The following is a 70346-nucleotide window of genomic DNA, read 5'->3' on the forward strand; positions in this document are numbered from 1 at the left end:
GGGGTCAGGCGATACCATGACCCCGGGCACTGTCGTTCTGGGCTTCCCCCTCGATGATGGGGATTCTTAGCTCTTATTTTTTTCTGGTCTTTTCTGTTTTGGGCCTGTCCATTTTGGGGTTCCCAGCAAATAATTCCCCTGTTTTTGAAGGGGGAAACAACACACTGTTTCAGTACACTCCCCTGCTAAAATTATGCAAGGAGCTGGGTGAGATCAAGTATATTATGGGCAAATTATTTCCCCGAATCTATTATTAGGATCGTTTTACAGTAGCCATCGAACCTCAGCGGTGTGACGGTCAAGTCATAACCTGCTAGTTGGCACTCCCACCCATCTCCTGTGCCAAGAGGGCAGTCAGATCTCCTGGTGGCCCTGAGGGTCAGATGAAGGGAGGCAGGATCTGTTTCCATCTGTAGAAGGAGGCAACCCTGATAGACAAGTCTGCTCTACCAGGACCAAAGAGCCCTCAAGGTCTTTCCCTGCACCATCAATTAATTTTATCTTATTACTATTATTATTTTGGTACTGATGGTTGACTCAGGGGTGCACTACCCCTGAGCTCTACATCCCCAGCCTGTTCCCCTTTCTAATCCTGTATTTTGAAGACAGGTTCTTGCTCATTTGCCTAAGCTGATTTGGACTTAGGCTCCCACTGCCTCAGCCTCTCCAGTAGCTGGGAATACAGGTGAGCCCCCAAATTTTTCTTAGGTGACTCAAGACAAAAACATGAACTGTTAAACTGCGCAAGTTACTCAACCTTTCTGGGCCTATGAGGATGGCACATCCAGAGGGGGAAAGAGCAGTTAGGTGTATACAGGGCACCATGATCTGCCCAAATCTGCCTGAGGCTATAGAGGATGGGCCTTTTGTTTTTCAGGGACCAGGTGAATGTTAGTATTTGGTCAAGACTGGACCATTCTCTCTCTCTCTCTTTTTTTTTTTTTTTTTTTGGTACTGGGGATTGAACTCAGGGGCACTCAACCACCGAGCCACATCCCCAGCCCTATTTTGTGTTTTATTTAGAGACAGGGTCTCACTGAGTTGCTAAGCACCGTGCCATTGCAGAGGCTAGCTTTGAACTCACGATCCTCCTGTCTCAGCCTCTCAAGCCGCTGGGATTATAGGCATGTGTCACTACACCCAGCTTGGACTACTCTCTTTTTTTTTTTATATATATTTATTTTTTTTAGTTTTCTGTGGACACAACATCTTTGTTTGTATGTGGTGCTGAGGATCGAACCCGGGCCGCACGCATGCCAGGCGAGTGCGCTACCACTTGAGCCACATCCCCAGCCCTTGGACTACTCTCTTAAAACTCAATTCTCACAGAATTCTGTTAAGAATTCCTGCCCCCATTGTACAGATGCAGACACTGAAGCTTAGAAGAGAACCTTACCCTAGAGGAGGGCATGCCATGGCCAGATGCAGCTGAACTTTCCAGCGCCCTCTACTGTGCATGCTGTTGGCAGCCTGCCACAGGACCCGCCCCTGTGCAGAGGCTAGTGAACGTGGGCACCCACAAAACCCCTGGAGAAGGTGGGTTCTTTCGCAGAGACAGTGGATGTAAAGGTGACAGAATTGTCTTTGTCAGCTCATCTGGCCATTCAGATCAGCATCAGAAAGGTTTGCATGACATCCCCAAAGGAGCACACTGGGGACAGAGGTCCTATGGCCGTCTGGAGACCTAGATTTGGCTCCTGGCAGTACCAATATGCAAGCCCGGGCAAGCTGCTCTGTGTCCTGAGCCTCAGTCTCTTCATCTGTAAAATGGAACCAATTACATGACTTCACAGGGCTATTAAAGGGTCTAAATGACCCTTACTGAGAGCATCTGGTGGGTGCCAGGCCTTGTTCACCTGTGGTGACCTAGGTCATCTGCACAGCGGCTGTCATAGAGTAGGTGCTATTATGATCCTAATTTTTGGAAACAGGCACAGAAAGTCGAGTAACTTGCCCAGTTTAACAGCAATAGTGGAGGAGCTGGGGTGGAACCCAGCCTGGCTCAGAGTAGGTGCTCAAGAGGAGCCTTGATGTGAATAAATGAATTCTGGAGCTGGTGAGTGCTAGGTGACAGTTTTCTGAGTATCACAAGACAATTCAAGAGAGACACCCTCACCAAGGTGCAGGATCTGCTGGAGGTCCTGTGAAGTCTGGCAGAGCTGAGATGAGGACTCAGGCCTCCAGGTCACCGTGCCCAGTCAGGTGTTGTAGGAAATACAGCTCAAAAAGTACAGTCACTTCCATAGTCATTAATACACAGTCTGAATGAACTCCAGGGTGCTGCCATCTTCCATATTTTACACCTTGACATTGTCTCCACGTTAGCATGCGGTGTGCTACAAAAATGGCCATAGATGACTCTCTGCAATGCTGGAGAGCAGCCCAGGCCTGCAGAACCCCGCAGGAACACCTAGAAACAAACACATCTGCTAGAAGGGCTGCCCCTTAGAGCAGGGGAGTGGAGTGAGTGAGAGCCCTGACCTGAGGACAGCAGCCATCCCCTGGGAGTAGGATTAAGTCACCCACTGCCTCTGTGGGACTAAAAGTAATGAGTAAAAAATGAGACTGAGGGCTGTGGCTGAGGCTCATGGTAGAGCACTTGCCTAGCATATGTGAGGCACTGGGTTCAATTCTCAGCACCACATATAAACAAAGAATCAGCATTAAAAAATAAAGAGAGACTGAGGCGGGGCATGGGATGTGCACACCTGTAATCCCAGGGACTTGGGAGGCTGAGGCAGGGGGGTTGAGGGTTTGAGGCCAGCCTCACTGACTCAAGTGAGGCCATAAGCAGCTTAGGGAGATCCGGTCTCAAAATAGGAAATATAATGGCTCAATGGCTGAGTGCCTCTGAGTTCATTGCCAGGTACCAAAAAAAAAAAAAAAAAGACTGGATGAGATCACTGTGCCAGCTCTGGGTACAAAGGAAAGATGGGACCATATTCTGGGTTGCCTCACCAAAGCAGGGTCCTGAAGCAAATCTGTCAGAAGGTGGGTGAGAACACGGGAAAGGTCAGCTTCAGCTCCAGACTGCAGGCCCCAAAGTCCTGAGAAAGGTGAGCATCTGAGGTTGCAGTCACCTGCTGTGCCCTTTTCACCGAGGCTTGGCCTAACCTACTGTTGGCCTAACCTACTGGAAGACAGGGATATAGGCCAAGAATCCTGTGGTGCGTGACTACTGGCTTGATCACCAGGGGCCTGCCATCCTCTGGTCCAATGGGTGCAAACGGCGTGTGCCTGCAAGACAGCAGCCACATCTCCTGGGGACCTGGGAGCCCAGTGAAGGAATAGGGGTCTGCATTTACTCCACTGTACATCTGTAGAGGAGGGCAGTCGATAGGACCTCTCCTGGCTGCTCACCTGGCTCTGAACTTCCCTGGGCACAGGGCCTGCAGTTCCAGGCTCTGGTCACAAGGTGGCAGCAGGGGGAAGAGCAGGTTCTCAGTGTGCCCGCCTGACTGGTAGGTTTGCCTTCAGCCCCCTGGAGCTCCCGAACACCAGGGTCCTTCAAGAGGGGGGTGTTTACAACTAAGACAGTGTTTAATAAATACTTGTTGGAAGAAAAATGAGTGGTTTGCTTATTAAGCATGAAATGAGGTAGAGGCCTGCGACTCCAGTGGCCTGGGAAGGGCAGCCAGAAGAGATGGGTGTGGTTTCCAGGAGGTGAATGTTATGTGGCACCAGGGCCTCCCACAAGCCAGGCAGGCACTCCACCACTGAGCTGCCTCCAGCCCAGGAAGCCACATCTTCATGCCCCCTGGTCCTCACCATTCACCAGCACAGAGATGAGCGTGCGTGCGCGCGTGTGTGTGCACTAGTACACACACTGTGGGTGTATGAGTGCAAGAGTGTGATTGGGGCAACTGCAGGTGTGATTATGAGGGTGACTGGCAGTGGGGGTGTGCCGTGTGGCTGTGAATGTGGACGAGTGTCCTGCGGATGACTTTATAGGTGGGGAGAAGGGGGAAGCACAGACTCGGATGTCGCCAGAGAGGCTAGGAGGAAACTATAAACCTGGGCAGTGTCCTCCTTATCAGCGATCCCTTCTGCTGGGTCCACGGGGCAGAGCACAAAGTTCACGCAGATAGCAGCCACCCGGAGGCACAAAGCCAGGCTGCCACCGAGAGGAGGGTGTCGGTCCAACACCTGGGGACTCTCACGGGGAGGGAACAGCCCACACCAAATTCCACTCAGCCCCAGACTTGGGATCCAGCAGAACCAGTGCTGACCGGCCCAGCCATTTCACCCTGATTCGGCGGGAGAGTTAACCTCTGAGCCTCAGTTTCCCCACCTGTAAAATGGCGGGAGTAACGGGGCCTGCCCTCCTGGCGCTGGGTGGGTCGAGCTGTGGATGAGTGCGGCGGAGGCAGGCAGTGAGGGCAGTGCCCGTCTGCGGGCGGGGAGCAAGGAGGGCCCAGCCTGGGCCACAGCTGTCATTTGTCATCTCCTGCCCCTGCTGCCCCTGCTTTCAGGACAGACCCTCCTAATGCCAGAGTGGGTGTCCTCCGGAGGTGAAGAGGCTGTCCCCAGGGTGGGGTGGCGACAGGGGCTGACAGCCTGAGCACCCGGGAGACCCGACTCGGCTTTCCCCCGGGGCGGCCGCAGGCCGTTGGAGTGCTGGCTTTGCACACTCGGCTTGGGTTTCACCATTTCCAGTTTTATCCTCGTTGAGAACTGGGTGGAGAGCCTTTGGTGTCGTGGGGGATTATTTTGAAACTGCCGCCTTCCATCCATCAGGAGCTGGCTTGAGTCAACTGGTCACCATGGAATTTCTTTTTTTAGCGTGTCAACAGGGAGTCTGAGGCCGCTGTTGGCCCGTCCAGGGCAGAAAGCAGCCTGCGGAGGTAGAGCCTGGGCTCGTATTTCTTTTGGCAAACAGAACGCCGTGTCTTTCAATCACCGGGGAGGAAGCCCGGAAAATGTGGCTTGGAGACCACATCTAGTTATGTCTAGTTGTTCAGGTGGTTTCACCTGGGAAGCCCTTTCTGAATGTCAAAGCCACAGGATGAAGGACATATATAGCAACCGGGGTGCTCCACTTCTTTAGGGCCATCCCCGGAGGTGGTAAGCACAAAGTGCCAACTCAGGGAGGAAACTGTCTGGGAGCCAGAGCATTAAAACCCCAGAAACCACTAAGTGTTTACTGAGCGCTTGTTTCATGCAGGTTCTGAGTCTGGTGAGGTGTTCTGGGGGAGGGGAGGCTGGGCTGAGTTGTGCCCTGTGGGGTGGGAATTGTGCTAGACAGCTGAGGGTCCTTGAGAGGCGGGAGCAGCATGAACAAAGGCACTGAGGTAGAAATGTGTGAAGTGTGGTACAGGAAAGAGTTTGACTGGAATAAAGAGTTCACAGGATTAAAAATTTCCACACATTAATTGAGCACCTCCTATGTGCTAGACACTCCCTGTTCCAGCCACCAGGATAGTGTGACAAACAAAAAACTAAAATTCCCCCTTTGTGGGGCCTGTGGGATTACAATGTAAATAATAGTTAGCTAACTCTCATTGAGAGCTCACAACCTATCAGGCACTGTATGTGGTGTGTCTGTGTGTGTGTGTGTGTGTGTATGCACGTGAGCGCACGCATCAAACCCAGGGCCTCCAGCATACTAAGCATGTTCTCTACCACTGAGCTGCACCCCCAGCCTCAGTCAGGATTTTAAAGTACGTTTCTGCCTAGAATCCCAGCCACTTGGGGGGTTGAGGCAGGAGGATCACAAGTGCAAGGCCAGCCTCCAGAACCTATCGACTTCCAAAGGTGAGGTACGTGGCCTTCATGGCCTGGCCTTCAAGGAAGGCCCGCTGTGATGGCTCAAGCAGGACAAGCCCAACAGGCGGCTGTCGCAGCTGAAGTAGCTGCTGAAGGAGGAGTCGCTGTGCTCCTGCCCACCCCGTGGACTAACACCCCAGGGGAGACCAGGACCCACCACGGGCCGTGTGCCCTCACAGCCAACCCTCAGAGGGACACTCGATCCCTTGCAGCACCCATCCCTGTAGAGCCCCAGGGCTGAGCACCCAATAAAGGTGGTGGACAAGGCCTCAGCGGGAAAAATGAAAAGGACTGGGATGTCACTCAGGGGCAGCGTACCCCGGGTCAGTCGCCGTATTGCAAAAAAGAAAAGCCCCTATTTACTCATTCCCTCTTTAAGACGCCCACTGAAGTGGACTCATCACCACCCCATTTCACAGATGGGGAAGTGAAGGTACTGAGTGGGGCGGCTCTGACCACGCTGCTCCCACACCCCATGACCACTGGCCAGGTGAGGGGGGCCGGCCGGGAGCGCAGGGAAGGCCCGCCTAGGGCAGGTGGGCTGGATCTGGAGGACAGGTGGCTGGAGGGACAGGAGGCCTCACGGGGGAGGGAGGGTGAAGACAGGAGGGTCAGTCGCCGGGGCAGTAGACACTCCTCAGGCCACACCCGCCTCCAGTTAGTGACCTCAGCAGAAGTATTCCTGCCTCCATCAAAGAGGACGGGCTCCCGATTCCCTGTGGATTGATCGTTTTATTATCCTGAGCTGCATTTCATGGGGCGCGGGTGGCCTTTCTGGAGGCGCCCAGATTTGCCTGGAAGACCTGATGATGCTTCCCTTCAGCCTCCTCCAACCTCCTCCCCATCCAGGTGGGGTTTGGACCCTCTCCCATGCCTGCCTCCCCTCTTCCTGGCCCCTGATCTCTCTTCCTGAGAAGTGCAGGCCTCTTGCGTGGCCAGAACTGGGCTCTCCTTCGGGTGGCACAGCCACACCCCTCCGCCTGCCAGCCAAGGCCACGCCCGCTCACGCTCCCAGAAGCACAGGCCAGATTCCTGTTCCGACCTTTTCCAGTTTCCTGAAGGGATCAGGGTCTCTGGCTTCCCCAGGAGCTGCCACCACCTGGCTGTTGCCAGTCCAGCCTCTGCAAGTGGCCTCCCCACACCTGCACCGGCGTCGTGGCCACAGGGCTCTGCCCGGCCGCCTCTTCTCTGCACTCGGCTTCAGGGAGAGCCCAGAAGGGCCAGAACCCTCAGCACCTGTGGGACCCGCCCAGCAAGGTCCCCTGGGCCCTGCCCAGCCCTAGCTCTGCTCTGACCCTCCAATCGCAAGTCCAACCTCACACACACCTGGGACAGGGACAGGGGGGTCCGGATCCCCTGAGCTGCACACCATGTGAAGGAGGAGCTGCAGCCTGTCCTTTAAGAAGGCCCTGGGCCTGGCACGGCCCTGAGGGCTGGGAATTCCCGCCTGGGAATTTTCCCAACATTCTGCCAGAGGCCTCTTCTCTTTCCGAGGTCTCATTATTTTTCTTTCTGCTCCAGCTCCTCCTCCTTTCGCTTTCACTCTGGCAGCTCTCAGGGTGTGCAGGGTGGGGACCTGGCATCTGCAGCTGTGCCAAGGGAGGGGATGGATGGAGGAGGAAATGGGAGCCAGCAGAGGAAGCGAGACCCGGCCAGGCCGCCTCCTGTTTTTCTGGTCATCTTTACATCACTCAGCTCTGGGCACGAGGCCTCGTTTCCAGAAGGGCCCTGTCAAAAATGCACATCTGTTACTTGGAAGGGTGACACATTGACCCAGTGACACCGATCTGCCTGTCAGATGCGCTGGCTGGCTCCGCCTCGAGCGGCAGGGACCAAGGGGAAGGGCACCTGGGACAGGTAAGCTCTGGAGGGGGCCGTGGAGTCCAGGCTTGGGGAAGGGCCAGAGCACTCTGAGAAGCTAGAGGACAGCAAGGAGGTGACAGACACCTGGGGACTCGGACAAGGGGGACAGATCTCTACCCCGGGAGACCCTTTCACTACACAATTAGGCTCCAACAGGGTGTTTGGGTAAGCAGGGCCCCTGGGTGAGGCCCTTTGCCTGGTGTGATATCAGCACTTGAGCACCTGACGATGACATTGGGTGTCCAAGGTGGGTCCTTGGGCAACTTCCTGATGGGACAGTCCCTTGCTTTTGGCATCAGATAAGCATTACATTCAAGCTGGGCGTGGTGGTGCACACTGTAATCGCAGTGACTTGGGAGACCGAGGTAGGAGGATCACGAGTTTGAGGTCAGCCTCGGCAATTTAGTAAGACCATGTTTCAAAATATAATGAGGGCTAGGACAGGCGCAGTGGCACACGCCTGTAACCCCAGCAGCTCTGGAGGCTGAAGCAGGAGGATCTCGAGCTCAAAATCAGCCTCAGCAGTGGCAAGGTGCTAAGCAACTCAGTGAGGCCCTGTCTAAATAATATACAAAATAGGGCTGGGGGTGTGGCTCAGTGGCTGAGTGCCCCTCAGTTCAATCCCTGGTATTGAATAACTAATAAGGGCTAAGGAGGCAGCTCAGGGGTAAAGCACACCTGGGTTCAATCCCCAGTAACAATAGAAAAAAAGAAATTAGGTCACGCATAGTAGGAAAGCAAAGTACATGAGAGTAGGGCGGATGTTTCTCTCATATAAGAGAACTCTGGAGGCAGACAGTCCTGGGCATTTTCAGAACAAGATTAAAGGAATGGAGATAGGTAGGGACACTCTCCTGACTCAAGTTCCAGGCAGTTCCCCAGGCAGAATCCCCTGGAGCTTGATAAATGTCCCCTGCCTAGGCTTCCTTCCCTGTCCCAGTCCTGCTCTCTGGATCTCACCTCCCAGATCCTTGTCCTGGGGCCTCCTGGGGGCAGGGGGAAGCCAACCCAGTGCTTCCCCAAGGGATGGAGCACTCTGGCAGCCCCGCTCCTTCCTTCCTGGACCTGGGAAGTGGCCTGGGTCCTCAGGCCCCAGGTTAGGGACTTGCCCAGTCACTCACCACCAGAGCAAGGTTGGAACCAGGCTGGGGGTTGGGTGGTTCTTCCTTAGGACAGACTCCCGAGCCTGAGCGCCTGGGCCGTCTGAGCTGGCCCTGTCTAGGCTTTGGCCTGTTGGGGCAAACTGCCCCTGAGTTAGGTCAAACCTGGTTGTTCCCCCACCCCCACACTAGGGTGCCACCTGCTTCCCTTGTCCTCAGGACCCAGGGCTCCCGCCCTGTGTCTTTTAAAGACAAGAAGCCTCCGCGTTGGCCACCCGGGCTGCACCTAGCAGGCCTGCAGCGTGGTGGGGAGTTGGATTGAAGAGGCGTGAAACCGAGGGGCCAGCTCCTGACCCAGCAGGACAGCTGCTTCCTCGGGCCCTCCCTGCTTTGCTGGGCCTGCAGCTGCTGCCCATGTCCCCTCCCTGGAGCCGGTGGGCGGAGGTGCGTGGGTGGGCAGCTGGGGAGGGAGAGGAAGGGTCGAGGAGGAAGGGCACCTGGCCGGGAAGAGGGTGGCAGGGGCTGGGGAGGGAAGCTTTGATCCCGCAGCTTTGGTCCTTTCCGCCACATTCTTCTCCCGGCAGAAGCACGGTGGCTGGGGGATGGGCTGGACCCGCGCCAGCCCTCCCCTCCATCTGTTCCCTCCCCTGCGATGTTTGTGGAGCCGGCCAGGCACTCCCCCAACCCAGGCGCGCCAAATGCCTGGGGTGGCCCGGAGGCTTGTGGGCAGCTGGAGGGAGGCATTGGAATCCTCCTCTCAGGAGCACAAGCAACTGCTATTTCAGATGTCCCCTGGAGATCAGGGAGGGCCAGGCTCTGGGATGGGGCTGTGACGGCCTGACCCCTCTCTAATAAAACTCCCCCACTGGGCTTTACAGTTTTCCAAACACTTTCACATGAGGAACTCCTTTGATCCTTCCACAGCCCGAGCCCGGGTATCATTAGCCCCATTTTACAGATGAGGAAGTGGAGGCTTTGATTAAAATGAGGGTTCCAAGTCACATGTTGCAACTCAAGATCTCTGCAGCTCACCCACTAATGCTCACAATCATGGTGATAACGATGCTCATGGAGCATTATCACGTGACAGGCACCGTGTGAGCATTTTGTACAGTTGTGCGTCTCTGTCCTCAAAGAGCCCTCTTAGGTACAGGGTCACCTGTGCCTGGCAGAGATGACTTTTGAACCTAGAGAGACTGCTGGGCTCCATACCCGGGGATTGCAAGTGTGGTCCCAGGACCAGGGGCATCAGCTGGGCATTTTTTGTTTGGTTTGGTACCAGGGACTGAACCCAGGGGCCCTTTCCCACTGAACAACATCCCCAGCCCTTTTTCATATTTAATTTAGAGACAGGGTCTCACTGCTTTGCTTAGGGCCTCCCAAAATTGGTGAGGCTGGCTTTGAACTCATGATCCTCCTGCCTCAGCCTCCCAAGCTGCTGGGATTACAGGCGTGTGCCACTGAGCTTAACTCAGCCGGGCACTTGTAAGAAACATACCTTCTTAGGTCCCACCCCAGGCTTACTGAATTAGAACCTTGGAGTGAGGCTCAGCCCTCAGAGTGTAAGGTCTACCTTTCCTCCAGGTGATTCCAATGTTTGTTTTGCAGTACTGGTTTGAACCTAGGGCCTCACATATGCTAGGCAAGTGCTCTACCAGTGAGCTACACCCCCAGCCCTTTGGGCTTTTTCTTTTATTTTGAGACAGGGTCTTGCTAAGTTGCTGAGGCTGGCCTCAAACTGGCCATCCTCCTTTTTCAGCCTCCCAAGACGCTGGGATGACAGGTGTGCACCACCTCGCCTGGTTTCTGGTGCACTTTCAATTTGGGAACCGCCATCCAAACACATTCTTTTAATTCATTGGATTTCAATCCTGGCTGCACAGTGGAATCGCCAGGGGAGTTTTAATAAATACCACTGTTGAGCCAGAACCAGAATCTCTGGGTCGGGGCCCAGACATTAACATTCTTTGACCCTCCCCCGTCCGCTAATGCGCGCTCCTCTGTCTTTGACATTCTCTGAGGGCAGTGAGCCCTTCGTGGTTGCACACCCGACCAGCGTGTCCTAGAGCACAGAGCGGGGCAGCCTGTCCCAGAGACTCCTGAGGGATTGAAAGGGAGACCTGGGGGTGGGGGCTCAGCCCCTCCTCCGTGCGATACCTCCACACCGGCCCAGGAAGCCGGCGGAGGCCCAGAGACCTGGGCTGTTTGTCTTGGCACTTGCTCAAGCAGGCAGTTTCGCGTGCAGCTCCTTTGTTTGTGTGGTTTCACTGTTGGCCCAGTTTTTCCAGGGCTGGGTAGACATCCCTGTGGAAAGCACGTCCATTTCTGTTCCCCAGGATCCCCCCAGCAACGGTGAGGCTGTCATTTCCCTTAGCACAGAGACAGTCAGGAGTGTGGGTCTGGCTCCTGCTTCTGTCACTCTGAGCCTTGGGCTTGAGGATTCCCTGACATCACCCGTCAGGGAGGCCTGGCCTGTAGTCAGTCAGGGCCCGCCAGGAGACAGGAACCTCACCAGTCACTTTAGCAGGGAGCATCTAATACGCAGGATTGTTCAATAGGTTAGACTACAGGAAAGACTAAAGAGGCCCAGGAGACCGCTGAAACATCATGGAAGTCACCCACAGGAGCTTCAAGGGCTTCCCGGGGACTGGAGGGACAAGGGAAGAGGCTGGAATTGTTGAAAACTAGTAACCTGTAGGACAAGCCAGGAGCCGGAGCCCAGAGCTCTGTGGGGCGGAGCCAACTGGTGCTGGTGACCTGGGAGGAAACCGGAGGCTGCTTCTTGGAGAACTGGAAAAAAACAAAACAAAAAACCCCAAAAAACAACCTGCAGGCAACTGTAGCTTGAATGACTGCTGATGTCAGGCGGCAAAGCAAGGCCGAGGAGGTGGGGAGATGAGGGCCGCTGGTGACTGGCCGTCCCAGTTCGCCTAGTCCTTAGAGACCCTCAGGCCTCCCCTGCAGGCTCACCCGCCCCTGTTTTTCAGTTTTCTTTGTTGCTTGTTCAATCAATGCAATTATTGATCACCTCTTAGGCCACTGCCCTGGGTCTGGTGTCATAGCACTCAAATTTATTGAACAATGTATGTGCCTGACTCTATTCTGAGCATCTCATATGCTTTAACTCATTTGCCCTCATTTGATAGATGGAGAAACTGAGGCACAGAGAGTCACAGAGACTTTAAAAAACGGATCAGAGTGCAGAATGGGGAGGGTGCCACCGACATGGGAACTAATTTAATCAATTAATTAATTACTTGAATAAACCTTCAGGCAGGCACGGTGGTGCTCCCCTGTGGTCCAGATATTTTGTAGGCTAAAGTAGGAGAATCAGTTGAGCCCAGGAATTCAAGGACACCTTGGGCAACAGAGAGAGACCCATCTCTCAAATAAATAAATAAATAAATAAACAAATCTGCACCCTGGAAAGCAAAACCAGATGTTCCACCTGCTCTTGGGAAGCTTCTAGTAGAAACATTATGTAAAATTTTATGCCTAGCCAGGCACCGTGGTGCTGGCCTGTAATCCCAGTGATGTGTGAGGCTGAGGCAGAAGGATCACAAGTTCAAGGCCAATTTAGTGAGTGAGACCCTGTCTCAAAATAAAAAATAAAAANATCAAATGAAGAAAAGAAGAAAGGGTTCCAGGCAGAGGGAACGGCATGTGCAAAGTTTCTGGGGTGGGAGGGGGGGTGTTGCATGGTGAGTGTGAGAGCTTCCAAATCCTGCTCTTGAACTCTGGCCAGCAGACTTTGGCCAGCCCTCCCAGTCATTGACCCACCTGCCAGAATCCCCCTCCTCATCTCCAGTTTGGAGCCCTATAGTCAACTGTCCCCGCATGCATCCCACATCATGCTGGCAGCTGGTCATCACCTTCTAGTGTGTGGGTCCTGGGGGCTCTCACAACTCCAGGCCTCGGAAGACCCCGAAGCTGGTCTAGAAACAGTTAGGGATAGTCCTATGGGATATGGGGGCAGAGCAAGCCCTCAGTGAGGCTCTGGGGAGTAACTGAGTGCAACATGTAAATGGCCATTGTAAAAAGAAGCCTCCAGGGAGATAAGGATGGGGGTGGGGGTGGTACAAATTGTCACACACACCCCAGCTTCCACTGGGAGTCTCTGAGCACTCAACACATACCAATTAACTCCCACCCCTTGACCGCGGGTGGTTAAGGCAGTGATTAAGCCCATTTTACTGGGCAGGGAAAGGCAAAGGTGAGGCTGGAGAGGAGCACTTCTGTCTGGAGGCGGCTCCTCATCCTGACCCTTTTTTTCTTTTTGTTAAGGTACAGGTAATTGGGGCTGGGGATGAGGCTCAAGCGGTAGCGCGCTCGCCTGGCATGCGTGCGATCCGGGTTCGATCCTCAGCACCACATACAAACAAAGATGTTGTATCCACCGAAAACTAAAAAATAAATATTAAAAAAAAAAAAAAGGTACAGGGAATCGAACCCAGGGCTTCACCTATGCTGGGCAAGCTCTCTGCCACTGAGCCACATCCCCAGCCCTTTTTCACTTTTTTGCTTTGAGATAGAGTCTCCCTAAATTGCTGAGGCTGGCCTTGAGCTTGTGATCCTCCTGTCTCAGCCTCCCCAGTAGCTGGGATTATAGGGGTGGGATTAAACCACGGGGCACGACTTAAACGGACTCTTTTGGGAGGCAGCTGGGTCTTTGGAGAATCAGCCCCCAAACCCTATCTAGCCTCCTAATGGATCAGAAGAGGAAGAGACAGAACAGAGGGAAGAAAGGGCCTCTCTCTGCCCTGTTTACAGAAAACAAAGTGCCTTTGGGGGACTCTGGACTGGTTCCCCAAAGTAATTAGAGCACGCAGTCGGTGCTCCGCTGAGGCTCCCGCCCTCTCGTGGAGCCCCGCCCCACGGAGCCCCGCCCCCGCGGAGCCACGCCCCACAGAGCCCGCCCTCCACGGAGCCCCGCCCTCCACAGAGCCCCGCCCTCCCGCAGCCCTAGGGGGCCCCAGCTGGTCCGTGGGTCTGCAGGCCTGGCCTGTCCCCACCCCCACCCCGGCAGGCCAAGTTTCCACGGGCCCAGCCTAATCAAGCGTTGAGGGCTGTGTCATCCTCCCGGCTCCCTGGGAACATGGGGAGGAGGAGCCTCTCTGAAAGGGCTCCTCTGATTCCCAAGGAAAGTGAAGGGAGCCCCTCCCTTCCTGAACCCCCCGCCTGGGGTGGCCTTTCAGCAGAACCAGCGGACCAGACATTCCGCACAAAGATGATCTGGAGTCCCTGGACCTCCCTCCGGGGCAGGGTGAGGGCGTGTCCTCCAATCCCTGTGGGGTTGAGGGGCCCCAGGAGGCGCCACCCGTGTGCCAGGAGGAGGGCAGGGGTCCTGGGCGGAGTGGATATGGCCGGGACAGGGGGTCTCGGGCAGGGACTAGGTGGCTGACAAAGAGGTGGCCTTCGTGATTTGTGACACCACTCGCAGGTCCCCTCGCATCAGCCTGATGTCCTGCTCTGCGGGGTGGGAATGGGACTCCTCCTTCCCCACCTGGGCCTCCCCTGCCTCCCGTCGCTGGCAGGTCTGAGGGTGAGTCGGGGCGGCTCACAGGAGCTCAGAGGAGCCGACTGAGCCCTTCAGGAACTTTGTGACAGACACTGCTGTCGTTAAAAATTAAATTATTCGGACCAGGGCTGGGGATGTGGCTCAAGCGGTAGCGCGCTCGCCTGGCATGCTTGCGGCCAGGGTTCTATCCTCAGCACCACATACAAACAAAGATGTTGTTGTGTCTGCCGATAACTAAAAAATTAATATTAAAAAAAAATTCTCTCTCTCTCTCTCACTCTCTTAAAAAAAAAATTATTCAGACCAGTGTTTCTCAACCTTTTGTTCATTATTGCTTTTTTTTTTTGTACCAGGGATTGAACTGAGGGGCACTCGACCACTGAGCCACACCCCCAGCCCTATTTTGTATTTTATTTAGAGACAGGGGCTTACTGAGCTGCTAGCACCTCACTTTTGCTGAGGCTGGCTTTGAACTGGAGAGGCTCCTGTCTCAGCCTCCAGAGCTGCTGGGATTACAGCCCTGCGCCACCATACCCCAATTCATTATTTTTTTTAAGGTGCCATTTTGGACGTTTCTGTGTTTCCCCACCCCCCTGCCCCCATCTCCTATCAACATAGGCTCCCCTCCTCCATGAAACTTTACTATCACAGATATATCCTGTATCTGTTTATGTACTGGATGTATATCTGTGCTTTGTGCCTAAAAGGAGTTCTTTTGTCCCCCAACAAAAACTCAGTTTTTGTCAAGAATGTGTGTCAACTCAGAATTAAACAAATTATATTACAAACAAAGGTAATGTGGAGCTCTGTGTGGGGTGCAAGTCAGTGATCCCGACTTGGCCTTGAATTTTCAATCCTCCTGCCTCAGCCTCCTAAATCACTGGGATTCCAGACGTGTGCCAGTGTTTGTAAATAGCGATTGCTTGTTTCTTGCTCAAACAGAGCACACACTTTTCTACACCTTTAGAGGTCAGGATTGAGACCTCTAAGACCCCCCCCCCAATCTCCTCCCAGCATCTCATATCTAGAGGCCCCTGTGGACTCCTTTCTGAATGGCATGCCAAGCTCTCTGGGAGACATAGAGGCCTGAGTGGCACTGCCTGGCCCAAGGAGAGGGTCACAAAACTTGCCATGAGATAGACCTGTGCAAGCACTGAGTCACTCCCCGCTCCAGGCCTCCGCTTCTCCTTCAGTGAAATGGGAGGAGTAGGCTGAGCTTCGCGGTGGACCCCCAGCTCTCAATGTCTGGCTTGGAAAGTCAATTCCTCTTCTTCTATCTGGACAAAGCTAAGAGGCTCTGCCAGGCCCCCCCTCTGACCTCTCCGTCCCCTCATCTCTCATCAGCTCAGCAGGATGGCCTTCTCCAACTCAGCTGGCTCCAGCTGTCTCTCCCACAAAAGGTGATACGCAAGGGGACAGAGTGTGAACCCAAATGCTGTGACATCCCTTGTCAGCTGGCAGATGGTGAGCCTTTAACAGCTGATCCCAACACCCTTCTCCTCATCTTTAAAGCAGGAACAAGGCCTGCAGTGCCTGGACTGAGGTGAGGTCACACAGCTGACGTGACACACACACACACTAGGTCCTTATGAGGGCTGAATTCATTAATTTGTCCAAGCTCCCTGTGCCTGTGCGACTATGTGGGGACAGGGCCTTTAGAGGGGTAATTAAGAAAATGAGAGGGTGAGATCCAGGGAGGTGTGTCTTTCCTGTGTCCTCCCAGGGCATGGTTCAATGCCAGGCACGAAGGGCACAGAACGTAATCCAGGGACTGGTGTCCTTATAAGAAGAGGAAATTTGGGCTGGGGCTGGGGCTCAGTGGTAAAGCACTTGCCTAGCATGTGTGAAGCACTGGTTTCGATTCTCAGCACCACATATAAATAAATAAAAAGTAAAGGTCCATCAACAACTAAGAAAAAAATTAAAAAATAAAAAAGAGGAAATGTAGCTGGGTGCAGTGGCACAAACTTATAATTAGCAGCTCGGGAGGCTCAGGTAGGAGAATTTCAAGTTCAAGGCCAGTCTCAGCAATTTATCAATTTAGTAAACTCTGTCTCAAAATAAAAAATAAAAAGGGCTGGGGATGTGGCTCAGGGGTTAAGTGCCCCTGGATTCAATCCCTGGTACCAATAAACAAACAGACAAACAGACAAATAAAAAAAAATGCTACTATAACGGAGGACAATGCTCCATGCCTATAATCCCAGTGACTCAGGAGGCTGAGGCAGCAGAGTTGCAAGTTCAAGGCCAGCCTCAACAACTTGGTGAGACCTTGTCTCTAAGTAGAAAAAATAAAAAGAACTGGGGATGTAGTTCAATGGTAAAGCACCCTTGGGTTAAATCTTCAGTAACAAAAACAAAACAAAATAAAACAAACAAAAACCAAGAAAAGGGAATTGGGACATACAGGAGACAGCAAGGATGTGTGTGTGCAAAGGGACAGTCCCAAGGCAGTAGGAGAGTGGCTGTCTGCAAGCCAAGGAGAGAGGCCTCAGGAGAAACCGGCCCTGCCCACACCTTGACCTCAGACTTCCAGCCTCTGGAACTGTGAGAAACAACCTGTCTAACCCTGGTCTACAGTCTCTTGAGACGGCAGCCCTGGGGAAATAGCAGTCATCCAGAGGCCCCAGGGTTTCCTCCTTGTTGAAGTGTATGAGGTCTTGCCTTCTGCTAGTGCATGACTAGAGGGTGAGACCCAGGTAGGCGTGTCTTTCCTTGTCCTCCCAGGACATGGTTCAATGCCAGGCACGAAGGGCACAGAAATGGAACTGTGTCCTCACACCCAGCCTCACCCACATGTAGATCAGGGTGAGGTGACCCAGACTGCTACCCACCATGGTGATTTTCAAAATTCAGTTTCCAGAATCAAGTCAGTGAGCTACATGAGCACTCACCCAGCAACCCCCACACCCCCCAGACTGGGATCAAACCCAGGGTCTCTCTGCCAAGGAGCCCCATCCCCAGCCTTTTTCTTTTTCTTTCTTTCTTTTTTTTTTTTTTTGGTACTGGGGATTGAACTCAGAGGCACTCCACCACTGAGCCACATCCCCAGCCCTATTTTGTATTTTTTGTTTAGAGACAGGTTCTCACTGAGTTGCTTAAGTGCCTCGCTTTGGCTGAGGCTAGCTTTGAACTTTCAATCCTCCTGTCTCAGCCTCCCAAACTGCTGGGATTGCAGGCGTGCACCACTGTGCCTGGCTCCTTTTCATTTTTTCTTTTGAGACAGGGTCTTGCTAAGTTTCTGAGAGTCTCGATAAATTGCTGAGGCTGGCATCAAATTTGTAATCCCTCTGCCTCAGCCTTCCGAGTTGTTGGGATTACAGGCATGAGCTATACACCTGGCTGTAGTCCCCAAATATTGATAACACAGATCTACTGTTGTCTTTAAATTTTTCTTGAGTAAGTTTATGGTTAGAAAGTCAGCCAGCAATCAGCAAGGCCTTGTGTGGGTGGGGGGTGAGGCCTTAGTGCGAAAACCTATGAGATGGCTAGAGTCACTATGTCCAGACAAACAGCTGTGGAACCCTGGGTATGGGTGCTTTCATCTCTGTGTCCTGGGACAGGTGATATGATTTCTCTGGGCCTCACTGTCCCATCTGTAGAAGGCGACTTTTAAGAACCTAGTTGCAAGCTGGGCTCGGTGCAATTACACCTGCAATCCCAGTGGCTCTGGAGGCTGAGGCAGGAGGATCTCAAGTTCAAAGCCAGCCTCAGCAACTTAGGCCCTCAGTAACTCAGCGAGACTCTGTCTCTAAATAAAATATTTTAAAAAGGGCTGGGATGTGGTTCAGTAGTTAAGCGCCTCTGGGTTCAATCCCCAGTACCAAAAATGAAAAGAAAAAAAAAAAAAACAAAACCACACACACACACACAAACCTAGTTGCAGGGTGCTGTGAGAGTACTAGGCACCAAGTCTCCTTCAACAAAGGCACCTTGGACCCAAGAGACAGACAGGTTATGTCATTGTTCCACTCAATGGTGCCTGAGTGGGTGAATTGTTGTCCTCCTCCTGTTCCTCAGGAGAAGGGGACACACCTACTCCTCACCCCACAGAAAGCTAGGGGCTTGGGAGGGCTCAGTAAGGTATTTCAGAGACTAAATCCCAAGAGGAGACTCTTCTAAGGATTTTATGCAGGAAAAATCAATTTCTGGTAGATCTCAGAGCAGCTTCCAAACGGGAGTCAAAGTCCCCGAGGCCAGGAGAAGTAGCCCCCTGCCCTTTACCCAGGAAACAAGGGATTTGACTGACTGCCAGCACTTCCTACTCTGGTTGGACCCAGGAACATTGTCCATAATCTCTGAGTCACTGCTAGAAGCCACCCTGGGCTCTGGGAGGGCAGGGCTGGGACTGCTCCCTGTAGCCTGGTCCCCTCCCTCAGCATGTGGCCGCCATGCCTCTCCTCTCCAGGCGGCTCTCAGACACTGACAAACCTGCTTCCGAGCAGGGAGCTTGGACATGAGTGGAATAGCTAGAATTCTTGGAGGGTTTATAACCCAGCAACTGGGACAGGTGGAGGTCCCTGACCCCCACCCCCACTGTCACTCTGAGTCTGCCTCCTGCTCTGGCAATATTTTCTCCTCTCTGGCTCCCCAGAGTCACGACAAGGTCACCATCCTGGACCTCCATCTCCTGCTTCAGAGCAGAGAGCATTGGATCCAGAGTCAGGGACCCTGTTTCTAGACCTGGCTTTGCCTCCACCTCCCTGTGTGACCTCAGGCAGTCCACCTCCCCTCTCTGGGCCTCCGTATCCTCATCCCAAGTTTACTCGGTTGACACTTGATTTTCTGTAGAAGTCAGATCTCTTACTGTTCTGCCTTTCTCAAACTCTAGTCAATGAGTCAGAGTTGATGAAACCACGCTGGTTTCCTTCCCCAGATAGAGACTAGTCCCTGAGATCCTGGGGTGCAGTGGACCTTCCAAGCCATCAGGCCAGTTTCCGGGTTTGGAATCTGGTTGGTGGGGCGGGGTGGGCGTCCTTTCCTTAGTTGGCACCAGGAGGGGGTGCGGACGCTGGACTGCACAGGGCGTGCTCTGGGGGTGGGGCAGGGAGAATGAGCGCACCTCCCCCAGTGGGTGTGTTCCATGCCAGAGGGGGCACTGAGAGCTGGGCAGCCACACTGGCATCCTCCCTTCTCCTCTGTCGCAGCTACGGGACCCTCTGCCTATTCTGGAGATGTTCATTGTCCAGAGCTGAGCAGAGGACCGCATATATATATATATATATATATCTCCCTCAGAAATTGCTCCTGTTCCCTCTTCCCACCAAACTGTCCTCTGTGAGCTGGGAGGCCAACAACTCTTCGGGCCCTTGGGCCCACAAGCTCACAAGGTGATTCTCAAAAACAATCCCTTAAAGCCATAACCCCAGTGGCTCGGGAGGCTGAGGCAAGAGATCAAGAGTTCAAAGCCAGCCTCAGCAACAGTGAGGCACTAAGCAATTCAGCAAGACCCTGTCTCTAAATAAAATATAAAAAAGGGCTGCAGACGTGGCTCAGTGGTTAAGCGCCCCTGGGTTTAATCCTCAGTACCCTCCCCCAAAATAAGCCAAAGAAACCCCACAATCCCTTGGGGAAACCTGCCCTGATGGATGCCCTGCTCCAGCGCCTCCCGCCTTTCCTCCACACCAGGCATTCAGTGACTGAGCTGTTCATCCGCTCAGTGTGGACTGAATGCCACTATTTGCCCTTCTCTGCTGGGTGCTGGTATGAGATTCAGAATAGGACACGCTTCTCTCTCTCCACCTCCAGCTCCCAGACTCATTCCAAAGATAGCATTTGTGTCTGATACTTCCTTTCCCCGACTCCAGTGCTGGGATGGAACCCCAGGCCTTGGGCATACTAGGACTCAGTGCTCAGTATTATTACCAGGTGTACTAGGACTCAGTGCTCAGGTGTACTAGGACTCAGTGCTCAGTATTATTACCAGGTGTACTAGGACTCAGTGCTCAGTACAAGTACAGGCATACTACCACTGAGCTACATCCCTGGCCCTCTAATGTATCTTTATTTTATTTTATTTTTTGGTACCAGCAATTTAATTCAGGGCACTTAACCACTGAGTCACATCCCCAGCCCTTTTTTGTATTTTATTTAGAGACAGGATCCCATTGAGTTGCTTGTTGAGGCTGGCTTTGAACTCCCAATCCTCTAGCTTCCTAAACTGCTGGGATTAAAGGTGTGCATACAGGTGTGCTAGCCTTCTCACTTATCTTCTCAGAACCCAGCAAGCATCTGTCATCTAACAGGTCTTCAGTATACTGTAGGTTACATTCGAGTGGACAAAAGTGGAAATAGGTTTATGTCTGAGGCTGAGACCTAATTCTGGTAATCAGGGATAACAAAAGATGGGGATTGTAATTAAGGCTAGACCCCAGTTTCAACAGCATGCAGCTGTGATCCTCCAGAGGACAATTTGGCCATATCTATCAAAATTATAAATGCCTTGGTCTTCTGATCCAGCTTCTATTTTTAGGACTCTGTCCTACAGATGGAGGCTCACAGGTGTGAAACAATGTCTGTTTGATGGGAGTCACTGTAGCATTACTTTTTGTTTTTGCTACTATGTTGCTCAGGCTGGCCTTGAACTCCTGGGCTCAAGTGAACCTCCCACGTCAGCCTCTGGAGTAGTTGGGACAGACAAACTCCACCAGCTACTATAGTTTTGTTTGCAACTCATTGCCAACAACTCAAATGTTCCTCTCTAAGGGCCTAGTTTAATAAATTATGGTATACCCATAGAGAACAGCATCCTAGCTGGGCAAGGTTCATGCCAGTAATCCCAGCTACTTGGGAGACTGAGACGGGAGGATCACAAATTAAGGGCAATCTGGGCAATTTAGTCAGGACCTGTCTCAAAATGAAATTTTGAAAAAGGCTAGGGATGCAGCTCAATAGTAGAGCACTTGCTTAGCATGTGGGAGGCCCTGGATTCTATGCCCAGTACCAGGGGTGTGGGGAGTGATGGGTGGTGAGGAGCAGAATCCTATGTTGAAAAAAGAAAAAAAGGAGGAAGCTCTCTTTGAATATTAATTAGAAGACCTCTAAGATATATTGTTGAGTTACAAAGGACGGTGCAGGAGAGCGGACACGTGCCTGTAACCCCAGTGGCTCAAGGAGCCTGAGGCAGGAGGATTGGGATTTCAAAGCCAGCCTCAGCAACAGTGAGGCGCTAAGCAACTCAGTGAGGCCCTGTCTCTAAATAAAATACAGAACAGGGCTGGGGGTGTGGCTCAGTGGTCGAGTGCCCCTAAGTTCAATCCCTGGGACCCCACCTTAAAAAAAAAAAAAAAGGAAGGTGAGCAAGAGTGTGTATAGCTCTTTCTGTCAAAAAAAAAAAAAAAAAACGGAGGCCTGAGAAGTGCATTAAAATGGATTTCTTTAGATATGTGTGGAAGGACCCTTCAGAGAGGACTTAGAGGAAACCTTGATACTGGAAGGAAAAACGGGCAGATGGGGTTATGGAGTGGGAAAAAAACTCCCCAATAAAAAAGAAATTTTTTTTTAAAATTTCCAGGATTGTATTAAATGTGTTCAAAGAGAAAAAAAAATATATCTTTCCACAAAGTCTCATTTAAATCTTTTGAATTTTGTAACATGGAAATGTATTACCTATTAAAAATTAAAAATAAAATAGTTATAACTGCTTATAAGAAAGGTGGGTGCAGGGCTGGGGTTGTGGCTCAGTGGTAGAGCGCTTGCCTAGCACGTATGAGGCACTGGGTTTGATTCTCAGCACCACATAAAAATAAATCAATAAAATAAAGGGTGTTTTTTTTTTTTTTTAAAGGAAGGTGGATACAAGGATAAAAATGTATATTTAGAAAGGTTACCACTAATAAATGCACGCTAATGTTTTTATCTACGTCACTGGGCGTAGTAGTGCATGCCTGTAATCTCAGCAGCTTGAGAGGCTGAGGCAGGAGAATTGCAAGTTCAAGGCCATCAGCAACTTATCTCGAAATAAAAAAATAAAAAAGGGCTGAGGATGTAACACAGTGGTAAAGCTCCCCTAGGTTCAATCCCTGGTACCTACCCCCCAGAAAAAAAAAAAGTCTATGGAAAGGGTATATTTATATAGGCATATAACATGATTTTTATTTATTTTATTTTATTTTTTCATTTTTTTGTTTTGTTTTAGGTGAACACAATATCTTTATTTTACACTTATGTGGTCCTGGGGATTGAACCCAGTGCCTCATGCATGCTAGGCAAGCACTCTACCACTGAGCCACAACCCCAGCCCCTAACATGATTTTTAAAGAATTAATTCTACACTGCCTCCCTCCCCTTCCCATCCCTCCACTCTGCCTCTTGGTCTCCTTCTACACTACAGATCTTCCTTTTATCTTAGGTTGTCCTATCCTTCTCTCCCCCTTTCTTTTATTTTATTCTAGCTTCCCCCAAAGGAGAGACAACATGTGACCCTTGAGTTTCTGAGTCTGGCTTATTTCACTTAGCATGATAGTCTTCATTTTATGGAAAGGACATTCGAAGTAATTTTATTTATTTATTTATTTTTTTGTGGTGTGAGGAACTGAACCCAGGCAGGCTCTACCCCTCAGTTACAAACCCAACCCTGTTTATTTTTTATTTTGAGACAGGGTCTTATTAAATCTTCCAGGCTGACCTCAAATTTCATCCTCTGGCCTCAGTCTCCTGAGTTGCTGGAATTACAGGCATGCACCACTGGGCCTGGTGCAGAAAGGTCTGTAATAAACATACAGAGCTTTCATTATTAGGAAAAAAAGTGACAGAAAGTACACATAGGCTGAGAGAACTGTATATTCTTTACCATCTCAATTATGTAAAAAAGTTATTGAAAGAGGCTGGAAGGAAATATGTAAGACATTCACAGTTATTGCTTCTGGGAATGAGATAATAGGTGATTTTTTAAAATATTACAATGATCTTGTGTTACTTTCATGACAGGAGGAAGGAAGGAAGGAAGAGAATCTAGTACAAGGGAATTCTTGGAAATAACAGTTGTGTTAGGCTGGTAAGATTATAGGTCATTTTTGTTGCTTTGTTCTGTTTTCCAAACTTTTCATTACATGGCTTTGTCGTTATTTTAGCAGGAACAAAACCCTCACTGCTGCAGGGTGGTATTCTTTCCACTCCCCAGAATCCTGCTGCTTCGTGTTGAAGAGCTAGTACCCCGACTGTCCATTCCTCACTCCAAGGAACAGGCCCAAGGGGTTGCTTGGATGGTGTGAGATTGCTACTGGTGACATGAAACGGCGGGGGGCTGGGAAGAACGCAGAACATTAGAGCACCCCTAAACGCTTAAAATGTCTTAGTGAGGAGACATTTATGGATCCCCATCGCCTGGCTTGGTGCTGCTGGAACACAGTGGCAGCAAACCCCAGTCCCTACCCTGCCCTTGCGCCAGACTCCTGTGGGTTCAGAGGCGAGGTGCAGCATGCAGAGGCGGGGTGGGGGTGTCCTCAAGGAGGCCTGAGCAGGGGCCTGGCCAGGTCAGGCCCTGTATGCAGTGGCCAACTTTGCCAGTAGTCATTAGGCATGTCTAAGGCTTGAATCCTCATTAGTCCCCACCTATCTATCCAGAATCTTTGTGGTGGAAAGATACTGCTAATGAATACAAAGTCGACTAACTGCTCAACACATGTTTTGGTCATCCAAACTCAAGAGAACCAAGTTCTGGTTCTAGGTCTGCCATTAGCTAGCTGAGAGAACTTGGGAAAAATCACTCTATCTTCTGGGCCTCAGTCTCACCAATCTATAAAATGGGGAGAATCATAATAGTTATAAATAATATCTGTCCCAACTACCTTATGGAGTTTTTAGAAAATCAGGTGATATAGTAACAGGAGAAAAGAGACAGAGACAGCCAATATGGTCTTTGCACATCTGAGTGTGCTGCTTCAACACGAAGCAGCAGTATTCTGGGGAGTGGAAAGGAAGTGTTTTTAAAAAACACTTTAAAAGTATAAAGGAGTCAGGCATGATGGCACACACCTATCATCCCAGTGACTCAGGAGGCTGAGTCAGGAGCATCAAAAGTTCAAAGCCAGCCTCGGCAATTTCATGAGATCCTGTTTCAAAGATAAATAATAAAAAGGATTGGGATGCAGCTCAACGATAGGGCACTTTCCTAGCATGTATGAGACCTGGGTTCAATCCCTACTACCAAAAAAAAAAAAAAAAGTATTAAAAGGATGTCAACTAATGAATGAATAAACAACATATTTTCTATCAATACAATCAAACATTATTCAGCCATAAAAGGACTGAAGTACTGATACATGCTACAAGATGGATGAATCTTGAAAATATGTAACAGAAACCAATTAGACACAAAAGATTGTGTATCTTATCATATGATATTTAAATTAAATATCCAAAATAGGCAAGTCCATAGAGACCAAATGCTGATTAGTGGTTTCCAGAGGTGGAGCAGATAGGAAAAGAGAGTGACAGGGTTTCCTCCTGAGGTGATGAAAATATTCAGGAGTTAGACATTGATGAAGGTTGCAGCACAGTGTGAATATGTTAAATGCCACTGCATTATACACTTTCAAATGATTAAATGGTAAATTTTATGTTAAGTATATTTTATCACAATATTTAAAAACTGAAAAATGTATAAATCATGATTCATATCTAATGAATTTTTATGATAATTATTTGCATAATTAATAATCAGAAGGGCCAGGCACAGTGGTATGTGCCTGTAATACCAGCAGCTCAGGAGGCTGAGGCATGAGAATTAAGAGTTCAAAGCCAGCCTCAGCAACTTAGCGAGGCCTTGAGCAACTCAGTGAGACCCTGTCTCTTTCGTACTAAAATACAAAAAGGGGCTGGGGATGTGGCTCAGTGGTTAAGCGCCCCTGGGTTAAATCCCTGGTACTAGATGTCCTGAATTTCAGAGTTCTCCATACCAGGGCAGTGTGAAAAGACACAAGAAAAAAGGAAAAAAAAGACACTGCATCCTACAAGTGTGCAGAGCCCTAGTGACAGGCCCTGCTCGGGCTGTCAGGAGTAGGGGGGACCTGAGGGGAAACCCAGAACGGCAGGGCCAGGGAATCACACTGACCTGGGAATTTCAAAATCCATCTGTGTGGGCTCAAGCTCTGCTTTGATCTCCTGGCAGTGTGATCCCTTGGGGGAGGTCGGATCCCCAGCTTCCTGTCCCTGCCCTGTTTCCCAGCCAGCCTGGAAAGCACTGCTTCCTGATTCCTGCCCTGAGAGCCAAGAGCAGCCTCCTGGCCCCACAGGGGTCCAGACCCGGACTCCAGCATGAAGACTTTTTGATGATAATGATAATATGACATGTTGATGATGACAATAACATGACTTCAGAGCAAGAATTCACTCCCTGCACACTCAGATGGGCAAAGACGATATTGTCTGTCTCTGTCTCTTTTCTTCTGTTACTAATGAGTCTGTCTTAGGAGCCACTTGGAGGTGTGGGAGCCGGAAAGGAAGGAGACGGCTTATCAAGTAGGGCTCTTGGTCTCTTCTCCTGTTTGTTTCCTAGACATACATGCATATGATGAAATTTCATTTTTTCACTCAAAGGAAGCACTTTATGGTTTTTCTTTGGTGCATCCAAATTTCCAGAATCACTACTCTTTTTTTTTTTTTTAAGCATTTTGGAAGGGAAAGTAAAATTTTTATTGTTTATTTATTTATTTTTTTATCTGGTGCTGAGGATGGAACCCAGTGCCTCATATGTGCAAGGCAAGTACTCTGCCACTGAGCCGTGGCCCCAGCCCCCAGCATCACTACTCTTGTGCTTTGGAACCATTATTAAGTAAAATAAGGGTTACCTGAGTATAAGCACTGCAGTGTTATTGTGAGCATCAATCTGATAACTGAGGCTCAGTGACTAATGGGGGTGGGCAGTGGAGAGCGTATAAGTTGCACAGAGGGATGATTCACCTCTCAAGCAGGACAGAGTGGGATGGCGCAAGATTTCATCATGTTCCTCAGAATGCGGCACAATTGAAAACTTAGGAATTCTTTGTTTCTGGAATTCTCCCTTTAATATTTTGGACTGCAGTCGACTGGTTTGCCTAGAAGACAAAAGGAGAGTCCACAATAGAGGTAAGGTCTTGCCCAAGATCACACCACCAACAGACAGGACTTGCACTGGGGTCTGTGTACCTCTGTACTCTCTGAAGTCACCAGGGTACTGCTGCCCAGCTTGAGGTCGCTGCCTCTTGAAAATCATCTAGTTCCAACTTTTCCTTTGTATCCTTGATGCTGGGGATCGAACCCAGGAGTGATCTAGCCCTGAGCTACATCCCTTTTTATTTTTTATTTTGAGACAGGGTCTTGCTAAGTTGCCGAGGGCTCACTAATTTGCCCAGGCTAGCCTCCAACTTACAAATCCTCCTACCTCAGCCTCCTGAGCTCCTGGGAATACATGTGTGTATCGCTGTATCTCTAGGCTTGGAGAGGGAAAGTGACTTGCCGAAGGACACAGAGCTGATTGGAAGGAAGGCGGGGAGTGCCGCCTGGGTCTGAGGCTCCTGGCCCAGTGCTCCTCTTCTTAGCCACAGTGTTCCATCCTGGCATTTGATATACATGGACATTAGTAGCTGCTACTGTGAGGAGTTGCCCAACAGCCTGAGGGCAGTGAGTGTCTTCAGGAGACTGAGGTCCGCCCCACGGGTTTCATAACTTCACTGAGTTCTTACAATGAGAGGGACACATCAAGAGCATGGCTTCCACACTGTTGCACTCTAAACTTTTCTTCATTGATGGTCAGTGCGCACATATCTTGGCTCTGACTTCTTGCTGTCTAATCCTATTTTACAGATATTTAGGGATCGAAGATGAAGGTGAGGTTGGTAGCTCCCTGGGGGCCTCATGCACCTAGTTTCACCTTTGCAAGGTGTGAAGGCCCCAGGCAGGGGAATCCTTTGAGGGTGTGAGTCACTGGGATGAGAAACCTTTGGACCTTCAGGAACAGGATCTTCACCCCAGTACATTTCACAACCTGGGAGGGGGAGCTCCAGTTCCAGGTAGAGGAAGAAACGCTTAGGGAGTGGATAGGATGTGCCAGACCCTTTGCTAAACCTTTGAACAGATTTTACTTCATATAATTCTCACCTTTGCCCTGCAAGGTTGGTGCAGTATCCCCATTTGACTGATGAAGAAATCAAGGCTTAGAGAGGGTAACCTGCCTGAGGTCTCAGCTTAAATGAGCTGAGCTATGATTTGAACTCAGTGCCCATTGGACTCCAAAAACTGCATTTAGAAGAGGTCAAAGGCGAAATGCTCCTGGGACCTGGGGGGAACTCCCTCTGAACCAACTCCAGGGGTAGGCTGGGTGATTTCTTTGCCTTTAGGTTCACCTCCATCCCTACTGGGCCCACATCTGCTGCCAGATGTGGTTCCTCAGGATCCTCCATTTCTCCTAGTCTCCCCACCAACCCAGGTGGGAGCTCTTGATTAGGGGCTGCTCTCCTCTGGAGGTCACACGGTGCCCATCTCAGCATTTTTTTTTTTCTGGCAAGAAGGCGTAACTAGCCTTAAAGGGGAGGTGTCTTAGAGATGCCAGTCACCACATGCTCTGCCCACATTCCTTCTGGGAGACTCTTCACTTTCAACCTGCCCCCCAGAGCCCAAGTTGATTGTTCTAAAATAGACACCTAACCAAGGTCATCAGGTGTAATCATCCCAGCTCCTTGTGCTTTGGGAGACTTTGCATAGCAAAGAGGAGCTGTATTGATCTGATGCCTTTTCAAGGATTGGGGGACTGGGCATTAACTCAGTGAGGGCACTTGCATTGCAAAGGCTGTGATGCAGAAAGAGGACCAGAAAGCGAGGAGAGGCCTAATGATCCACTTCTGAATTGATGAATAAATAAACCACGCCCGTGCAATGAGAAAAGAATAGGGTATAAACGCAGAGGGGGCAGAAAAGCTATAAATACTCACCTATTGCCACAAGGCCACACTGTGTAGCAGTTCCTGTTCTTGGTTTCCCACGAGCCCCTCTGTATTCTTGCATTAAAGCCCCTTTCCTGAGGTAAACTGAATGGGTTTCTTCTTTTCTTTGAAACCAAAGAAGCTTTGTGTCCTGTAGGAGGAAACTCGAAATAATTTATAAGGTTTGAATTTCTTTACAATTGGCTAAGGACGCTTTGAATTAAGAGTTCCCAAAGGGCTTCAACCAACAGGTCACACCGACCAGCTATTAAGCAGTGACAAAAAGGTGGTCACCAGAGTTTTCCAGTTTTCTACGGCTGTGAGTGGCCCCACCCCACACTTGGAGCCTCAAAATAACAACCATCATTTCTTTTGCTCCTAAACCCATAATTGAGGCAGGGCTTGGCCCTGGCAGAGGTAGCTCACAGGCTAGGGCTGGAACCACCCAGAGCCCGGCCTCACTCTTCACTCAGGCACTTGCACATTTAAAGACTGGTGCAGGCTGGGGAATAGGACCTGGGCGGGGGCTGTCCACGTGCTGTCCTCATGGCATGGCGACTGGAAGTCAAGAAAAGGCATCCCAGGCTGGGGCTGCAGCTCAGTGGTAGAGCACTTGCCTAGCACATGTGGTGTCCTGGGTTCGATCCTCAGCACCACATAAAAATCAATAAAATAAAGATATTGTGTCCATCTACAACTAAGAGAGAGAGAGAGAGAGAGAGAGAGAGAGCGAGAGAGCAAGCCTAGGGGACTGGGGGAAAACCGCATCCCCTGTCATGAGCTAGCCTTGGAAGCCATGCGGTGTCCTGGGTCCCCTCAGGGAAGAGAGTACATGCAGTGAATGGATGGGTGTTCACATTATGTTGCATGTTGGCTAGAGGGTACTGTGGTGCCTGTATTTGGAAACTATAATCTGCCACTGATTGCCAACGAGCGGGATGTTAGGAGGATGGAGAAAGTGGAGGAAGCCCTTGGCCCACATGCAGACAGCCGTGTATAAAATGAAGCAGCAGGTTAAAGGGTTCAGTAGAGCTGCCATTGCAGTGAGAGGACGAGTCATAAAGAGCAGAGAGAAGCACAGAACACACAGTGCAGGAACACTGAACGCAGGCACCAACAACCAGGCCCCAGTAATCCCTGGGCGTCTCACCATCCAGCAGTGAGCTAATGTTGAGCCCACGCCCTCTGTTAATAGGCAAGCACAGGGGCTGGGGTGTGGCTCAGAGGTAGAGTGCTCCCCTAGCATGTGTGGGGTACTGGGTTCGATCCTCAGCACCACCCAAAAATAAAATCAAGATATTGTGTCTACCTATAACTAAAAAATAAATATTAAAAAAAAGGCAAGCACAGAGCTGTGAGCAGTGGTGTGGTGGCACAGGTCCGGAATTCCAGCTGCTCACAAGGCTGAGGCAGGAGGGTTCTAAATTCAAGGCCGGCCTCAGCAATTTAGCAAGACTCTGTCTCAAAATGTAATGTAAAGGGCTGGAAGTATAGCTCAGTGGCAGAGTAATTGCCTAGTATGCACCAGGCCTTGGGTTTGACCTCAGGAGATTAAAAAAAAAAAAAAAGGCAGCTGTGGAGTGACATATTTTGGAATGACTGACATCAGAATGTATTAAAATACATTTTTTTCAGGGCTAGGGCTGTAGCTCAGTGGCAAAGCGCTTGCTTAGATTGTGTGAGGCACTTGGTTTGATCCTCAGCACCACATAAAAATTAACAAATAAAATAAAGGCATTCTGTCCATCTACAACTATAAAAAAAGTTTAAAAAAATACATTTTTTTCAACACTGGGTGCCGCAGTCTGGCTGGGCACAATCAGAAGCCACTTGTCAAAAGAAACTAACTTTATTTTTAGAACCACACACACCAAACAAAACAGCCTCTCAGGAAAAATCCTCAGAGCCTCAACTGCCACCACCGGCTTTCCACAAGCCTCTCTCTCCCACACAAGCTTCTTTCCACCTCCCACAATCCTCCTGCTCTTGAGGCCGATTGGCTGGGACACGTGGGTGGAGCCAAAAAAGTCCCCCAATGAGCAGCTCCGTGGTCTGAAAGGGCAGGGAAACAGTCCAATGAGCATCACCGCAGAGGAGCCAATCAGCTAGATGTTGCTGGGGCCGAGGAGCCAATCAGCTAGATGTTGCTGGGGCCGCTGTGAGCCAATCATCAGCCGGCAGCTGGAAGTTTGCTGGCAGCTGGAAGTTTGCTGGGGCCCCTTTGGCTGTGGCTCTCAACACTGGGGATAGAACCCAGGAGCACTCTACTACTGAGCAACATCTGTAGCCCCTTTTTTAAAATTTTGAGACAGGGTCTTGCTAAATCGCCTGAGCTGGCCTCAAATTTGTGATCCTCCCTGCTCAGCCTCCAGAAAACCTAGATTACAAGAGTGAGCCATCACACCCAGCACATTTTGGCTTTTAAATGGATAACAAAGCAGGATATTAACTTTCCCTCAAGAAGATAAATATTTCTATGGTGTCCAATAATCATTTTGTTTTATCTTCTGGTAAGAAAGAACAACTGAAAGAGCCAGGGGTGGTGGCAACTGTAATCTCCTGTACACCTGTAATCTCAGCTACTCGGGAGGCTGAGGCAGGAAGATCACAAGTTTGAGGCCTGCTTCAGAAGCTTAGTGAGATCCTGTCTCAAAATAAAAATGTTTAAAAAAAGGGGTCAAACCCCCAGGTTCAATTTCCAGTCTGTAGGGGAAGGGGGGGAGAAATTTCTGGAGATTGAATTCCATTATCTTCCATCTTCTATTGCTGTTGAAGAGAAGTCTGCTGTTACTCTCTCTTAGTTCCTCTGTAGGTAATGTCTTATTTCCTTGGTTGCATTTGGCATTTTTCCTCTTTGGCGTTCTGCATTTGCTTTTATTTGTATTTATTTATTTATTTTCGGTATTAGGGATTGAATGTAGGGGTGCTCTATCTACATCCCTAGCCAAGGTCTCACTAAATTGCCCTGGCTGGCCTCAAATTTGCAGTTCTCTTGCTTCAGCCTCCTGAGTAGCTAGGATTATAGGAGTGCACCACTGTGCTTGGCTACATTCGCTCTTACACATGTGTCTACCTGTGGAATTAAAACCACAAAACAAAACCAGGCTCAGCGGGGATGGGTTTGTAGCTCAGTCGGTAGAGTATTTGCCTTGTATATGTAAGGCACTGGGTTCAATCCTCAGCACCACATAAAAACAAATAAAGAAAATAAAGGTATTGTGTCTGTCTACAACTAAAAAAAAAAAACAGGCTCAGGATGTGGCTCAGTATTGGAGTGCTTGCTTAGCATGTGTGAGTTCCTGGGTTTGATTCCCAACACTGAAAAAAAAAAAAAAACCCAAACTGCTCAGAGTTAAATATATTCTTCAATCTGATGAACATGTTGTATAATAAAAAACTTGTCTGGCTGGGCACAGTGGTGCACACCTGAAATTCCAGCAACTCAAGAGGCTCAGGCAGGAGGACTGCAAGTTCAAGGCTACTCTCAGCAACTTAGGGAGACTCTGTCTCAAATTTTGCAAAAAGGAGGAGGAGGAGGAGGAGGAGGGGAAGGAGGAGGAGGAGAATTTGTCTGTCCTGAATTGCTGGGAAGGAGCTTTTAAATCATTAGTATTTCACAAATGATATTTGTGTCTTCGTTATCACGGTGGAGACTTCAGACCATGCCTGGGTTTATACTAATAAGGAAGATAGAGTATGATCACATTAGAAAGACCAAGCATGTGATTGGAGAGTTAGAGATTGAGCCACTCGATCTCAGACCAGCCTCCTTCAGGAAGGGGAAGTGGGCTGGAGACTTGACTGCAATCTCAGGGCCAATAATTTAATAAATTATGCATATTAAGTGAGACCTCAATAAAAACTCCAAACGCCAAGGCTCTGGTGAACCTCCCAGTTGGTAAACACATCTATGTGCTAGAAAGGTGACATGTTCATGTTCCACAGGAAGAGGAAAAGGAAGGTCCATGTTGGGGACCCTCCCAGACCTCACCCTATGCATCTCTTCATTTGGCTGGTCCTGATTTATATCTTTTCTGACAAAAGTGCAATTGTGAGTTAGCATTTTCTTGAGTTCTGGGAGTTGTCCTAGCAAATTATGAAATCTGAAATGGTCATGGGAACCCCTGCATTTGTAGTCATTTAATCAGAAGTGCAGTTGGCCTGGGGACCCTCGAATTTCTGGCTGGCATCTTAAGTAGGACAGCCTTAATGGGGTCTGTGGCCTTAACCTGTGGAATCTGTGCTGATTCCAGGTGGTTACTGCCAGAAATGTATAGCAGTAGTTTGTATATCTGACTTCACTTTGGAAAGACATCAGTTTTAGACACAAAAACTCAGTAAATGCTACACTGGGTTATTGAAAAACCTGTGATGACCTCCTACCTCATTGCCTGTTGTTCCAAATAGGAGCAAAACCCTGGCCTCTCTGCCCGGCAACAAAGCCTGCCATTAACCAAAGTCATGTATCTTTGATGCCAAAATACGACAGTATAAGAAAGAGGCATTATTAGTCCTCTGCCCAGATCTTCTTAGATCTCTGTTCAGGTTCTGTTTCTCTTCTATTTTCTTTGAGATTTGGTTTCAAAAGAGCCATGTACCTGCAACTCTTTCTGGAGAACTTCTCCAGGGTGACTGAAGCTGCTTCACCCAGGCTCAGAAAACCAACAGTGTCTGGTTTCTTGGGTCCCCTGGGAGTAATACTTAACCAACGATTGAAGCTGTGGAAATATGAATGCCCAGCTTCCTTGCTTTGAATTGCGATAAACCCTAAGGTATAATTTACACTCCAGTCGACTGAGCTCAGGACTCTGCCTGAAATTATACCCTTACTTGGCTTTTCTCCTTCTCTGTCCCGCTCCCCCACTCCTTTTCTGGATTCTCCTAGGAATACTTCCTTAATAAATCACTAGCCCACAAATCCTTGACTCAAGGTCCACTTCAGGGGAACCTAACCTAAAATAGTTCCCAATTATTCACTAGCCAGCAGGTCGCCATGTGACTGGCAGTGCTGGAGAGGAGGAGGGATCTACTTCTCAGCCCTCATTATAGAGTCAAACTTGGCCATGTGATTTGCTTTGACCAATGGAATTCAAGAAGAAATAATACTTGCCATACATTATTGACTCAGACTTATCACCTGGTACTGGGAACTGCTCTTTGAGGGAAGGGCTATGATAGGGTCTGCTCCTTCAGCCTGGACCCCAGAACAAGACATATCATGCAGAGCCATGGCTGACAAACAGGCAAGAAAAAAACCTTTATAAGATGTGAAGAATTGGGGGTTGTTACTGCTGTGTACCCTAACAGATTTAATATAGGCGATATTTAATGTAGTGTAGCAAAGCTAAGAGAAGATGCCCTGGCATGAGCCTGGGGTCAAAGTCAAACTCTACTACTTGCTACCTCTATAACCTTGATCAATGACTGAGGCTTTCTGAGCCTCTGTTTCTCCATTTTCAGAATGAGGATATTAATGATGCCTACCTCATAAGAACATTGTGGAAATCAAATGAGACAGCATATACAGAGTGCTTCAAACAGTGCCTGACATGGTAAATGTTTAATAAATATTAACTGAAGTGAACTGTAATTATGAACTACCATCAATCATCTCCAAGTTTTCAACGTTTTCTCCTATGATCACTGAACTTGCTGGTTGCCTCTTGAGACAGAACATTCCTGTCTTCTCAACCTTCATATGTTGAAATCTTAAGCCCCAAAGTGATAGGAGGTGGGGCTTTTGGGAGGTGACTAGGTCATGAGCCTTCAGGAATGGAACTAGTGCCCTCATAAAATGGGCCACAAGACAGCTCTCTTTTTCTACCATAGGAAGATACAACAAGAAGACTGCAAATTGGGAGTCCTCACCAGAACCTAACCATGCTGGCACACTGATCACAGACTTCTAGTCTCCAGAACTGGGGAAAATAAAATGTTGTCTGTAACCCACCCATCTATGGCTCTCAGTTATAGCCCAAAGTGATCAAGATGCCTCCCTAGCAACCATTCCACTCTTCCCATAAGGTTCAGGTTCTATTTGGGGATCTATATAGTTCTGGGGGAAACGATTTCATGGACTTCATATGGCCTACTCAAAAGATATGATTACACCTTTTTTTTTTTTTAGTACAAGGGATTTAACTCAGAGATACTTGACCACTGAGTCACATCCATAGCCCTTTTTAATTCTGAGACAGGATCTCACTAAGTTGTTAGGGTCTCGCTCAATTGCTGAGGCTGGCTTTGAACCGTGGTCTCTCCAAGTCCAGATTACAACAAATATAAACATCATAGTCTTTTTTTTTTTTTTTTTGGTGCTGGGGATTGAACCCAGGGCCTTGTGCATGCAAGGAGAGCACTCTACCAAATGAGCTATAAACCACTCTATAAACTAGAATAAACATTCAGATGAGTTGAGCAGAGGAGGTTGGTTTTACAGACAGAGAGGCTGAGAAAAGCAGAGAACAAAAAGCAGACTGGTTTTTTGTTTGTTAGCATTATAGGGGATTAAACCCAGTTGGGCAAGCACTAGCTATATCCCTGCTCCTTAAAAAAAAATGAGAGAGAGAGAGACAAAGTCTTACTAAATTACCTAGACTGGCCTAGAACTTGCTATCCTCCTGCCTCCTAAGTAGCTGAGATTACAGGTGTGTGCCACTGAGCCTGGCTCAGATTGACTGTTTTAAAGTCACTTTTTGGGTAAAGGTAAAAGAACAGGGAACTCTCTTTTCATGCCTGCTAAAACTGGCTTGTTAGGGGATTTGACTATTATTTCTCCTGAGTTCATGGAAGAAAACTTAGTTTGGGCTTGGTGACCTGAAACTACCCAAGAGTGACACTCTTGGTTTGGACAGCAGGCCTAGTGCAGGAGCTCATGCTAAACCAAGGGTCTCCTATAAATCTCATTCATTATTAAAATGAGTCAACAAAAATAAAATAAAATAAAATGAGTCAACTTACCAGTTGTGTACTGGTAAACCAGCTCCCATAGGGTAGAAAGATGATTTCCCTGATGTAAATTTTCCCTCCAGGACCAATGTCAAGCCATGAATGGATTAACAACTAGCTTGCAAATTTCTCAAATATTTAACAATCGCCTCCTGAGCCATAATAGCCAAGCTAGGTCACCACAGGACACTCCCCTAGTCATCATACTAGGACAAGCTGCTCCAATCAGTGTGATTCTCAGAATGTTTGCGACTTTGGTCAAGCAAAAACAATTCCCCTGAATGCTGTAAAACACAGAAATTTTCTAAAGGGTACTAAGTTGAAAGTATGAATTTGCCAGGAATAAATTTTGATGTACATAAAGCGTAAGTTCGTATGATTTAACGTAATTGATCAAACACACATGAAAACATGGCAGAAGAAAGGAGGAAGGATGGGAGGAAGGCAGAAGAGGCAGGGAGAAGAGGTAGATTCCACCAGAAGCACATCTGAAGCATGCATGTTAATCCTTCACTCCACAATGGGAATTAAATATAACTTGGGACAATTAGCTACTTTGTTGCCCTGTTTAATTCAACCTGGGGCCCTCTGGGAAGGGTCCCTTAGGAACCTATGGAACATCTGCATTCCTGCAGCCTGTGTGCATGGCCATAAGCCTAGGTTCCCTTTCCCTCATGGGCGAGAAATTCAGAAAGGTCTCTGGAGAGCGACTCTGGCGACCACTTTTTGACAGGTCTTTGGGGACACTCGGGGTCACGCGATCCAGGGCGCTCGGCTTTCCCGCGGCGCTGTCTCCGGGTGGAGTCGCCGTCGTGGGCGTCCCGGACCGGGTGGGCGGCGCCTCTCTCCGGGCGCCTCAGCAGCCCAGCTGTGCGGCCGAGGGCGACGCAGGAACCGGGAAGCTCGCGGACGGGCCACCGGCTTGACCAACCAGAGCCAGGATTAAAGAGGACAATTTAAACCCCGGCTGAGACCCCGCAGGCGGGGAGAGACTGCGCCGCGCGGCGCCGCCATTCTCGGCAAGGCCGCCGCGCCCTGCCCGGCGCCGCCACAGCCGCCGCCTCCGCCGGCCCCCGAGGTGGGCGTGGCCCGCTCCCGAGAAGCCACGCCCCCTGCGGTAGGGCCTTGGCTGGCTCCCCAGGACGTCCCGCCCTTGCGGTAGGGCCAACTCGGCGCGACCGTGTCGCCACCGGTGTCCCTTATTTCGTTCTGTGCGTCCCGCACACTTGGGCAACGTCACACGCGACCACCACGCCCCGGTACAGTTAAGCCAGCCCACCCCACAACGTTCTGTGTTCGGCACACAAACGACACACATCTACCCCCACCCACAGAGCCCACGCACCCCTGCACTGGGAGCATGCGCAGAGCACAGAACAAATCCACGCGCACTCACCGGACGCAATCTCAGACTGCGCACTCCAGAACTCAGAGACGTAGCCAGCACTCATTCTGCTTGCCAGGGACACGAACACCTCCCATAACATCAAACACAACACACACATTATTCCTCTACTTACGCAGGCATACATTACACACCATGCTTCGGGCCAAGAGACCACGCCAGTCGCTCGTGCCTGCACACCAAGTTACAACTTTCCAGCCATCCACAATATGCACATTTTCCCCTTCTCACACAAGTGAAATGTGCATTCCACACTACACCAAACACAAAATACACATATATTTATATCCCTGCCGATAAAAATCACATTCATCTAATACATTACCACACTAAATCTAACATACCATAGAAACCCTACACATGTGCATGCATCTTACCAACAACATAGACCATCTCATAGCAGAAATCCAACACACAAACCTGAACGTACCACCTGATCCACCCTCCATCCACTGTGCACCAACGTGAATAATCACACATAACCCACACCCCGGCATACACAACATATACACACCACTCCAAAGAAAAACACATCCACACCTGACTACCCCTGGAAACACTTCAAATGATCAACCATCTCTGTGTTCTCAGAACTGCCTGGCAGTTTTAGCACTGAAAAATTTTGGGTCCCAGAAAACTCCTCAATCCTAAGTAATCCAGGATCATTAAGTCATCCCACACATTGTTCAAATGAGTCATTCCTGGACCTCCAATAAACACCAATGATAAAGTCTGAGCTGCTCTGAGAGAAGAAAGGTGGGGACCACAGGAGCTGTGAGCTGAGGGAACCCAGGTGAACCTTCCCAAGTGCCAAGACCCCTACCCTCTATTTATAAAAGAGGAAACTTGGCTCAGGGAGGAAGTGCCTTAAAAACAGTAAGGAGCTGTCAACCCCTTCCCCAAAAAGAAAGAGGAAGAGAGGCCTATGGACCCCTGCCACTGGGCTTTCACCTTGGCAAAGACTTTTACTGAACTTCTCTCACCTGATCCTTACAAAAACCTGTGAGATGAGTAGCACAGGTGCTGTCGTGACAGTGGTACTAGAGAAACCCAGGTCATCAGAGCAAGTCTAGAAGTCCCATTTTCCAGTTCCTGGACCCAGACTTTCCCTCCTGACAGGCTGTCTATATGCTACCCCTCCCCCATTCTTCTCCCATCCTGGCTGAGACAGTGTGGCTGGAATCAAGAAACCACCTGTCTTGAGCCACCACCTTCAAAAGCTTTTCATTCCCTCCTAATGGGGCAAGGCGCCCAGGCTGCCCCACCCTCGGGGTGGATTAGGCATCCGCCTCTCTGGTGGAGTTTGAGGCACATCAAAAGAGTTCCCTGCGCCAAAATAGCTCTCGCAGGCTCTGCCTGGTAGTCTGAAATTATACGAGGGGAGTCTTCTTTCAGGCTAAGGCATTGTGCTTCGGGCCTCCAAGGGCCCTGTTCAGAATGCACCTGTATCCCTGGGAGGATGTCCCACCCTGCAGCTTCCAGTGCCTTCCCTGGCACTGTCTTCCTGTCACTCCATGAATTGCAACAGACATTACCTAATACTAGATTGCTGGTGGGATTGGGTTGTTTCTACACATTTCGTGGGAATAGGCACAAGATGGAGAAGTTTTGATCATGGGTGAGGGAAGGTGTGAGAAGGGCACAAAGTGATGTGGAGACAGGGAAATAGGAGAGGAGAGGCATGGGGGTGTTGAGAGGGATGGGACATGCCCTTGGCAGGGGTGGACGAGACCCTGGGTCTAACAGGGAAGGCAGAGGTAATGGCATGTGTTATTCGGAGATGGCAGGAAGTAGAACGGGGCATGTTGGGGGGGGGTAGAGGGGCCCAGCCGGGGGATGGGGCTTTTTGTGGAAAACATTCTGGTTAACAGGCACGGTATTTCTCCATGGAAGTTGCAGAAGAAAATGTAGTAACATGCAAAAATGTTTGTGATCTTTTGATAAGTGAGAAAAAAGGAAGTCACAAAATAGGGCATAGAGTGGGATCCCCATTTTGTAAAACTGGCCAGAAAAACACAAAAATGACTGCTCTATCAAGGGTGACTTGCATTTCTTCTTGGAACCTTTCTGTATTTCCAGATTTTCTCTAATGAAATGGGAATGTAATTTTATTTTATATTGTTTTAGCTCTGGTGATGGAACCCTGGGCTTGGTGCATGCTATTCAAGTGCTTTACCACTGAGCTACATCCCAGCCCCCCTGGAATATGATTTTTTTTAATATATTTCTTTTAGTTGGCAATGGAACTTCATTTTTATTTGTATGTGGTGCTGAGACTCGAACCCAGTGCCTCACACATGTCAGGCAGGCCCTCCACCACTGAGCCACGACCCCAGCCTGGAATATGATTTTTATAAATATCAGATTTTTCTTTTTCTTTTTTTTTTTTTGGTACTGGGGATTGAACTACTCAGGGGCACTCGGCTACTGAACCAATATCCCCAGCCCTTTTTTTGTATTGTATTTAGAGACAGGGTCTCACTGAGTTGCTAAGTGCCTTACCATTGCTGAGGCTGGCTTTGAACTTGTGATCTTCCTGCCTCAGCCTCCCGAGCCGTTGGGATTACAGGCATGTGCCACCACGCCTGGCAGAAATTTTTATTTTTGAAGAGGATTCATCACCTGTCTATTGAGTTCGCATTCTTCAGGGTTGGCACTGCATATGATACAAAGAAATGGAAGCCATGGCCACTGTTCTCAGATTATCCTTAAAACTAATTATGACTTGGAGGTTGAGGCAGGAGGATCACAAATTCAAGGCCAGCCCCAGCAACATAGTGAGGCCCTAAGCAACTTAGTGAGACCCTGTTTCCAAAAAAAAAAAAAAAAAGGTCTGGGGATGTGACTCAGTGGTTAAGTGCCACTGGTTCAATCTCCAGTGCCCAGTACCAAAACCAAACCAAACCAAAACAAAACAAAATCCACAATAAAAAAAAAAGCATTAATTTAACATAAGATTACAGTTCAGTGCAGAAGATCATGGACTTTGGAACCAGATTGTTTGGGTTCAAGTCTGTCTTCTGCAGCTTCGAGTCTAGGTTGCCTCTTCTACAAGGGTTAGTTGAGCAGATACTTGCGAACCCTCAGTGAGCAGCTGGAACAGGGTGATCCCAACCTGAGTGTCAGCTGTTCCTGTTATTAGTGGTTAAGAGCCTGGACTCTGGAGCCAGCCTGTCTGGATTCTCTGACTGGCCTGGGAAATGATTTCATCTTTATCTCTACCTCAGTTTCCTAATCTGTGAAACAAGGATGAAAGTGATGATGCTCATGAAATGAGAAAGGAGAAAATTAATGAACTCACTGTGGATAAAGTACTCAGAACAGAGCCTGGCACAACAGTAAGTGGGAGCCTCTTTACTTCTGATTATTGGTAGTATCATGACTGTTGAAGGAGATGGGAAATTGGAGGGAGCACCCTGTGGGGGTGGGGCTGTGCTGGCAGGCGCTGCAGGAGGGCCCCATTCTCTGTCCCTTACCTCTCCAGTGTCCTCCTCCAGCCCAGGTTATTCTGGTCCTTTACGTTGTAAAACTGTGGGCCCAGGTGCCACCCCCCACTTCTGCACACACACTGCTACCTCCTGATCCTGCTTCAGTGCCACATAAAGGTGGATTTATGGTGCAGCTGATGAAGGGAGGCTTCCAGAACTATCATTTGCATGGGAGGTGCCCTGGCCATATTCTGTTTATAATTTGTATCCTCTTTTCCATAAATACAGCCTCCATCATTCTGTAAACTTCAGCCCCAGCAAGCTTGGGTCCTCCTTTGGTTTGGGGAAGGGGGCTCTTAATTCAGATTTCCAAAGCCCTACCTACTAAAATCCAGCCCTTCTTTAATTAGGCCTGGTCACTAGAGACCTACTCTGGGTGGTCTTTTTGCCCAGGTGACCCTGTTTACGTTTTGATTTGTTTGTTCTTGAGGAAAATCAGCAGGGAAATAGCTTTGTCCTGGGGTGGAGCAAAGCCCTTGGCAGACAGGAGAAGCTGGAAGGTGTTTTTTTTGTTTTGTTTTGTTTTGTACCAGGGATTGAACCCAGGGATGCTCTACCACCTAAGCTACATACACAGACTTTTAAAAATTTTATTTATTTATTTATTTTTGAGGCAGCATCTCTTTAAGTCACTCAGGGCCTTGCTAAGTTATTGAGGCTGACTTTGAACTTGTGATCCTTCCACCTCAGCCTCCCAAGCTGCTGGGATTCCAGGTAGGCACCACTGTTCCTGCTCTGGGAGGCATTTTTTAAAAACATTTTTAACTTGTAGATGTACAGAATATCTTCATTTTTATTTACTTTTTTATGTAGTGCTGAGTTTCGGACCCAGGGCCTCACGAGTGCAAGGCAAGCGCTCTACCACTGAGCTACAACCCCAGCCCTGGAAGGCAAGAAACTTTTGAGATCCCAGAGCCATTGGTAGCTCTGATCTAGCTTCAAGAGACTTAACCAGAGCTGAAATGGATAAACCACCACAGGACCGAAGGGAACATGATGGCTTGTGTTCTTTCCTGGGACATTATGATCTTCTTACACTTAGGCTTTATTAAGGCCAGTCTGCTTTATAAAATATTCATGCTGCTATTTAAAATTGAGTAAAAGGCTGGGGCAGGGGTGCACCCCTGTAATCGCAGTAACTAGGGAGACTGAGGCAGAAGGATCACAAGTTTGAGGCCAGCCTGGGTAATTTAGTGAGGCCCTAAGCAAATGAGTGAGATCTGGTTTCAAAATAAAAAAAGAAAATGGACTGTGGATGTGGCCCAGTGGTAAAGCTCCTCTGGATTCAAGTCCCAGCAAAAACAACAACAAAAGAACCGGAGTGAGAAGGGGTGGAGGGGACATCTGGCTGTCTTATGTTAGGCATGTATCCCGGTGTCTTTCTGGGCTTTGCGTGAGGGGACTTTTGTAGACTCCGCTCAGAGCCTCATATCATGTCCCACACTAGGTGCTTCTCATGTTGTCTGTGACGTTTAGCATGCCACAGCTCCTTCCCCTCCTGCAATTGTCAACATTGGCAAAGTGGGGACTTCCGTGTCTCACCCTGGACAAACGCTCAGGGCTGGACTGAGTTGGTGGGTTGAATTGGTGTGCTGGCTAACTTTATGTGTCGGCTTTGTTGGGCCGTGATACTCATTTGGTTTTGGTCAAGTGCCAGTGAAGTTGCCACTATGAAGGTCATATTTAGATGTGGTTAATATTTTAATCAGTAGATTTTGATTAGAGCTGATTGCCCTCTGCCATGCGCTGAGCCTCTACAATCAGTTGAAGGTCTCAAGAGAAAAAAGATTGAGGTCCCCAGAAGAGGACCAGATCTTACTTCTAAACTATCTTGGACCCAAGATTCCAACATCAACTCCTCTGGAATTTTCAACCTGCCAGTTTGCCTAGTAAACCATGGATTGCCCATCCCACAATCCCAAGTGTTTTTCTTTTCTTTTTTTTTTTTGGTACTAGGGATTGAACCCAGGGTGCTTAACCACTGAGCCACATCCACAGCCCTTTTAATTGACATAGGTTCTCACTAAGGTGCTTAAAGCCTCACTAAGTTGCTGAAGCTGACCTTGAATTTATGATCTTCCTACCACAGCCTCCCTAGTTGCTGGGATTATAGGTGTGTGCCACTGGGTTTGGCTACAAGAGCCATTTCTTCAGATATCTATGTATCCCTATCTATCTGTCTATCTAGATATGTATCTACATATTTTGTATTGGTTTTGTTTCTCTGGAGAACCCTGACTGGAGGATATATGTATGTATGTATGTGTATATATATATATATATATATATATATACACACACACATATACATACATACATACACATACACACACATATATGTATACATTATATAATATATGTGTGCATGTTCTATATAATACATTCTACATAAATATGTAAATTACAATATATAAATATCATTATATGTAAATATACATGTTATATAAACATACATGGTTTATATATATTTACATACTATATGTATATTGCTTACAGGCTCACAGTCCCTTACCCACAATTCCATAATACAAAAATTTCTGAAGGCCTGGAGATGTAGTTCACTAGTAGAATGCTTGCTTAGTATGCACAAGCCCTGAGTTTGGTGGTCAGTACTGAACAAAAGAAAAAATTCAGAAAAACAAAGTATTTTTCTTTGGGTTATAGCAAATTTATTTGGTACCAAAACCAGAGCTGAAAAGACAAGTTTTGTTTTGTTTCTATTTATGCCTGTTATTGTGAATATATGACACCTCAGACCTAGGGTAATTACCTGTCCTTGTTTGCTTGGGACTGTTTGGGACCCAGGGGACAGAGCGTAGAGGGGATGTCATAGAATACATACTGTATGCACCTCATTATGCCTAAAATCAGGAAAGTGGCTGGGCAAGGTGGCGCATACCTGAAATTCCAGTGACTGGGGAGGCTGAGGCAGGAGAATCTGAGGCCAGCACAAGCAATTTATCGAGGGCCTTAAGCAACTTAATGTTTTGAATTTTAAACAGGGCTGGGGATGTGGCTCAGTGAGTAAGCCTCTCTGGTTTCAATCCCCAGGACCAAAGTGCAGGGAAAATCCAGACAGTTCTATAGTCTGTAGCCCAGCTGATTTCCAAGGGTTTTAGCTCAGGACCATGGCCCTGGTTCCTTGGCTATCTGGAAGGAGACATCAGCCACTTCCTCTGGGGAGGAAACAGTGGCTGGAGGGCAGGACCCCGGGAGTTTCAGGGCATATCTTTCTGCATATTTTGACTGTGAACCATGTGAATGTATTATCTACTCAAAAAAATAAATACAGGAAATTTTGGAAAAACAAAACTCTCTGCACTTTGGACTATACTACAAATAGAATTTTAAAGCTTTTTGAAACAAAATAAATGACCGTGCTGCTGTTATTGATGTCGTCAAAGCAATATTTGTCTTTCTGATTCTGCTGACCCCGTGGACCCTGCTCTTAGAGCCGCTGGGTCTACTGAGCTCTGATTTGGAAGTCAAGCATCTTGGCTTTGGCTTTCTAGGCTCCGTGGGCGGGGTGGGTCTCTTCTGGAGCATTAGGGGACCCAGCTTGCTCATCTGCATCATGCTGCACTAAAGGGGGCCAGGGGAGGGAGCGGCAATTTTTCTTCCTTGATTGGTGGTGGTTGTTATTGTTTTGAAAAAAAAAAATCAAGAAGAATCATGCAAAGCAAGTGGAAACAGGCTGGGCCAGCTGAAAATACCCATATGCTCCTGCCCTGGGTCTCCTGTGATATAATTAGCTGTGTTTTTCCAGCGAGTGGGCGGATTACTGCGGCACTGGGCCAGGCCCCAGGATGATTCAACTGCAGGCAAGCCCGGGCAAGGCCGCTGGTGCTGATGCGGGAGAAAGATCGGGGTGTTGCAAGGGCGAGGGGACCCTGACCGCCCAGCAGGCAACGCGATCTCCTGCTCACCCAGCCTTGAGCACTTCCACCCACCAGCCGATGCTGGCTCCCCATTCCTCTCCCTCATCTCTACACAGTGACAGAATCTGCTGGGGGAACCTGTGCCCACATGGACTAAAGCCACCTTCCCAAACCTGGAGAAGGAGGGTGGGAATTTTCAATCTTCTAGGAGATTTTTCTTTCAATTTTATTATTATTATTTTTTCGTGGGGGTGATACTAGGGATTGAGCCCAGGGGCGCTGTACCACTGAGCTACATCCCCAGCTATGCTAAGTTGCTGACACTATCCTTGAACTTGGGATCTTCCTGTTTCAGCCTGGATTTCAGATGTGTGCCACAACCAGCATCTCCAGACTTTTCCAAACCCCTGCATACACAGCCAGCTGACCCTCACCCAGTTTTAATTCAGTGGATTTCTACAGGGCTAGAACAGGGGAGATATATATATATATATATATATATATATATATATATGTGTGTGTGTGTGTGTGTGTGTGTGTGTGTGTATACACATATGCATATATTAATTAATTAATTAATTAATTATGGTGTTTCCTAATCAAAATAGACTATGAAAAACAAACTGAGCTGGTGGCGGTGGCGCACACCTGTAATCCCTGTGGCTCAGGAGGTTGAGGCAGGAGGATCCTGAGTTCAAAGCCAGCCTCAGCAACTTAGTGAGGTCCTAGCAACTCAGCGAGACCCTGTCTCTAAATAGAATATTTTTAAAAGGGCCTGGGATGTGGCTCAGTGGTTAAGCACCCCTGGGTTCAATCCCAGTACCAACAAAATAAGAAAATAAATAAAATTAAACCGACTTTGCACCCCAAGGCAGCAGGCTGTGCGCAGCACAACTCCAGAGGGTGCTGTCCACCAGGGGTTAGTGGGGCCCTGGAGCTGGGCAACACAGGTGACTTGCTCCTGTCCCCACACACAGCCGTGCTGATTGTTTCATTTCTCTTCTGGCAGAGAATCTATGTCTGTATAGGACCTGGGCGTTTTTCTCAGGGGATGCCCTTTTTCCCCCTCCGTATGTTGAGGATCACTGGTCTAGGGGGACGAAAGTCTAGTGGCCCCATTTGGGACATGTGGAAAATCAGGAAGGGGACTAGGACCTTTCTTGACATCTCAGCACAGCAAGGCTGAGCCCCACCAGATCTAGGCTGAGTCCTAGACACCTGGTCAGGAAACCATTGGGGTCTATCTGTATTTGTGGCAATGAAAGGACTTTTCTTCATAAAAACCCTTCTCCTAAGGCCCTCGGGGATTTTCAGATGGATTTGCTGAGTAAGGGATTTTTCCTTCATTTCAGTCCAGTGACTTCTCAGACTTTGATGTTGACTAGTTTAAAAAAAAAAAAAAAAAGAGCTGTGTAGCCGAAGGAGGAAGTCAGTCCTGCTGTGTGCACACTTTAGGCCGCACACACTGTCTCTTTGTGTCTTGCTTCCTCCTTTGGGAACTGGGGAGGATAGTGTCTACCTCCTTTTCAGTCTCTCAGCAGGGTTGACGGGGATCTGTCTGCCTCATCGTTTTCGGTTTCTCAGGGGAGCTGTAAGATCATAGATATGAAAAGACCCATTTTATAGGTGAAGATACTGAGGCACGAGGCCACTGGGCACGGCAGAGGTGGCACTATTCTTCCTTGTGGCCATGTCCGAGACTCAGCAGGAAAAGACCCTCTTGGAAGGAAGATGGGGGAAGGAAGGGGTCCCTTCTGCAGGGTTCCCTGCTATTGGGGTGGGGGGATGGCTAGAAATCTGTGCACATATCCAGGGACCGCATAGACCTGTGCACCTAGGTGGGGTTGTAAGCCAAGTTCTCACCAGTGGAATGTGTGTGGGAGATGATTTTCAAGTCCTTCTGAGCCAGGTGTGACAAAATGCACACGCCTTCTTCGCGCCCTTTCTCCCCCTCCAGCGGGAGGCAGAGGTCCTGAAGCACTAGGGGATAGAGGAGCCACAGGATGGAGGGAGCCTGGATCCCTGACTCATCACATGGAGGTCAGCCACCTGCCAACTGAGCACCTTTATTGGATTCATATGTGGGTGAGAAGTGCACTTGTGTTGGGTTGTCACTGAGATGTGATGGTTTGGTACAGTGGCTAGTATCATCCTAACACAGCCCCGGTATTTTTCCCAAGCCCACTCCTGAGCTTCTAGGAGGTGCCAGGAGGGGAGACGTCAGCAATTAGTCTTCTCCCAGGTACAGGATTAGGAGGCATCACTGAGGACTCTTGGTCGGCTGCAATGGGGCCACCAGTATTCAGGGCTCGGGGTTGCAGCTACTGCATTACACAGTGGCTCTGGTGACATCGCCATTCCAATGACACTTAGAGCCACCCTAGGGAAGCCAAGACAAGGACAAGCAGCTGATGGGAGGGGGAGTACAGTAGGGAGGGGCCACATCCAGAGCACGGGACCTGCCCTGACCTCAGCCCAGACAAAGCCAGCACCTCCTGGGGCCTGTTTCCCTAACCACGTGTGAGTCTAAAACACATCCTGGCTGGGGAGCCAGGGGGCTGAGATGGCGAGTGAGATGGCCAGTGGATCTGAGGTCCTGACATCACTGACCCGGCCCTGCGGAGCATCAGAGGCTCTATAGGCCCTCTGTACTCTGATGTACGTAGGGCAGGGTTTTTTCTTTGGAGGGGCTTAAAATAACTTATTAAGGAAGAGAAAAAGTAAAGAACACTTATTCCAGCTCTTTTTGGGATTTTTAAAAATATTTATTTATTTTTTTAGTTGTAGTTGGACACAATACCTTTATTTATTTACTTGTTTTTTTATGTGGTGCTGAGGATTGGACCCAGGGCCTCACATGTGCTAGGAGAGTGCTCTACCGCTGAGCCCCAGCCCCAGCCCCTGGGATCTTTCAGAAGGTTGTTCTGGGCTAAAGAGCCTTGGGGGCTTTGGGGGCAGCCCACAGGGTCAGACTCAGAGTCCGTGGGTCTTTCCCCCTGCCCATCAGGGTCTATTCTCAGGTGTCACCGTATCTGAAATTCCACCAGTAGGGCTTCATTTCTTTGGATTCCTTTTTGTTCTCCCCAAAAAGCCACAAGCAGTGACAACCTAATGTGCATTAGACTTGTCCCAATAATCCTGAAAGACAAAGAGATGGCAAGGCACACATGTCTGGGGTGGAGGCTTCTCCAGTCACATTTCTCCTCAGGAAGATTGTGGGACAGTTCTACTCCTCGATGTACATCCAAGAGAAACTCTTGTCCACGTGCCCAGAGACAAGGGTAAGAGAATTTACAGCAGCCCTGTGTATAATAACAACAACAAAAAAAATTGGAAATAACCCAAATGCTCACTGATAGAAGGGATAATTTGGATATTTAAAAAGAGAGAGAAGGATTGAATGAGGTTTTAATTATGTATGACTGCCTAACAAACCAAGTGAAAACACAGTGGTGCTGAGGGTGGTGGCACACGCCTGTAATCCCAGCAGCTCTGGAGGCTGAGGCAGGAGGATGGAAAGTTCAAGGTCAGTCTCCGCAGTTTGGCAAAGCCATAAGCCATTTAGGGAGACTCAGTCTCAGAATACAAAATAAAAAGGGCTGGGGATGTGGCTCAGTGGATAAATGCCCCTGGCTCAATCCCTGGTAAAACAAACAAACAAAATAATCCACAGTGGCAACCAAAACTATTTATTTGCTCACAATTATCTAGTTTAGTCAGGGACTTATTGGGACGCCTTGTCTCTGAGTGACTTCAGCTGGGCCTGCAGAATCAGCTTCCAAGGTGGTCCTCACATGGCTGGCAAGGTGGTGCCAGCTGTTGGCTGAGAGATTAGCTGGAGCTATTAGCTGGGAGCCAAGTTTACCCTGCATGTGACTTCTCACAACATTGTGATCTTAGAGGAACTGAACATCTTAACACAGGAGGTTGAGGTCCCTAAGCATGCAAAAGCAGATATTGGGGCTGAGGTTGTGGTTTAGTGGTAGAGAGCTTGCCTGGCACATGTGAGGTTCTATCATCAGCACCACATAAAAATAAATAAATAAAATAAAGATATTGTGCCCATCTACAACTAAAATAAATTCAAAATATTTTTTAAAGTAGAAATTGCTAGCCCTTCTTAGGGATTAGGCCTGGAATTGATACATGGTAACTTTTGTTCCATTCTGTTGGTAGAAAGACTCATAAACTAGCTGGGTGTGCTAGTACACACCTAATCAGTAATTTGGGAGGTTGAGACTGGAGGATCACAAATTTGAAGCTAGTGAGGCAATTTGGGGAGACCCTGTCTCAAAAAAATAAAAGTAAATTTATATACACAGAGGTATGAAAAATTGAATAAAATGAATTGAATGCACTCCACTGTCATTTATTTAAAAGAAATCAATAAAAAAATAAATTGGGAAGGAAAAAAAGTGAAAGTAAAAAGGACTGGGGATGTAGCTCAATGGTAGAGTACCCCTGGGTTCAATCTCAAGTACTTTAAAAAATCACAAGCTGGACACATTCAAGGGGAAGCAAGTGTAAAAGAGTTTGAATACCCAGAGGTATAAAGTACTGGGTGACACAGACATCCACAAACCACAACCTCCCACAATGACATGGATACATCTTAGGTTAGGCTATTTGCAGTATTAAATAGCCTCCATATTTCAGGGACTTCACTCAACCAAGGGTTCCTTCTTTCTCACATACTTGTCCCATGCAAGCTAAGGGACACTCTGCTCCCTACAGTCTTGCTGGGACCCACAATGATGGAGGCTTTGCCGTGTGGTGGCGGCATCATTAGGACATGAGACCTTGCTTTTGCCATAACTGGAAGATTGGAGAATTTCATCTGGCTTTACCCCTAAAGGAACAAATGTCACTTAGTATCATGTTTCATTGGCTAGAACCAGTTGGCATGGCTCTGTCTAACTGTAGCAGGAGGGGACTGGGAAATGTAGGAGAGGACCTGGAATAATTGACCACATGTGACAAAATGATTGTTTTAAATAGTTACATGTAAAATTCAAGGTAGGGGTAGAACACATAGGAAAGGGCCAATGATGGTTAATGTTTGAGTTTTGGGTTTGAGCAGGGAAGGTTAACTATGTATGTTTTTAAATGAATGAATGAGTAAATGGATGGATAAATGACAGAGAGGTCACAGAAGCAGGGGCACTAAAGCCTCACCCCAGAGTGCAGGCTAAAAATGGCCCTTCCATAAATATTCACAGAGCTCCCAGTGAAGGCTGCCAGGCTCCTGAAGTACAAAGATGAATAAAATATGGCTCCCCCCCCCAAGTTCCCCGCTCAGAGGACTCAGTAGGCACAGAAACCAAGCAGGCCAACAAGGCCCAGTGGACAGACTTGCTCACCAGGCTCTGGGATCCAGATGGAGCTTTGTGGAAGACTCAGCCCAGGAGGTCACGCAAGGTAGGCCAGGCAGGGTGAGTAGGAGCTCAGAGTGGAGGTGGGAATAACAGTGTGTGCAGAGGTGTGGAGAACCCTTTGCTCCCTGCACATGAGCTGATCTGCTTACACTGCACTGGGCCACCTACAACCCCTGTGGGCCAGGCACTTTTCTCCCCAGTGGCTGCCAAGCTTGCTGCTAAGGATGCCTTTGGTTTCTTCAGGACTTGGCTTCAGATAGGAGTGCTGTCTTGCCTGAGGGCATGTACCCGCTTGCTGCAGGGAAATGACATCCAAATGATGAATTGGAGCAGGGCTGTAAAGGCCTGGCCCCTTGCTTTCCTTTAGAGAACTCTGTAGGGCCATCCCAACTCCAGGGCCCCTTGTGGGATCGACTGAGGCCTCTAGATCCCATAAGACCTCAGCTCCTCCCTCTGCCCAATCCTGTCTCCTTTATACCCAGACAGGTGTGGGTTACAAACACGCTCCCCAATAAACCTCCTTCAAATGACTCTCCACTTCAATGTGTTCTCTGAGAAACCGTCCTAAGATACCCACTAATGTTTAAGGGACTACTGAATTTCAAGGGATGCTTTTTCAGGGAGTGTTTCTAATCAGTAATAATAATATTCATGGAGTGGTTCTTTTTTGGGGGGTTCCTGGGGATTAAACCAAGGAGTGCTTTATCACTGAGCCACATCCTCAGCCCCTTTTATTTTTTTATTTTGAGACAGAGTCTTGCTAAGTTGCTTAGGGCCTTGGTAAGTTGCTGAGGCTGACCTTGAACTTTTGATCCTCATCACTTGACTTCCTGAGTTGCTGGGATTATAGGCATGATTCCTCTGTACCAGGCTACGTACTTTGCCTATATGATCTTATTTAATGAATTTATGCCAAAGGAATGAATTTCAAACGGTGAGATTTTAGGCTCAGGTGGTAAGTTTGGGAGGCTGGAAGTGTTTTTGTGTGTCACAAATTCTTTCACAGATTTCTCTGTGATACATTATGATCGGTCTTGATCCTTTGGCTCTCGGTCATTTCCCAGCCCCCTCCCGCATCAGGTTAGGCAGGGCCATGTGATTGGGGCTAGCCTAGTCAAGGAAACCAGAGCATAAGTGCGACTTTGAGAGGGGAGGTGGGGGGTGGAGTGCGGGGTCCCAAGCGCAGGGCCAGGTGCAGAGATCCATACCTCCATGCCCATAATCCCAGCAACCAGACTGTGGAGGTGCTGAGGCAGGAGGATGGCACATTCAAGGCCAGCTTCAGCAACTTAACAAGGCCCTAAGCAACCGAGACCCTGTCTCCAAATAAAAACACAAAGGGATGTAGCTCAGATAAAGTGTCTCTGGGTTCAATCCCTAGTACCAAAACAAAACAAAACAAACAGAACCCCCAGGACTTCTTTTGCTCAGTAATATAACTTCTCTGTTCCGCCTTTTCTCTGGGGTCTCACTTCTACGTGGAGGTGAATTCCTCTGAAAGCTGACTGTCCCTGTTTGGGACTCTCCAGTCCTTTTCTAAGAAATGGAGTCGTCATCCCCACACTTCCTCCCTGGCTTGGGTAGCTCCTACAGCCACCATGGAGCTCTCCTCAAATCCTCCTTCTCCAGCCTTGGTCTTCTGTCTTTCCCTCACCCACCCCACAAGGGCCCAGTCTGGGGTGGGAGCTGGTCTGGGCCCTCCCGTCCTCTAGCTGAGCTCCCTCCAAGTTGCTCCCTCCCCCTGAGCTGCCTGCTTTCTGGCATGCCCGGACAGCAGGCTACGGTCTAGACTGGCCCTCTGGCCCTCAGGAACATGTCCTAACATGTCAAACCTTGCTGTGGAAAATGCTGCTGGTTGCTTTATCCTTGGAAATGCCTGCCGGGAGGTGAGGAGGGGCATGGTGGGACACTAGAGACCCCTGGAGACTTTGCCTGAGTCTCTCTGAACAGAATGTGATTTGCAGATTCCTTGGGATAGGCTGGGGTCTGGTGCACATGTGTGTGTGTGTGTCTGTCGGTCTGTCTGCTTCTGTCTTGTGTGTGACTTTTGCTCCCTTGCCCTCTTCAGGGCTGAAGTCCTCCTTTGAAGACTGCCTGGGTACACATACAAGTGCATGGTCACAAACAGTTGTTGAAAGCTACTGAAGAGAGACAATTAGTAAGTGCTTAATAAGTATTTGTTGATACTATTGTGGTTGTGGTGAGCCAGAAGTTATGAATTTTTTTTCACTTCCCAACATCACCAACAAAAAATAATTATTTCACTGTGAGGCTCAGGACCACAAAACTTTCAATAATTCCCGACCATCCTTCATTTAAAAATTTCCCCCTAAAGTAGACACATAGATAATGTCAAGTCTCTCTGAAATGCTTGAAAGCCAAGGGGATTCAAGTCAGTAGGAGGACATGTCTGTCCTCTGCTGTACATCTGACAACCTAGCCTTTGGATGACCTAGGTGTGGAGAGGAGGTGGGAGACAGCAGCCAGAGGTGGGAGTGGTCCTGGCCTGACTGCAGGGCCAGGCAGGACGGAGAGTCTGGTCCTGAGTGCTCCCACCCCTGCTGGGACTCCATCCCCACAGTTGAGAAGAAGGGGGCCTGTCCTCTCTGAGGTCAGCTGCATTAGAGGAAGAAGACTGGGCATGTCCGGGCAGAGATTTCCAGACACCAAACAGCCCGAGACATCAGTAACTGTAGCTGATGCAAATCCAAATTCAGTTTTTTAGTGAGATTTCTGTTCACACTCCATTCTGGTTATTTTTGAAAAACAAAACTGGGAATGTTTGAGGTCAAGGAGGGAAGGCCAAGGTCAGGAACAAGGGTGCTTAGGGGTGTGGAGGTGGGTGGGAGCACATGGACACCTCGCTTCTGCATCGGTCAGAAGCATCAGTGGACCCTTCCAGAAGTATCCTTTATCAATGTCATCTCAGTAAACTGCCTGGAATTGAGGGGTGCTGGGTATTTCCCTCATTCTGGACCTGAAGAAGTAGAGGGCCACAAGCAGAGAGCTCAGATAGGAAGTAAAGGGCTGACCTTAGTGGTTTGTTTGCTGTGTGATCTGAGTCAGGTCATTGGACTAATCTGAGCCTCAGTTTCCCCAGAAGTTTATGTGGGCTGTGCGGAGGAGGAGTACCCAGGAGATAACTCACAGCCCGGATCTGTCTCTTTCCTAGCCAGCATAGCTACTGCATTCACACTGGTTTTACTGGAGAGGTAGGAGGGAGGTGAAGTCAGGGGCTCCAAGACTGGTTCAATGTCTGCTTTCTCCATGTCCCTGGAGACCAGATTGTCCCTTCCCCCTTTTTATTAGATACTGGGGATTGAACCCAGGGCTGGGGATTGAGCCCAAGGCTGCTCTACCACGGATCTACCACATCTCCTGTCCCTTTTTATTTTGAGACAGAGTCTTGCTAGGTTACCAGGACTGGCCTTGAACTTGCAATCCTGCCTCAGTGTCTAGAGTAGCAAGGGTTACACAACTGTGCCAGCACACCAGGCTGTTGGCCCCTTCTGAAAAGCTTTGGAATCCCCTGACGAGCAATGACTTTGCATACTCTAGTTCTCTGGGCCTCTCTTTCCTCATCTGTGAAACAATGAGGATTGAATTCTATTCTGGACTCAAATATGCTTTGTTGGGATTTCAGGGCATCTCAGGTGCTTCTGGGAGAGGTGTCTAGTGAGGTCCGGGTAAGTACAATGGTGTACAGTAGCCTTTTTTTCCCGGGAATTGTAAAGAAAGATACATTATTTTTATTATTTATGGATTTGTATCTATTAACATCATTCCTCCTGATTTTCTCTACCGTGTGAAATACATCTTACCCAGAGTGTGTCAGTGGTGGGCAGGCACGAAAGGGGACTCACCCTAACAATGCGTCCCTTCCCGAGGGAGTGCCAACTCATTCGCCAACTTTAAAAAGCCCGATCTGTGCTTCCCTTCGTGGGGGAAATGTATCAAGCACACAGACCCAGGCGACGGCTAAGGGGAGGAGGGGAGCGCCCTTCGGCAGCCCGCGAGTTTCCCGGACCCGCTGGCCTGCTGGAGCGGTGCCAGGTTCCGCTGCTCCAGCCGGGAAGGCGTGTCTCTGCGGCGCGATGGGCCGAGCGGCGCGTCCCGCCTCCCGACGGCTGGGAGGCGGGCAGGGGCGGGCTTAATTATAAAAGGGCAGCGCCGAGCGGCACCAGCTGAGGTGTAAGCAGCTGCGGAGCCAGTTCTTTGGAGAGCCGGGATCGGGCGCAGCGGAGCAGATTCACAAGGCACAGACACCCAGAGGAGGTGAGGGAGCCTCGACGCGGAACAGCGGCCCCCAGCCGTCGGCTGGGAACTGAGCCCAGCGTGTCCGCGAGCGTCTGCGGGGACATCTGTTCGCGGGCGCGCGCCGAGTCCACAGGTGTTTCTGTGGCAGGTGAATGGCTGGCGTGGGTCTGGGCGTGCCGGGTTTGACACGCGCGCGTCGGTACACTTGCGGGTGACAAGGGAGGCTGTATCTGAGACTCGGCGAGGACAGCAGGAGCTCTAGTGACAAGATCGCCCGCCACGCTCCCCGCCCCCTGAAGCCCAGCTGGGGCGACGGATGAAGTGGTTAGGGCCGCCCCCAGGATCTTGCTTCTGGAGGTGGGTGGGTCCGGACCCCCAGGAGCAGCTGCTCGAGGCGCGAAAATGAAGCCCAGGTCCCCCGCGGGGGCCGAGAAGGGGAGGGGGACTCTCGTAGAACAAGTTCATCTGGAGTCCGACCCGCGACGGTTCTCCGATCCAATAGGACCTGGACCGTCTGGGTCCAGGTCCCTGAGATTCAGGTCTTCTACGCCCTGGTGTCTGCCGCCCCGCTGGGAGCTGAGGTCAGCACGGGCTGTGTCCCTGGCCCTCGGGAACGTGTTAGGACATGTTTCCTAAGGACAAGAGAGGAGGTGACTCACGGTGACAAGGAGACCCTGGGGACTGGACTGTGAGATGAGAACCCCACCCAGACTGGGGAACACTGGCACCCCTGAATCGCTCTTCCCTGCCTCACCGAAGTCCCCGTCCCCTATCAGCACAGTGACCTATTTGGCTGGCACAAAGTGTTCCCAGGGAAGCCGGGACACTAGGAGGTCTGGGGCTGGGCGTCCGGTCCTCCCGCTCAGTGGCGCGCCCTCGGGGACCGGGAAACGCGACCGAAGCTAGTTGGGTTCTCTCCAGCCTGCCAGGCGGGCAAGCCTAGGGGTCCTGCCCACCTCTCCCACAGCTGCGGGAGAAGCCTGGCTCCCGCTGTCCTTGCGTATGGACTCTGGGCTCTGGTGCGCGAGTGGAGCCGGCACTGCGGAGCGACACTAGCCCACTCTAGGGAGGGAAGCACAGAGAGGCTCGCATCTTTGCGGGATGGGGCTGCGGGAGGACCCGACGGTGCTTAGGGCATCTGTCAGCTGCCTGAGGGGCTCGGGGCACCCGGACCTAGCCCCCAACCCAGTCGGCAGGTGGCCAGGCTGAGTGGAGTAAGAGGGCGAGTCGCTCCTTGGGCGCGTCCGCCCCGTCTGAAACCTGTAAAGGAACTTTGCGCTCTCCTGGTGTTCCCAGATGTTAGGGCTGGGTTTGGCATTTTGGGACACTCAGGAGGCCTCCTTTCTCTTTCCGTTCCTTTACGTCGCGTTTCTGGGAGGACTTTCGAGCGGTTTTTGTTTTCGTTGCTCTATTTTTATTTTCCAGGGATCTGACTCATCGGGAGTTTTGGGCGTGGAGATAAGTGGGAGGAGAGGAGCTGGGTGGACCCGCCACCTTTAATTTTAAAGATTTCGCCGCGCCTGTGCGTGCGCGAGTGTGTGTGTTTGTGTGTGTGTGTGTGTGTGTGTGTGCGCGCGCGTGTGTGTGCGTGCCGAGCCAGAGCGCGCCGTTTCCCAACAGCGGCGGGAGTTTCGGAAGCCGGACGGCTCAGCGTGACGTGTTCGCGGCTCTGGGCCCCTCCTCCCCGCCCCTTCCCACCCCGGAGTGACGCGCGCGGCAGGAGGGGAAGAGAAGTTTTGGCGGGCGGGGAGCGCCTGGCAGGAAACTGACTCATCACTACTTGCGGGCGCTGTCCACGGCTTGGCCCACGCACCGTCCACCAGCGCTGCATTGCCTGGAGACCGGCGCCCCCTCCCGGCCCCGGTGCGAGTAGCAATCCGCCGGCCAGGGGCAACGCCTCTCCTGCGCGCTCACGGGAAATCGCTCCCAACGGCCCCTTAAAAAGAGCACCCACTGACTCAGCAGTAGTTACTGGGGACATCACGGGGGAGCCAGTATTTACTGGCTGACATCTATAGGAAGCCATTCTCAGTTGTTTGTAAAACGAAGACTTGTATTTGAGGTTGTTTTGAGATGGGAGTCGTGATAATGGGCATGAGAGCAAACTTGGGGAGGAGGGGTTTATGAGAACAATCCAGGAAGGGTGGTGGAAGGGGAGAGGGTCCCTGCCTGGAGTCTGGCCCCACCCTCAGCTCCTAGGACCCAGGGAATATCTAGCTCCTCCTTGTGCCTATGCAGCACTGAGACCCATCCGTGGGTCCCCACCCCCACCCGGGCTGGCGCCCAGAGAGTGCCCATCTGGGGCAAGTGTCTTAAGTGCATAAATCCCCTTCAATTTGGAACCAGTTGGTTTGGGGAAGCAGGGGTGCATCAATCTGTATATTTTTTTAAATGATTCTAATAGACATCTCTTTAAAAGAATCAAAATAGTGGAGAGAAAAACAGAGTGCTGCCCACACCAGGTTCTGCACTAGAGCACAGAACCTAGAACCCAGGGCAAATGGGTCTGGATTCAAACCCTGGCTGTGCCACCTGTGAGTTGTGTGACCTCAGACAAGTTACTTCTTTGAGGCTTGGTTACTTCTTCTGTAAAGAGAAGCTAACAAACCCACTTTCAAAGAGGGTTGATATCTGTAAACTGCTTAGGACAGCCCCAGCACATAAAAATATATTTAAATCCTACCCCCTGCCCTGAACATGGTGGGCAGAGGTTATACAAGTGCCCTGTCCAATGTAGTGTGTGACCCCTTAATAGGGTGGTGGACGTGGGTCTTTATTAGATGTGTGATTTAAGGGAAAGTTGCATATCTCTTCAAGCTCCTGCCCCTTTAAATGTGTTCTGAGGGGCTGGGGATGTGGCTCAGGTGGTAGCGTGCTCGCCTGGCATGCGAGCTGCCCGGGTTCGATCCTCAGCACCACATACAAATAAAGATGTTGTGTCCACCGAAAACTGAAAAATAAATATTAAAAAATTTTCTCTCTCTCTCTAAAAAAAAAAAGTGTTCTGAGGTCACTGAGTGCCTCCCTTCTCCAACCAGCTGAGAGGTGGAATTATGGGCTGCACTCATCATGAGAGGCAAAGAGGTGGGGTGGGGTAGGTGTGGGCTGGGTCCAGGGATTCCTGCCTCAGGAGGCTGCTCAGCAGGGCTTTCACCCCAAGCCTGCAAATCAGGACTTGTCCCTAGGAAACAACCCAGTCCCTTCCAAGGTCGTAGGGCTTCTCAGCCTTGGAATCAGGCCACAGCAGGACAGGTAGACACCAGGGCTCCTCATGGGTTTTCCCACTCCTGAAGTGGGAGGAGAGGAGCTGGGTGGACCGGCCACCTTTAATTTTCTGTGCCTGCCAAACAGGTTCTTTGGATGCAGGCAACGCAGGAGGGCAGGGTCCCTGAGGTGTCTAGACTTCTGATCACCTGATGAGCCTGGCAGGATGTGTCTCAGCCTGGGAGAAATCATCACCCTGCCCTGCCCCACCCACCCCTCCTTTCCCCTGATGACATTCTTGGGAAAGGCCCTCAGCCTAGAGCACCTGTCAGCTGCTGCCTGAAGGAGCTGATGGCCAGGGGGAGTGATGGGGAGGAGGCTCAGCCCCAACTGCAGGCAGAGAGAAATAATAACACTTTCATTTTTCAAGATCTTCCACGCACCAGGTGCTGCTCCCAGCACGTGACTTACCATAATTCAGTTAATCCTCACATCTGCCTACAGAGACAGTCATCATCACTGCCTCCATTTTACAGATGAGCCCAGAGACGTTAAGTCACTTGTCCAGGGTCAAACCAGCAGAGACTGGATCCCAATCTAGGCAGTCTGGCTCCAGATCCCTCACACAGATCCACCAAGTCACAGCCTCTCAGCTCTCTTCCAGATGCTTCCCTGGCCAAATGCCTGAGCATGCTTCCACAGCCACACTCCTTAAACTGTCATGTAGCCCCATGTATACCTGAGAAAACTGAGGCCCAGAGTCATTAAGTGACTTTTTAAGGTCTAGGTAGTAAGCAGCAGAGCTATTAGGGCTACAGCCCAGGGCACTTTTCATTTGTGGGGCAAGGTTACCCCATTTGGGCATCTGGGTGGGGGAGTCAGGAAGCTGGAGGAGCTGCCACCTGACCATTTGGGAATCGACCTCCTGTCCAGGGCTGCGGTTGGGAAACCAGACTCTGGCAATTCACACGGATTGGGGGCATTCACACCAATGGGACAGCTCAAGGGGGAAGACAGATTTATTTTAGCTGATAATTCCTGGTGCTAAACAGGACCCTGATCCCTGTGGACTCAGCTTGCCCTTCAACGCCAGCTCCTCCCATCCTTGACGTTGGGATGCTGGGCTGCTGAGCTCTGCCAGCCCCCAGTGTCTGTTGGTGGGCTTGGGGTGGTGTCCGGTGGGGAGGAGTGGTGGCTGGAAGGGACCAGAGTGACCCTACCTGAGGTTGCCCAGCAGCGCCTGGTTGGTAAGGGAGGGCCCAGCTACCCTAGTGACTGGTCCTTCCTTGTGTCTCAGCCACAGGCACCATGACAGAGCCATCCGGGGATGCTCGTCCAGTCCCTCACGGCAGCAAGGCCTGTCGTCGCCTCTTCGGCCCAGTGGACAGCGAGCAGCTGCGCCGTGATTGCGACGCCCTCATGGCTGGCTGCCTGCAGGAGGCCCGGGAGCGGTGGAACTTCGACTTTGCCACCGAAACACCCCTGGAAGGCAACTTCGCCTGGGAGCCCGTGAAGGGCCTGGGCCTGCCCAAGCTCTACCTGACCCCGGGGCCCCGGGGTGGCCCGGATGACCCGGGCAGGCGGCCCAGCACTTCAGCCGCCCTGCTGCAGGGGTCATCTCAAGAGGACCACGTGGACCTGTCGCTGTCCTGCACCCTCGTGCCTCGCTCCCCTGAGCGACCTGAGGGGTCCCCTGCTGGGCCTGGAACCTCTGGGGGCCGAAAACGGCGACAGACCAGCATGACAGGTGAGGACAGAAATGGGGAAGGATTCTCAGATCCAAAGAGGCTGAGGTGACTGGTCCAGCTTGTACCTTAGATGGAGGGAAATGGGCCCACAGAGAGGAAGCTACTACTTGAGGTCACACAGCAACTTTGTAGCCAAGACCAACTAGGTGGCATTTATTAGGAAATAATTACCTTCCAGGCAAGAGCTTCTAAGATGGATTTCAGTTAGTCCTTCTAGCAATCCTGTATAAGACATTCTTCGCCAGGCACAGTGGTATGCCCCTGTTATCCTAGTGACTGGGGAGGCTGAGGCAGGACCACTGCAAGTTTGAGGCTAGCATCAGCAACTTAGCAAGACCCTGTCTCAAAATAATAAATAAAAAGGGCTGGGGATGTAGCTCAGTGGTAGAGCATCCCAAGGTTCAATCCCCAGTGCCCCCCCACCAATAAAAGAACATTCTTGCTTCTTTCTTTTCAGAACTGGGGATCAAACCCAAGGCCTCGTGCGTACTAGGCAAACACTCTTCCACTGAGCTGTATCTCCAATCCTGTTCCTCCTTTTTGGAGCAAGGAAACAAGGCTCAGAGCAGTACAGTGATTTGTCTAAGGTCCCACAGTGAATTTGCAGTGGAGAGAAGAATGCTAGTTTTTAGTCCACTCTATGCAAACTGTACTCCCTTTTCCAATACAGTTCCCTCGCCCTTTCCTGCCTGCCTGGCTATCTATCAACAGGTCCTTCCTCACGGTGCCTCGCTAAGATATTGGCCTCACTGATATCAGCAGGGACCTGCCTCTCTCTGGTTCATTGCCAAATCCCCAGCACCTAGCACAGTGGCACATAGAAGGTGCTTGGCAGATAATGAATGGGTGATGCTGACATTTGAACCCTTGTTACACAGGGTCCTAGACCAAAGCCTTCATTCTATCCTTAGGGCACCATGCCGTGTTATACTTATTTTACAGGTAAGGAAACCGAGGCTGAGAGATAAAGGCAGAAATCCCATGGCGTATTTGCAATTGGTCAGTACCAAATAATGATGATGCCAATAATAACAACGACATTCATGTGGGCCAGGCACTGTGCAAAGCACTTCTCTCAGATGATCTTAGGGAATCCCCAGATCAGTGCTATTTGGTAGACTCTCTGCAATGACAGAATAGCCCAGTGCAGTAGCCCTCATAGTGGCCACGTGTGGCCATTAAGCCCTTGACATGTGGCTGGTGTGACTGAGGGGCTGAGTTTTTTATTTGATTTGGATTTTCATCAATTCACGGAACCACAGGGGTAGTGGCTCTGTGCTGGGCAACATGCCTGAGAGCAGATAGATGGGTGCTGGTGTCCTTGCTGTCGCATCTGGAAAGCCCATGGGGTACCATGATTACCCCCTGGGAAACAGTGGAAGTTCTCCAAGTTCTTCCCCATACTTAGCAGTGTGTCCCTTTGGCCTCGGGAGGGGCGCCCCATTCCTTCCTCAGTCTGTCCTCACAGGTAGCTCAGGGCCCTCTTCCTCCCAGCCTGGTTGATGTCTGTTCTCTCCCCACAGATTTCTACCACTCCAAGCGCCGGCTGATCTTCTCCAAGAGGAGGCCCTGATCCACCCCTGGAGCCTTCGCACTCCTGGACACAGCGGGGGGGCCCCCAGGCCTCTCCCTATCTTCTGCCTTAGTCCTTCAGTTTGTGCGTCTTAATTATTATTTGTGTTTTAATTTAAACTCCTCCTCATGTACATACCCAGCCTGCCCTCTCTCCCCCCAGCCTCTGGCAGTAGAATTTATTTAAAGAAAAATTAGGCCGTAGAATGATAGGCTCCTCAGAGTGCTGGGCATACTTTTATTATATGAAATATTATTTAAAACCTGTCATCCTATACTCTTTGTGTCCTCTCGTGGAGGTCAGGGGGCGTCTGGCTCCATGCCGGCCACCTCTTCCTCCGCCTTGAGGGACCTGTTCCCTCCCTCTGCTCATGTCTCATGAGTATTCTGTGATTCCACCCCTTTCTTGGGTTCTCAACCTGAATTCCTTACCATTTGAGAAGTAAATAGATAGCACTTTGAAGGGGGCCCAGCCAAGTGGGGTCATCATAAAAAAAAATCTTTGGAGTCCCTTCACCTCCTTTAAGATTGGGCAGGGTGACTGTGAAGTGGGCACAGCCTAAACTAGGGCTGGGCACTTCGTCCCTCCTGGCCCTTGATACCCACCTCTGTCCTGTGGTAGGGGAAGGTGGGCCCTGTAGCAGCTCCCCACCTCCACTGATGGCCCCCTTGGCCGTCCCCTGGGAGCACGCCTCAGTGTTTGGGCTTCTCTCCTGGTGGCTCCCCCTTTACTTTTTGGGGGGCCTCGACTGACTCTCAAGGCCCCTCTGCTGCTCTCCCCTCCCCCGTGTCCTTTGGCTCTGGGTACCTGCCCCCTCCCCCCCCAACTTCATGGACTGGAAGGAAAAAGGACACACAGGAAGTGGACTCCCAAGTCCTACCTCGGGCAGCTCAAGCAACAACCGCCTTCTTACGTAGCTCTGGGGATGGGGGTCCTGGGTGGTCAGGCAGGCCTCCATGAGTGGGGGCCACTCCATATTAGGGTGTGTGGTGGGGGGACAGACCCCAGCCCCTGGAACTCATCCAGTGACCTTCCTTGCCTGCTCCATCCTTCCAACTTTCATTGCACTTCGAGGAGCAGCTGAACAAGGAGATGGCCAAGATGGCGGGCGTAGAGGCTGAGGAAAGGTGCACTAAGTAGACTAATAGGAGATGGAGTTGGGGGTGGTCGTCTTTCCCAGCACTGAGCATGGAGCCCCTGGAGGCGCTGAAGCACTTAGTGGGTCTGACCCCGAACACCCTCCAGTTCCTGTTACATCCTGGCCTGGACTGTTTCTCCCCGGCCCCCAACTGTTCTGGTTCCCTGTCTCTACCTAGACTGTAACCCTCCCAAGGACAGGGATCCTGCCCTGTACCACTCTGTGTCCTTCATAGCCCCTCCCTCGGTGCTGGATATACAGCAGGTGCTCAATAAACATTAATGAATGACTTTACTTGTAATATTGCTGTTGTCATTACATCTTGTCATTTATAAGAACACACAGGTGGAGGGCTCTGGGATGGTTTTCATGATTAAATAATTTTTTAAGGGCTGGGGGGCATAGCTCAGTGGTAGAATGTATGCTTAGCAGGGGTGAAGCCCTAGGGTCAATCCGAAGCATTCTAACAGTTTTTTAATTAAATACTTAAATTCTTAGGATTTGGAAATTTTAGCAAACAGACCTTGTAGCAAAAAAACCCAATAAAACCAAAATCATCATCACACCTCTGCAGATATCACCACTGTCAATATTCTGGTATGTTGTGTAGTCTTTGCAAAGTGTATTTTGTAGCTTAACATTACTTATTGAGGAAATGCAAATTAAAAGCACAATAATAGCCGGTTGCACAGGCCTGTTATCCAGCAGCCCAGGAGGCTGAGACAGGAAGATTGTGAGTTCAAAGGCAGCCTGGGGGTGCAGGGGCGCTAAGCAACACAGTGAGACCCTTTCTCTAAATAAAAAAATACAAAATAGGGCTGTGGAGGCTCAGTGATTAAGCACCCTGGGTTTAATCTCTACCAAAAAAAAAACCAATAGGAACTTAGCAAGGCCCTAAGTAACTCAGTGAGACCCTGTTTCTAAATAAAATATAAAAAAGGGCTAAGGATGTGGCTCAGTGGTTAAGTGTCCCTGGGTTCAATCCTGGATACAAAACACACACACACACACACACACACACACACAAAATAGGATACCACTATGTACTTGCAAGAAAGTATCAAACTAAAAGGTCTCACAACGTTGAGTATTGTCAAACATTTGGAGAAACTGGAAAGCATAATTTGCTGGTGGAAGTATAGAATTTTTTCTTGTGCTGGGTTTTTAGTTTTCCAAAGTAGTTGAAATAGGCTTGGGGTGTAGCTCTGTGGTAGAGCATTTGGCTCGCATGGGGTACTGCAAAAACAAAAACAAAAAACACTCTTATGGTCTCTTCTAAGTCTGTTCTCTATGAGCACACATTTCCACTACAGATGTACAAAATGTTCCTAGCAGCATTATTTGTAATAGACCAAACTAGAAATAACTGAAGGGTCCATGACAAAGAATAGACCTGTAAATTTTGGTATATTTGTATAGTGAATTATCATACAATATTAAAAAGAACCAAGTACTGTATCATGCACGCTCTGATCATCTATATATAATCAACCACCCTAAGACTTAGTGGCTTAAAACAATAGTCTTTTATTTGCTCTGGTTCTGCAGCTCAGCCAAGAGCTACCTTTTAGTGTCGGCCAAGAGCTACCTTTGAGAGGCTGATTGTTCCCATGGTCCAGGGCAGGGCCTTGCACCAGAAGCCTGGGATGAGACGGCCCCACCCTGGGGCTTCCAGACTTCTCCGTCTCCTCCCATAGCTATGCTCAGGACCAGGAGATGTGCTGGGCTGTGTGACCCAAGTGCTTCTGCCCAGCCTCACCCATCAGGGAGCCCTCTCCTGCTCTGGATTCCACCCAAATGTGGCCGCTAGCCAAGTCTTCCACTAAATGGGCCAGAGGGTGTTTATTGTACAACCTCCAAAATCCAAATTAAAAAGCAGTTGGAGGTACAAGATGTAAGTTGCCCTTCACTACAGACAATGTCCCAATTCATTTAATCACTTAACTAAGGTGATGGATCTCTAAATTTTGGTAAAGAATGTGAATGTGGACATTTTTGATCTTTCCTGATACAGATTGAAAAGAATGCATTTGTCATTATTGATGAGTTTCTTTTTTTTTAAATTTTAATTCATTTTTTGGTGCTAGGAATAGAAGCCAGGGCATCATACACGCCAAGCGAGTGCTCTACGACCCAGCTCCAGCCCCTGCCCCACCAACGCCCCAGGAGAACACAGACGTGGTCCTGGAGGATGCGGGGTGAGGCGCCAACCGTGGCTTCTGTTACTAACCGTCAGCGCGCCCAGTGCTGGGGTGAACGTAGGGGCACAAAGTCCCTGTGGCTTACCCCTTGCCACCTACCCCACAGGACTGTGAGCTTCCTGAAAGCTGGTCTTGGCCCATTTTGTTCTCTGCAGTACCCCAGCGCCTGGTGCATCGTGGGCGCCACACTGTGTTTAATAAATATTTGTTGAATGAAGGAATGATTCACCGTTGCTTGAATTTCCTTCTTGAGCTGAGCACTGGTCTTCCAAATCCAGCCCCACTCCTTGACCCTACCCAGCCCCATCCTAGCTCCCAGGCCCAGGGCTCAGGTCATTGCCCCTCACCACTCGACAATCAGTCTTAACTTATAAGCAGGCCGTGTGTAGATTGGTAGGAGGGAGCCATCGAAGAATCTCACTCAGTCTCCTCTCAACAATTGCACAAATAACGACAGCTAACATCGATTACCATCTGCCTGACACCGGTCCAAATGCTTTACGTGGTGCCTATCGTTTAATCTCCATAACAAACCTCCAACATGGGCACGGTCACCAACCCCATTTTACAGATGAAGAAACTGAGGCAACAAGATAAAGTCACTGGCCTGAGGTCACGCCCCTAGGAAGTGGTGAGGAGCCAGGAGCCCCACGGTGAGGTTTGCAGGTCACACTGCCTATCTGATAAACCAGAAAGGAGAAGTGAAGTGCTAGACTACGATTCTAGGAGGAGGCTGGTGGGGACCAGTGCCCTTCCGTGCCACTCCTCAGTCTTTGATGTAACTCAGATTTTCTCAATTTTCCGGAAAGTGCCTCACCAATACAGCTTCGAATCCAGCTGTCTAGCCCAGGTCTCCCGTGACCCTTCCACCTGCCTGAGCTCCTGCTAGAGAGACGATGGAGGCCGGAATCTCAGGGTTCCCTAGCTTTACCCCAGCTTTCACCACTGAACCCCCAAACAGAGATGCCTTGCTTTGGGATTTGCCAAACTGTGACGTGAATTCAAGCAGCTGTAGGTAGGGGACTGGGCGTGAAGACCTTCCTAATTGTGGAATGGTCTCGCGCCTCTGACCCTTGTTCACGTTCTATTTTGTAAAACCTAGTTTCCGAGCTCAGTGCGTTTAAGTCCAGCGACTCTGGATTTTAAAATTGGCTCCACCGAATCCAAAAGCTCCAGGACCTGACATTGTTTCCTAGCACTTGGTCTGTCCAGCCGGTGGGCTCAGCCTACAGAGGTTGTCACCCTGGGACAGATGCCAGGGATTGGCAAGGGCGGCTGAGCTGAGCGGGGAGGCTGGGCCTGAAGAACCCAGCTCACCCGGTGCTCAGAGAACAGGAGGGTTGGCTGCATTTGTCCCAATGCCTCAGCAAACCCTGCTGGCCCGGCTTTCAAAATACACCCAGGGTCAACCTCCTCCACCACTGTCACCTCTTGTCTGCATGAGTGGAATCACCTCCTCACTGGCCTCCCCGCTTCTGCCTTTGTCTATGGTCTATTGTTAGAATGGAAGCGGGATCCTTTTAAACTCTAAGTTGGGAGAGCTGAATCCAATCTCTTCCCCCACTGCAAGACCCCATGGTAACGGTCCCTCACCCATCACCAGAGCCCTCTTTGAATAAAGTCTTCCTTATCATCTTAAAAAAAAAAAAAGCTGGGTGGGGTGTTGCATGCTTGTGATCTCAGCAGCTCAGGAGGCTGAGGCAGGAGGATTGCAAGTTTGAGGCCAGCCTCAGCAATTTAGTAAGGCCTTAAGCAACTTAGTGAGACCCTGTCTCAAAATTTTAAAAAAAAATGGAAAGGGCTGGAGATGTGGCCCAGTGGTAGAGCACCCCTCGGTTCCATCCCTGGTACCAAAACAAAAAACCAAGTTGGATCATGTCACATTCCAAATGGCTTCCATCTCATAATAAAAACCCAGGTGTTCACATGGTCTCTAGGTCACGCCTGTTACTTGCGATCTTGTCCCCTCTTCCTTCAGTCATGCTGTCACCCTGTTCCAGGTACACAAAGCATGCTCCTACCTCAGGGCCTTTGCACTCACGGTTGAACACTCTTTCCGGATCTCCTTCCTCACATGTTTGATTCCAACGTTGCCTCCTCAGTCAAGAAGCTTCATTTTATAGGAAAGGCAGCAGAACACAACAGACACTAGTATGGCAACATGTAAATCAATGGATGTGTAACCGATGTGATTCTGCAATCTGTATACGGGATAAAAATGGGAGTTCATAACCCACTTGAATCAAAGTGTGAAATATGATATGTCAAGAACTATGTAATGTTTTGAGCAACCAACAATAAAAAATTAAAAAAAAAAAAGAAGCTTCATTTTTTTTGTTTTTTTTTTCAGTTCAGCTTTCTGACTCTGCTTGTGCCTCCAACCCTCTCAACAATTTTCTGCTCCTTGTTAGGGAGAGTAACTTCGGCTGTCACAGACACGTTCTGAGAACGCATAAGAACTTGAGGTCTCAGCACGGGCCCCTCCAGCTGGTCTGTCCAGCTGCACGACATGCAGACATTGGTGCTCTGTCAACCTTCTTGGTATAAAGGTAAATGATCCTATCACCTAGGGGTCGGGGCAGCCGACTCCTGTTGGAGGCTGCAGAGTAGGAGAGCCTACGACAGTGTGTCCAGTGCTAGGCCCTTCTGAGAGGCTCAGACACCGTCCCCAGAAGAGGCACTGACCACCCGTTTAAAGGCACCTCCCACCACCACTCCACCCCTTCACTCGTTCTACTCCTCTTCGCAGTCCTTGTCACTATTGAACTTAATGTTATTGAGGTTTTTCTCCCACCTTGGTAGCCTCCATGCTCAGCACAGTGTCCAGCACAGAGTAGCGCTCAGTAAGTACTAACTGAGCCGGTCTCAGTGGTGCACGCCTGTGATCCCAGTGACTGGGAGGCTAGGGTAGGAGGATGGCAAGTTTGAGGCCAGCCTCTGCAATTTAGTGAGGCCCTGTCTCAAATATAAAAATAAATAATTAAAAAGTGCTGGGCTCAGTGGTAAAGCTCCCCCAAAACAAGAACAAACAGAAAATCCAGTATTTTCTTAGGCAAGAAGGTACCCATCTAAGAGATCATATTTAGTCAGGCATGGTGGCACATGCCTATAATTCCAACTACTCAGGAAGCTGAGGCAGGAGGATTGAAAGTTCAAGGGCAGCCTGAGCAAATTAGCAAGACCCTGTCTCAAAATAAAAATAAAAAAGGGCTGGGTGCAGGGGCGCATGCCTGTGATCCCAGCGGCTAGGGAGGCTGAGGCAGGAGGATCGTGAGTTTGAGATCAGCCTCAGCAATGGCGAGGTCCTAAGCAACTTAGTGAGAGCCTGTCTCTGAATAAAATACAAAAACAGGCTGAGGATGTGGCTCCGTGGTCGAGTGCCCCTGAGTTCAAGTGTTCCCTGTTACTAAAAAGCAAAAAAAAGACTTTGAAGGGGCAGTCAGGGGTCGCTTCAGCAGGAAGTTCCACAGGTGACCACAGGAGATTGGCCGGCTGGGAGCGGAAGGAGTGATTAAGCAAGAGACAAGACTGTTAACAGTCCCCAGGCGTGGGCTCTGCAGGGCGGCAGGGCCCTGTCACCAAGTCCAGGAGCACCGGGCTGCAGCGGGGAGCCTTTGAAGGTGGGGGCCACCCTGTGGTGCGAGGCTTCTTTCCTTTGGGGGCTGAGGGTGGGCAGGAGGCGCAAGCCCAGTCTGTCTTCATGGCGAAGGGCCAAGGTCATGGTGTGACGTAGGGCACCGGGCGGGAGGCTGGAGGGTCACCTACCCCTAATGGCTGGTGGTCCTGGGCAGGCGGCCGGATTCGTCCCTTCCTGAGGGTAAGTAGGCTGGAGAAGGCCCCGGGTGCTCTCTGGGCCCAGCTTGGGCACTCTGGGCTCGGTGACTGTCAGGACTATCGTCACTGAGTTGGTGGCGTGGGCAGCACACCCAGGCTCAGGCCCCTCTGTGCCAGGCCGGTGGCAATAGGGAGCCTAGGGCTCTGCGAGTGCCATGTTACCCTCTGCCGCTGCCCTGGCCCTTCCTTGGTGGGGTGTCCCCACTTCCTGGTGGACAGCCTGTGGGGCCTGCCGCCCCGAGTCTACAGTGAGCCCCGCTATGGGGAGCTGGCTCCTGTGGGGTCCCTGGGCGTGGGACAGGCAGGCGCCCGTGTTGGGCTGCAGACCTGGTGTGGTCCCTGTGGTGAGCAGTGTGGGGAGAGGCGCTGGAGTTGGGGGACAGTGACTGTCCCTGGCCACAAGCTCTCTGACGGCTAAGGGTGTGGATCCCAGGGTCCCCGAGGGCACTGTGGAGGAGGGTGCTGGCCTAGGGCCACCCCTGCTGGCTGACTCAAGGGGGGGGGTTCTGAGTCACGGACCATGGGGGGGACCTTTGCCCAGCCAAGCTCAGGAAGGGTTTGTGTCCCACTGAGAGCCGCGTGGGGGGAGGGAGGTGACGATGGCCTGGGAGGGTGCATGTGTGCCCACACTGTGGGTGGACTCAGGGATGTCCCTGCTGTCACAGAGTGGCCACAAAGGGGACATGGGCTGTTTTTGTGCTGCGAGGCCCTGGGGGCCTGTGGCTGATCTGAACGTGAGCAGGGATATATGGGGACAAGTGATCTGGTGACTTTGAGGCGGCTGACCGTGGGGCATCTGCTGACTTCCTGCCCCAGGCCACCTGACAGACAAGGAGGGGACAGGCTGAGAGGCGGACACTGAGGGCCCCTGCAGGGTGGGGCCATGAGGGGTCCCAGGAGATGCGGGGAGACTGCAGGAGAGGGCCGCAGAGGTGCCGTGTGGCTGGGAGCCCCCAGGAGTGACGTCAAGGGTGCCCTGGGCCCTAGGACGTGGCTGCAGGGAGTTTATTTCAGGGCTCTGACGTCCTTCAGGGTGGGAGCCTGACAGTCCCGGGACACGGTAGCCACGTCGGTGACCTCCCAGCCTGGCACTGGGTCGGAGGCCTCCACACTGGAAGCTTATCTTGTTCCCTGCCCCTTATCTCCGCCGCCGGAAGCCCACGTGAGCGGCTCTGAGTGTCCAAGTACTGAGACTGAGTGACACCACACGAGCACAGCCAGCCCACATCTGGCCCACTCTGCAGCCCCTGTCCCTCCCAGCACTGCCCGCCGGCGTCTGTGACCCCCAGAGGGGCCTCTGCCCGCTCCAAGGCCACTGTCCCAGTAAATGTCTTGGGTAAGCTCATCCCAAGAGGGGGCCGGAGTGCAGAATCTATTGCCAGCTCAGGGCGGCTGAGGCCTCTGCTTCTCCACCTGAGCAATGGGGAGAAGTCACCCTGCACCCGTCCTGGCTTTTCTACAACTCAAATAGGATTTCACCCCCGTCAATGTCAGCACTACCTCACCCAGGGTCATTGTGTGCCGAACAAAAGAGCTTGACGTGGATTACATATTCAACAAATATTTGCTGAGCACCAACTGTATGCCAAGCGCTGATCTAGCCATTTGGGATGGAGCGGTGGCCAAGAGTGAATCCTTACTCACAGAAGGCATGTATCTCAGTAAACGGAAATGGAAATTTATAAAATAAAAGAGTAAGAGACTATTCTGAGATGGTGACAAGTGCTAAGAGAAAGTCAAGGTGAACAGGGAGGTGGGCGCTGCTGAGGACTGGGAGATAGTGTTGCCATTTCAATCATCTAATCCTCACAGCGTCTCGATGTGGTAGATATTAATCCTTTGAGGAAACTGAGGCACAGAGAGGCTAAGTGAGTTGCCCAAGGCTGCACAGCAAATGAGCAGCAGAGCTGGGAAGGTCAGAGGTCTGCGTGACTTTTGAGCAGTATGACCAGAGGCCACTCCCTCTCTGTGGCCGCCTTTACCACATCTCTTGGTCTAGAGAGAGAAAGTGGTTCTCTTCTGATACTGATGCTCAGTGAGTCTTTCTTTAACTATAACCCAGAGGTGCCAGGATAAGCTCCACTAGTCCCTGGAGAGCCACATGGTCCCCCTTGTAGGGGGACAGTGAACAGAGATGGACAGTGGCTTTCTGGGTGTTGACGGATGTGGCCCAAGGTGGGATGTGCACCTCATCATTGTTTCCACGGGACAGTTTGTGGTTGTGAAATACTAGGTGAAGTGTGGTCAGATTAACAGAGGGACTTCCTTATTCTAGACCCTGGCTAGTCTTTTTGGCTTTTTATTAAGAAGAGTTGATCAAATAGCTCAGCGGGCGGCGCTGTGCTGAGGGCTGACTCTGCCCGTAGCTCTCTGCACGTCCCCTCCACCACGCACCTTTTTCATTTGTTATGTATTTGTTTAGAGTCACCTCTAAAGGTGAGTTCAAGACACCTCATCCCCTGCCTTTAAAGGACAGGAGAGTCCCCAGCATGACTGCCACGTCTTCATCATGCCCAGGAGACTTCACAGCGCCCAACATCAGCTTAACCGGGCCATGCTCACATCTCCCTGGTTGATCCCAAAACACCCCTATTCCCAGGCCTGTCCTGAAGAGGAATCCACCTAAGGACCACAAGTTGTATTTAAGTGTCATTTCTTTATATTGGGGATATAAAGGGATTGAACCCAGGAGCCCCTAACCGCTGAGCCACATTCCCAGCCCCCCACCTGGTTTTTTGAGACAGGGTCTCACTAAGGTGCTCAGGGCCTGGCTAAGTAGCTGAGGCTGGCTTTGAGGTCAAGATCCTCCTGCCTCAGGCTCCCGAGCCGCTGGGATTACAGGCGAGCGCCACGGCGCCTGGCTAGGTGTCATTTCTTTCAGTCCCTTGAATGTTGAATACGGGGCAGGGGCAGGCCCTGGCGATTGAACCCGGGGGTGCTTTGCCCCTGAGCTGCATCTCCAGTATATTTTTAATTTTGAGGCAGGACCTCCCTAAGTTGTTGAGCCTCCATCAATGGCCCCGACCCCCTGGATGAGCCCATTGTCCCTGAAGCAGAGCCCTAGGACAGTTCCATTCAGCCTTTGGCCCTGTGTCGGTCAGCTTTTGGGTACTGTGAAAAAATACCTGAGAAAAACAACTTAGTGGAGAGAT

At 50.0% G+C, this 70346-nt stretch overlaps 2 protein-coding genes and 2 long non-coding RNA genes across 6 annotated transcripts in view; 3 read left to right on the top strand and 1 right to left on the bottom strand.

The window, feature by feature from the left end:
• Nucleotides 1-25014: 25014 nt before the first annotated feature.
• Nucleotides 25015-36114, bottom strand: LOC125617432. The gene is made up of 5 exons (XR_007348428.1): nt 35106-36114; nt 28155-28296; nt 26609-26780; nt 26149-26282; nt 25015-25740 (listed from the first exon to the last, which is right to left on the bottom strand). It is a non-coding gene; the product is annotated as an uncharacterized LOC125617432 (long non-coding RNA).
• On the top strand, nt 31715-34094 carry LOC125617433. The gene is made up of 2 exons (XR_007348429.1): nt 31715-33697; nt 33975-34094. It is a non-coding gene; the product is annotated as an uncharacterized LOC125617433 (long non-coding RNA).
• A 17274-nt stretch (nt 36115-53388) lies between the features above and the next one.
• Nucleotides 53389-61460, top strand: Cdkn1a (cyclin dependent kinase inhibitor 1A). 2 transcript variants are annotated; one of them, XM_015487655.2, is made up of 3 exons: nt 53389-53514; nt 57998-58447; nt 59972-61460. In XM_015487655.2, exons 2-3 carry the CDS (start codon nt 58009-58011, stop codon nt 60019-60021), a joined length of 489 nt encoding a protein of 162 aa, XP_015343141.1. In that variant the 5' UTR covers nt 53389-53514; nt 57998-58008; the 3' UTR covers nt 60022-61460. The 2 variants fall into 2 exon arrangements, with proteins under 2 accessions (XP_015343141.1, XP_015343142.1); XM_015487656.2 differs by having other exon boundaries at nt 53503-53644.
• A 5396-nt stretch (nt 61461-66856) lies between these two features.
• Rab44 (RAB44, member RAS oncogene family) overlaps nt 66857-70346 on the top strand; it is a 30913-nt gene continuing 27423 nt past the window's right edge. Inside the window, exon 1 of one of the 2 annotated variants that reach the window (XM_015487657.2) lies at nt 66857-66980. The gene's annotated coding sequence lies outside the window, so the exon portion shown is untranslated. Of the gene's footprint in view, nt 66998-70346 lie in introns of both variants that reach the window. The other variant, XM_048805208.1, reaches the window with a different exon arrangement.

This window comes from Marmota marmota, unplaced genomic scaffold (genome assembly GCF_001458135.2).
Source record: "Marmota marmota marmota unplaced genomic scaffold, marMar, whole genome shotgun sequence".
In the NCBI taxonomy this organism is placed as follows: domain Eukaryota; kingdom Metazoa; phylum Chordata; class Mammalia; order Rodentia; family Sciuridae; genus Marmota; species Marmota marmota.

Bases quoted from the DNA above. Each gene is read 5' to 3' on its own strand.
- Cdkn1a (XM_015487655.2), top strand. From the start codon at position 58,009: ATGACAGAGCCATCCGGGGATGCTCGTCCAGTCCCTCACGGCAGCAAG. The intron at 58,448-59,971 runs GTGAGGACAGAA...CTCTCCCCACAG, and splicing joins GCGACAGACCAGCATGACAG to ATTTCTACCACTCCAAGCGC.